Below are 72089 nucleotides of genomic sequence, written 5' to 3' on the forward strand. Positions count from 1 at the left end.
GTTTATTTGCATAAATGCATTTCAACATCTGATCTTAAAAAAAAAATCTGAAACATCCACAGAGCCTTCAAGGTATCTTATCTGGGAGATGATATGTGAGACAGAGAAGATCCATGTGAAGATTTTTAATTGCATATCCTTGATCTATTGGGGTTTCTGTTGAATCTGGAGAAGATTTCTGTTAGATGATATTTCTATATGATGTATAATGAGGGGGCTTCTAGGCAAGATGTGTTCTGATGGCACAAGGAGGTTTTGGATCTCCTGGACATTTGAGGAGAGGAGAACATTCAGCAGCACAATAGGAACTCCTTTCAATATACCTCTGAGGGACCGCTTTCAATATATCTCTATCTGGGGGTCAAAGGAGGACTGCTATGGAGTGCCACATCAGGGCCAAACTGCTGAGTTTGGATTAAAGTGACTATAAATGTATATCCAAAGTTGTAGAAGCCTTGTGGAATCCCTGAATACCATGTTCACTTACTAAAGGAGGGGAAATCAGGTAGATGTGCTGATATGCTGTTGTGGTATAATAGAGCTAATTGGATCAAATGGAGTGCAGGGGGAATGATGAAGGTATACCTGCACCAACATTGATGAACACAAAAGGAAGCAAATTCATGACTGTACCATAAAAAGAGAAAGAGTCCCGTGGCACAGAGTGGTAAGCTGCAGTACTGCAGTCCAAGCTCTGCTCATGACCTGTGCTCGATCCCAACGGAAGTTGGTTTCAGGTAGCTGGCTCAAGGTTGACTCAGCCTTCCATCCTTCAGAGGTCGGTCAAATGAGTACCCAGCTTGCTGGGGGTAAAGGGAAGATGACTGGGGAAGGCACTGGCAGACCACCCTGGAAAAAAAATCTGCCTAGGAAACGTCAGGATGTGACGTCACCCCATGGGTCAGGAATGACCTGATGCTTGCACGGGGGACCTTTACCTTTACCTACCATAAAAAGAAACCGCGTGCACAGGAAAAGTACAGGAAGTGAAGCATTTAAGTGGTGCATATCCACTGATGTGCGGATCCTATATTCTAATTTCAATTTCAGCTAATGGCACAACAACGATAATTTTGTTCTGGGAATATTCCCAGTGTAGAAGTAGCTTGAGTGGAACACGCTATCAACATCTCTATTGTTGTGGATAATGGGGATAATGAGCAGGGCGCAGCTGTTTGTCCCTTAGCAGAACAAGGTAAAGAACAAGGAGTCAGGAAGAACTATCAGTGGGGGAGTGAGTTGCCTCCCTGCTATACTTCAAATATGGCCACTGGATCACTTTGTTGTCATCTATGAAAGCTCATGCCATACATGGCATTATTTCTGAAGAGGCTGAGGTTGACCCTCTTGCCTCTGCTCTATTGCATTTGCTGTCTGGCAGAACTAAAAACAAAGTCATAACACCCTTATTAAGGACAACACTCAGACAGATCACATGGCCTGATTGCAAATTGATCTAATGTCACTCTTTGGAACAAAACACTAGAGGAAAGAGCTTAAACAGTTTTCTGAAAGAACGACTCCAATGGGAAAATAAAATATTGTCCTAAAACATCAGGGGACAATTTTGTTTCATAATTTCTCTTAGCTGAAAATGCGTATGCATTTATGCCTCTTAAATACTCAGAGCAGGAGTACTCCCTTGCCACCTCAGACTCTATTATGCCAGATATTGTGCTGTTCATGACAAACAGCACGCCACCAGTTTACTCTGGAGAGCTGAATGAGCGGCATAATAATCAACTCTGGGAGTAGCTCTCCTGCATGTGTGTTATAATGGCAAACTTTTTTTTAAAAAAAGAACCAAGTCAGACAGGGCAAAAAGAATATCAGAAGGAGTCAGATGAAAATGTTGGAGAAAGAACAGCTGTAAGGGATTACTAAAAGGCCCAACATAAACAAATTATGGTTAGGGTTGCCACCAGCGGGCTGTTTTTGGGGCGGAGACTGAGGAGGGTGGGGTTTGGGGAGGGGAGGGACTTCAATGCCATAGAGTCCAATGGCCAAAGTGGCCATTTTCTCCAGGTGAGCTGATCTCTATCAGCTGGAGATCAGTTGTAATAGCAGGAGATCTCCAGCCACCACTTGGAGGTTGGCAACCCTAACTATGGTCTATATCAAGGCAATGTATTGAAACAGAACCCATTCAAATTTAAAAAGCTTTGTAGAGAGCCAGCGTGGCACAGTTAAGTGTGTCGGACTCCAATCTGGTGAACTGGGTTTGGTTCCCCACTCCTCCACATGAAGCCTGCTGGGTGACCTTGGACCAGTCACAGTTCTCTCAGTACTGTCTCAGCCCCACCTATCTCACAAGGTGTCTGTTGTGGGGAGGAGAAGGGAAGGTGATTGTAAACCACTTAAAGGTAGAGAGAAGTGGGGAATAAAAACCAACTCTTCTTCTTCTACTACTACACATGTTTAAAAAGTAAAGTCAGAAATCCATTTTTTAAGTTATTGTTCTTATCCTGAAGTATGTTTCCATTGAGAAATCTACATTTCTATTCAAATTCTGTGCACTTATATAATCCTTTGGCCTTCATTAGGATTGCCAGCTCTGGGTTGGAAAATACCTGGAGATTTGGGAGGTGGAGCCTAGAGAGGGCAGCATTTGGGAATGGGAGGGATCTCAAGGAGGGTATAATGCCATAGAGTCTACCCTCCAAAGCAGCCATTTTCTCCAGGGGAAATTATCTTGGTCAACTAGAGCAAAATGGTAAAAAGATCTCCAGGTGCTAGGATTGTCAGGTCCCTCTTCACCACCAGTGGGAGGTTTTGAGGGCAGAGCCTGAGAAGAGCGGGGTTTGGGGAGGGGAGGTACTTCAATGCCATAGAGTCCAATTGCCAAAGCAGACATTTTCTCCAGGTGAACTGATCTCTATTGGCTGGAGATCAGTTGTAATAGCAGGAGATCTCCAGCTAGTATCTGGAGGCTGGAAACCCTACTAGGTGCCTCCTGAAGGCTGGCAACCCTAGGTTCATTTTAAGAGCCTGCAGTATTTTGCACACTATTTTCCTATATATGTGCTACATCCATAGTCACACAGCATCAAGGATATTGTAGTCCTTTGCCTACACGAACAATTAGTTATTTCTATAAATGCATGCATGTTTTATTCAGGAAAATGAAAATGAAAGTCAAAACATCCTAGATTGTTTTATTACATGTTTATAATTTTTTCTATGAAAAAGGATATTAGATATACACTTTTTTTACACTAGATAGCCATTGTGATTCTATAATGCTGGACCAGAACAGAGGAAACCAGGTTCTAAATCCCCACTTTGCCATGGAGCTCACTGGGCAGATTTGGCCAGTCACTTCTCAACCTAATATATTTCATGAAGTTAGCGTGAGGACAAAATGAAAGAGGGGAGGAGCATGCATGCTATCCAGAGCTCCTTGGGGGAAGGGCAAGATTAAAAAAAAAACAGATAGAGGACAGTTCTACAAGCTTGTAATGGTTGGGCCCAAGAAGATGAACATATTGTGAGTTTTTGGAATAATAATGCTGGCAGTCTGACTCCTAAACTGATTCAACAAAACTGGCAGATTTCAGATATATCTGAACAGATTTAAAAAAAAAAATCTGTATTGGCAAGCTAACTTTGTCCTATACCATTAATAATATGTAAGAATCCCTACTGTAGCATATGCCAAAATATTTCCATTGTCTTATCTTAGGCACCCAAGTGCAACACAGTGACCTGTACAATGAAAAGAAGAAATTCGTCATTAATATTTGGGTCAGTGGGGGCTTAGAAAGCAGAAACACCACTAGACCCCTGTTAGAGTTGCCAGGTCCACCCCTTCCGATTGGCGGGATGTTTTAGGGCGTGGGGCTGAAGCGGCCACATGCACGCGCAGGCGCATGCACATGATGATGGCACTTCCGGTTTTACTTCCAGAAGTGCCACATCACCGTGGCTGATTTAACACTCAACCCCCCAAATTTGGGGCATTTGAGTGCAAAAGCAGCTATGGCAATGCGGCACTTTTGGAAGTAAAACCAAAAGTGCTGTCATTGTGTGCGTGTGCCCGCAAGCGCACACAGCCGTGCCCCTGGAGCGGCTGGGTAGATTGGTGGGCAATTGCCCGCCAATGCCACCCACCTGGCAACCCTAACCCCTGTGCAATCTCCCAGGACAAAGACAACCAAAACCAATGCATTCTTTATATAAGAGGCCAGGGTAGCATTAGCCACTGCTGGCCTCTTTACCACATGGGATGCTAGATTTTATGAGAATCAAGACAAACAATGGATTCAGAGTTTCAGAAGAAGTGAATAAGTGATCTAATAATAAATTTTGCAGAAACTGGAAAAACAGAGGCAGAGAAAGTGGTGGATAAACAAAAAATATGTTTAAGTGTAAGGAGACCCTGAAACACAGAGAGAATATGAGAAACTCAAAATATTTTGGCATTTGATGCGGAATGAGACTCACAGCTGCAACTGTAACAACTGTATTAAGCACAGAAAATGAAAGTGAAGTGTTACTGTAAGAGTGTAAAATGCAATTGCTGCACTCTTTTGTCTTGCATTGGAGACTTAGACGCCAAGAGAAGAAAACATAAAAGGAATGTGTTGCAGGCTTCCTTGACCTTCTGATGCCCAGCCATGAAATCAGCAATTTGATTAAAACATAAATAAATGTGAATAATGGAAGCCTTGCTGTGGCGGGCTGTAACAGCTATTTTCTCTTTGCTGCTCAGCACTCTCAGTCATGGCAGGGGGACAGATTGTTGTGCTGGGATCCAGCCCACCCTCATTTATGTCTCTTCCTGGCAGAAGAAAGGAAATATTGCCCTGCTCTACCTATCTTGCCTCACAAAAGAGGTAGAATCAAGATCCACTGACACAGGAGCGGCGGATTGAAACAGTATTGCACTTACCTCTAATAGGTTTGCCAATCTCCAGGTACTAGCTGGAGATCTCCTGCTATTACAACTGATCTCCAGCTGATAGAGATCAGTTCACCTGGAGAAAATGGCCGCTTTGGCAATTGGACTCTATGGCATTGAAGTTCTTCCCCTCCCCAAAGCCTGCCCTTCCCAGGCTCTGCCCCCAAAACCTCCCATCAGTGGTGAAGAGGGAACTGGCAACCCTAGCACCTGGAGATCTTTTTTACCATTGATCTCCAGTTGACCAAGATGGCCACTTTGGCAATTGGGCTCTATGGCATTGAAGTCCCTCTCCTCTCCAAACCTTGCCCTCCTCAGGCTCCACTCCAAATATCCCCAGGTATTTCCCAACCCAGAGCTAGAGAGTACTAAGATGACTTACTAAATTGTTGAAGGCAAGTGTGAGCTCTGAATTGAACAATGACCAGAGCTGTGTTTTTCCAACTTCCACATTTTTCATGGTGTTAATGTCCATAGAGTAATGTTTTGCATCTCTGGAGTAACTATAGTGGCTCCCAGCAGAAGCTGATTGTGCTCAAGTGGAATGAGCATTGAGCTGTAAAGAGCAGTCAACTCATACAAGTTCATAGCATAAGTGAATACAGGATATTGTCCATCCAGGGATGGATTGAAGTCTATACTCTGCTCTGGATCCTTAACAGGAAAAGAGTAGGTTTGTATCTTCCTTGAAGGATTTGGCCCTGCTGAGGTACAACAGCAGAGCTCTGTTCACACTGGGAGTGTGGAGAGCTCACTCTTTGTCATCTTGTAATTGTGGAAACAGAACTGGCAAGGCGATGTCTTGGCTCAGATGAAACATGGGGACACCTTTAGGAAAGAATTCAAGAGGTGATTTTAGAATTCTGCAGGTGCACTTGGAAGTGTCACCCAAAAAGTTTGGACTGCAGGCTACCTGGGGCAAAAGTCCCTGCATTTTTTGTATCCAATTCAGTTTCCATTGGAGTGAAGCTAAAGAGATGCAATTGAGGAAGTCTGCAAATTGGTTGTCTGGCCCAGTAGATGGCTGGGTTCATGATGGATTCATTGCTCTCATGGGAGCGCAAGAGATGCCAGTCTCTAGAGACACTGCCACACAAAGGACAATAGGAGACATCAACAATAGGATCCCATCCCTGGATCATAATAGTCATAACAGAGGTCTTGATAAGGAGACCACAGTGGAAGTGTATGACAATATACTATCGGATTTGACCGACATGATGGATCCAGGTGGGGGATGGACAACTGACTATAAGTAATTGGTGGCTTAGAATCCATGAGCTCACCTTCCAGCATTAAATGTATTGGTGTAACACCCATGAGCTAGATGGTTTAGCCCAGTAGGGCAAAGTAAGTGACTGGTGTTGAGCAGTCAAGGAGAAGACTTGGTGCTCGGGAACTTGATAGCATTTTATGAGCTCTTATCACCTTGAATAAGGTAACTGGAATCATACAGCATGTGAAAAATAATGAGTAAAAGTGGTGTGTGTGTGTGCCTATGTTATGTTTAGTTTGATATTATTACTGGAATCATATTATTATTTCAGGGCTGTAATACCTGAGCAGAAAACAGAAGCTGGGTTCCAAATTTGTTCCACAATCAAGATGTCTGTAACAAGGGACTCTGGCACTTGGGGAGACCTGGAAATTGGAATTGGGTCACTCTGAAGGGCTTTCAAAAGACAACCAGTTACTCAGCTGAACTTAAGATATTGTTGCCTGTGAGTTTCTGTTCCTTGTTGCACTTATGTGTTGAAGGAAAGAAAGTTGTATTGATCTGACTGCTGCAAGGTTTTGATTTAAAATAAATTTCTTAACTTGCATTGCCTTGCAAGTTTAATTCCTACTTAGCCCCATAGAACCCATATGTAAAGAGGTCATATTGACATTAAATGTGTTGGCATAGGGTGCCTTGGACAACTTTTCAGAATGGCTATGCTTGTGCCAAGCCTTTTAATGTGGTGGCTTTTGGACTTCCTGCTGGGGCAGCTGGGCTGAGCGCCATGTTTCCTGGACTCTCCAGGAAAAATCCAAGAAATGTTCAAATTGGGGTGCTAAACAGCATCTCAACCCGGTCCTAAACAGTGGACTTGGGAAGCAGGAATTCCCTGCAGCCACTTATGCGGTTTGACCTCCAGAACTCTCCGAGGGAGGCTTTTAAGCCCCTCGGAAGTTTTGATGCCGGTCCCGCAGGCAAGAGGGAAAGTCATCGCCGGAACATTTCATGGGTAATCAAGGTTCAGTCCTCCCCCTTCAATCACCATCTAAGAAAATTATCATCACCGTAACCTTATCATCCAACATCTGAGTAAGTTGCAAGAATTCTTTTGTCTTTACCTTGAAATTGAAGCTCTGGAAGATCGTAATAATCATCAATGCAATCTGCATCTCTCTGTCCAGAATATAAGTGACTTTGTTTGTTTAAAAAGAGTATAGTTGAACGGCAGGAGCCTTATCTACTCGATCTCTACTTTGGCATAACAAACGGGATGGTTGACAGACACTCTAGCTACCAATTAGAAGCCGAGGTGTTAAAAGGGGTGGGAGCGAATGGGCTAAATTCCTCTGGAGATGACGTCTTTCCGATTCATCAAAGAAAACCATCGAGATTGAAAGGGAAAGATCATACAGGAAATCAGATCGCAGGGCTTGAAGTGCGTCTTTATTGTGCAACAGTCAACATATTCCTACTACTGGAAAACAAGACGACTGAAGGTCCGCGATTTAAATAATGCCCAGCTCACCCCCTTTTTTTACAATTGAGCAGAGTGTCAATAAAACTTGATGGCCCTTTACAACAACACTAATTGTTTTACAGCGGAGAGAAGAATTTGCAGCCATTTAATCCCGGGACCCGTATAATTGATGAATAGAACCACTACAAGGTTTTGGACCCTGCCAACATATTTAAAACAGCATTTCTTGGTATTGGTGAATTGTCAGAACTATTTTCAGAAATAAACATGGGAAAGGCCGACGAGAAAATATAGGAAATGTTAACAAAACACATGGATGCCTTTACTAAACAATATGAGCAACAATCTCAACGTCTGGCTCAGTTAACCAACATTTGACTAGTCTAACTCAAACTACCTACCAGACTAGTCAGAAATTGGATATTTTGGCAAGCGAAATTACAAATATGAAATCTCAAATATCTACAATGAAAACTGATATGGGAAAAATGGATACTTCAATTAAAAAGGCAATTGAAGAACAGAAAGATATTAAAAATAAACAGATACTTCAAGGTAATCAAATTCAAGCTATACATTTCCAACAAGAAAACGTTATGGACCAACTGGCTATTATGGAGTTAAAATTAAGACAATCGAACGTACGTCTTCGCAATTTTCCAGAAGCAATGGGATGTACCAGAATAACTATCATAAAATCATTGGCTGACCTGATTCATATAAGTGAACAAGATCTGGATTATGCAATAAACAAAGTATATAGAATTCCTTTACCCACCAGTTTGGAGAAGACAAAGGCAAGAGATATTATGATTTCCTTTTATGATATAAGGATGAAAGATTATATTATGCAAACCCTCTATGATAATCCTTTGTCAGTGAATGAAAATCCTCTTATCATTCTTAAGGATATCCCACGACATTTGATGATGAAGAGAAATATGTACAAAGAATTTACTGGGACATTGAAGAAGAATGGAATAAGATTCTGCTGGATCTTCCCACAGGGACTCACTTTTACCTACAAAGAGGTCAGATTTACTATCTCTTCACAGGAGGAGGTAAAAAACTTTTTGAAAAATTATGAAAAAGATCTAGCTGGCCTTAACCAGGAGCCACAACATCAACAAGAAGAGGAGAAAAAGGAGCTGGCCTTGACATCTGGACAAAAAAGACAGGAAATCAAAAATAACAGAAGTGTTGGAAAAACAAAAATTCACAGCAAGAACAAAACTAAAAGGAAACATGCAGTTTATGGGTGATAGAGAGAAACAGAGGGCTAAACAGGGATTTAAATGATGACTAGGGAATTTTGTATTTACTCATCTTATCCTTTTACCTTAAGAAAGGTTTTGAAATAAAATCTGTTACTATAGATGAAATCAATGATAAACACGTACTAATTGTAAATGAATTGAATAATTTAGAATTAACTTAGTAATCAAGCTTGATGTATTTTTCTGGATTAGAATTTCTTTGCAAAAGAATAGATAAATTTATAGCAAGATGGAGGAAGGTGAGGGGGAAGTCTCTTATTTGAATATCTTTTCATTAATAGATGAATATGCTTTTTGACAACGCTGTTAAAGTTTTTTATTGTATGATTTATGAAATGAATGTGTTGTTGAAAAGTACCTGACAGTAAAATATTTTAAAAATAATTAAAAAAATTATGAAAAAATAATAATAATGTGGTGGCTTTGAGGCTGTACATCTGGACAGTGCCTCATAGTCAGAGCTGTGGTTGGGACTGAAGGGCCCATATCCAGTGTCAGAACTATTGGAACCTTTCATGCTCAGCCTCAGATCCTTCTCTTTGGAGTATGAAACAGCCTTGTGTTTCGATAGTGTTCTGGAGCTGCACCAGAGAGAGTCTTCTCCCATAAAGCCGTCGTTAAGCATTAGGCTTAATCATGCTTTGTTTTTGGTGTAAATAGCCTACATAGAGGACATATGGAAATGCTGTGTTCCTTGCCCAGGCATAGTCGGGACTGGATCTGGGGTGTGTGTGCTGGTGGGAGCATTTGCCCTGGGTGGCAGGCAGAGGGGGGTGGCCACTGCAGAGCGAGAAGCTGCTGCCCGCTGCCCTTCCTCTTCGGCTGTGGTGCCAAAGTTGACTCCATCTTCAATGTGGTTAAGCGCACGTGCGCGCACACACACTCACACTCACACATGGACTAGGCAGGCTGTAGGGGGGAGGGGGGATCCCCCAGCAGTGTGGCTCATCTGGAGCACTGCCGCCAAGCTCCTGAAGTGCTCCCAAAGAAGTGCATTGCTAAGTGTGGGGCAGGAAGGGAAAGGCAGAGGCAGTCACCAGTCCCGGCCTTGCATGCCCCGCCCTCCACCAGGGGCTGGAGAGGAGGAGTATAAAGAAGAGGAGGTGAGCTTGCCCCTGGGCTGTGGGAAACTATCAGTATCTTTGCTTCCTTGTTATTTTCTACGTACTTTCAGATAATCACTGCTCTCCAAAGAGGGCTCATCTAAAGCCTTAAACTTCCAACATTTAATAATGATAAATAAGATTAACACCGGAGCTTAAAGTATGTGAGGAAATGTGTTTTTATTGGTGCCTCTAATGGGCTAATAGTTCTAAAAGACATTTAAGCCATGATTCCTAATCCCAGGGTTCCAGCTTCTTTATCTTTAGAATATGCTACTACAATTTGTCATTTACATAGTAATAGGCAAAGACTTTCCTATTGGCTCATTCCTTCTCAAAACAAACTGGATTGTTGCTTTGAAGGTTATTTGTTATGAAGCCAACACTGTGTGCATTGGCCCAAGTCCATCCTAGTGAGTCTGTATGTAAACTGGCATGTAGAACTGGGACACTCAAAAAGCAAATGTTGACCAGTCAAGCTGCCCTTTTAATTTGAGGGGCAGAGAATTCCCAGGGTCCTTATCCCCTCTTTTACCTAGCAGGCCCTCATACATGACCCCCTTCCCTTCCTCTCACCTACATGCCTCCCACCTGCCTGAGTGTCCTTCCCCAGCCTACTTTTGTACTCTCCCACTGCACATCCTCCCCACTTCCTGCAGCCCTTTTCCCAGTGGCACTGGTCAGTGAGGGTGGCTGGGAGTAGGGTGGAGTGCTAGCAAATAAGTGAGTGGGAGTGCCAATTGCAGTGGGCCCTTCCAGAAGCCATGAGCCCTGGCAGCTACCCCACCTCAGGGTATTCTGACACAATTGTACACAATCCTCATGGTTACGTATCAATTATCACACAACAGAAGGACTGCTAAAGAGGATAGAAACACGACATTTTCTCATAATCTGTGATATTGCGTACTTTACAAAGCTACTGTTGGATTTTATTTTATTGGCACTTAGAGTTTACTTGAGGGATTATTTATTCATGGGCTGAAGGTGTACCCTTTGCACGCATTCATCCCATTATCATCAGCAGCATTAATCCAATTATTACAAATCAGAATGGCTGTAATTTTCTTAATCAACCCTGAACTCAGTAGTCAAAGTCAGTAATAGAACATCATGAAGAAAAACATCCTCAATGACTGCTATTAAGCCGAGCAATGTGGTAGAAAAGGGGTCATTTTCTTTATACCAATGGCTAATTACATTGCAATGTATGGTCAGTTGCTCTTTAAATAATCATGGGATTTTTGATGAATCTTTAATGTTCATTCTGCTCCTTGGTTTTCCCTAACACAAAACTCTTCATAATAATGAGGCTATAAGCATGACTTTAACCTCCAGAGGCTTAGGAAAGGAAATAGTTTTAGTTGGTTAAACCTTCTGCTCAAGGTAAGCTATATAAGGCAAATCAAGGAATTGTATACAAAATACCATTTTATATAGAACAAACTGTGGCTGCAAAGAAAATGGTTTTGAGGGTATCCAAATACCTATGTGAGGAGGACTTTCAATGTTCCACAATAAGCTCTGCATTAAAAAAAAAGTCATGGCTTCAATTTTCTTGTATATATTTCATGTTTGCAAAGTAATAGTGGGTGAAACTGGATTTTAATTGCTATTTCTGCAGTTTACTTCCTTTTATATATATGTTTCTTGGTTGGGGTTGCTGCTTTTTTAGAGTTGTTTTTTTCATTTTAGAATGTTATTGTTATTTTATGATTTTTGTAAGTTGCTTCAACGGTAGAAAAGATGGAATAAAATGTGTTGAAGAACTATGTAAGGAGCGCTCAGACTAAAACTCAAGAAAAAGCCACAATTTCTATAATAATTGTGTCGACTACATGTAGTATTGACCTAGATATTTTTAGAGTTATGGGGAGAAAGTTTCATCCTAACACAATTCTTTGTTGAACTACAGCTTCCAATTGGGGAAGAAGCCTTCCACCATGATTACACCATGGCTGCTTCCGGAAATACATGGGGGCTAACCAAAGCAATACCTGTTGTGTTATGTCCGCCTTCTGTTTCTGATGACTTTTACTGCACCAACAATTTTTCTGGCCAATTGTGCGCTGGAAACATTGGAGCACATCAGACAAGGCTGATGTGGGACCTTTCACTCTGGGTTGCATTAGGCCTCCTTTTGCGTGCTTGAAATCCTTTGACATGCATCCACCTATATTGCTGTCTTGCTGGCACAACAGAGTGCTACTCAAAGGGAGGGCTAGCCACAATAATCCTCTGTGCATGGCCACAGTGGATTGAGGCATCCATTCCAGATGGTATATCCATTATGAATGCTACAATTCACCCCTGAATTCTAACAGGTTGGATAGATTCATCCCACTCTCCATTTGGAGCAAAGCTTAATGGCTCCATTGAGCCTTAGACTTTCCACATACTTTGGATCAGCATACATACTAAGAGCCCATTCCTGAAAATTGGGCCCAAAGCCCTTAGGAGGCTGACTACGGTCTCCGCCGGCACAGGGGCCCACACTGCCGGCATGCGGAAGGAGGCCAAGGAGCAGGCTGTGGCAGTGAGCTGGGAGGTGTTCCGGTGCCAAAGGAGGTGTTTCCCGGGGTGTAATGGCGTTGGCTGCGGGGCGGGGCCGACGTTAGTCGGCTTCCCGAGCACTTTTGGCTCAGGAATGCCCCTTTTTATTTTTGCAACCCTATGAAGGTTGCACGGGTTTTTGGCGCCGGGCAGAGGTTTCTGCTGTGCCAAAACCTCTTTAGGAGGCAACACTGCCAGTTTGCCTCCTAAGCCCAGCACGGGCATTCCTTTCAGGAATGCACTGTAAGAGTTTCACATATCTTGTTTCTCATTCTGAAGTGTTGCCTTATGAAAACAGGTTTCATTGTCCTCTCTGAGGGTCCCATCACAAATGAATTGGTTGTACATCTCCAGATTTCAGTCCCCTACCAGTCTTTTCAGGCAACTACAGCTGTAGTCTGTGATAGCTGTGCTCATTCCCTGCTGAAGGAAGGATGAAATAAAGAAGTCATGAGTACATAATGTTTTGGCTTCAGTTCTGGCTTGCTTTCAGAGCAATCTAAGCTAGTGAATTCCAATAGAATTTAACGTCTATTGACTTCTCTTCTTTATAATACATTGGATACTCCAAAAAGTTATTGCATTCACATCACAGACTGTGTTTCTAAAATATTCATGTGTTTACAAATCCATCTTTCTGAATGCAGTCTTATCCGTCTGATATTGACAACACATTTTTTCATTACCAGTCAGCATTATTTATTGTAAAATAACCAATGGGAGAATCAAGGCTGGTTATTCTTGCAGGAAAAAAAAAACTGATTGGTTTCCCAGGGTATCATATTAGGCACATTGCAAATGTGCCTAATATGATACCCTGGGAAAGTATGAATAAATTCTGTACTTTTTATAGGCTTATTTTTATTTCTTCTTATCCGAGGAAATGCTAAGGCTGACCTCCAGCCTTATTTATGCTGCTCGTATTGGGATGTGCGATTTTCCATTAGCAAATATAAAGTCAGGAAAAAAAAATACTTTCAGGTTCATTGGCTAAACATTAACACAAAATGGGGAAAGTCATTTTTTAAAAATATGGGGAAAAAAATTGATACTTTGCTAAAAGAATCATACCTGAGAGCAAATTATATTTTTGGAAGTTCAAATTTAAAATGCCAGAAGTTGTATTTTGTTTCACATTTCTCTAACTGGCATAAAGCTATATAAAAACCCCTGGTAAAGGAGCTTTAATATATAAATGAATATATATTTATATTTTATATAAATAAATATATGTGGAGCAATAGGAAATAGAAGAAGGGAACTCACAGGAACTCCCAAGGAGGGAGACATCCACCTTTGTGTCCTCCCTTCTTGTCCACTCCACCCTCTAATTGCTGCTTTCTTCCCTCGGCCCCGGGGTACTTTCCCAGCAGCCAGAAGCTTAGGAAATAGTGCAGGCAGGGCATGGAGTGGTGTGCCCTGCCCACTTTGTGTTCCAAGTCATCACGGCTAGTATGGATCAGCTGATGAAACTAGGTTGGAAGGGGAAACACCTCAAACCCAGATATCCTGTAAACTAACCCATGCATCTAACATGATGATATGCCTAACAATGATGGCTTTTCTTTCTGGAGTGGGGAAAAAAACAATCACACAGCTATGAGCTACTGTCCAAACCCTTGAGAGCCATTATTAAAGTGAATGAATGTCTATATTCTGGTTTCTCTTCAGATCGTATAAGTCTTTCGCCTTTTACTAAAGTGAATGAATCTCTCTTCATGGTTACTGGTGACAGCATTGCGCTTGGTGCTAGGAGTCCTGCCTTTCTGTTTCAGTTCAGCTATGGATCCATTGGGTAGGCTTTTCATTTTGCTGTAGATAACTCATTGTACTGCTTTCCTTTTCATTTAGTTTTTGAACTTTTATCTGATGCCAGCAAGGGAATTGTTAGATTAACATTTTTAAAACTCTGACCTCATTTAAATGCACACTGGGCTGATTCAAAAGTTTATTTTATAGCTTGAGAGCCACTGCATTGTGATTTCATATTCTCTTAAAATGTGTAAGGAGCCACAACATAGGGGTGGCCGTGGTTCCTTGGCTCTTTCCAGTGATGTCATACCTTATAGAAGGAGCAGGGGTGTAGAAAGTAACTATATCAGCCTATACACTTCCTCATCAGACCAATATGGTAATGAAGCTCAGCACAGAACTCAACCACTGCAAACCTAAAGTTTAAATTTGGCCCTGTGAGGCAATCAGCCAGTGTGGAAAGTAGGGTTGCCAACTGCCAGGAAGTGGTGCGGAGTACAGCGTTCCTCACAACATTGTCTTTATATTGCTTACTTGCGAGTAAGGACTTAGCTGCCGGCATTTCATTGTTCCCGAGGAGTACTCATTTATGTTAAAGATTCTGAGAAGGTATTAAGTGTAATGAAGTAATTGTATAGTGAAGTTAAACTGTATTGGAACTTATAATATTGTTGTTGTATAAATTGTTAAGACAAGTTAAGAAACTTTGGAAAGAAAAGAAAAAGAGAGAGAAATATATTTGAAAGGAAAGTTGTGGCAGTGTACTGAGATTTTTTTCTTAGGATTGCACAATTTTATATCAGTACACCTATTTATATAACTGCCAGGTAGTAGCAGGAGATCTCCTGCTAATTCAACTGATCTCCAGACGATAGAGATCAGATCACCTGGAGAAAAATGGCCGCTTTGGCAATTGAACTCTATGGCATTGAAGTCTCTCCCCTCCCCAAACCCCGCCCTCCTCAGGCTCCGCCCCCAAAATCTCCCACTGGTGGCAAAGAGGGAGCTGGCAACCCTAGTGGAAAGTCAGATAATAAAATAAAATGCAAATAGTATAAATAATTTAAAAAAACCTGGTGAAGGATTGTCTCTTCTTCCAGTAAAGTGGCTGGCTTTTGAAGAGATGTTAATTTTCACACTGTTTAGAAAGATGCAACTATGATGCAACTAAGATGCAACAATCACATTATGATTGTGTATATTTCTATTCAAGATAGAATAATCCTTCCTTGGGAATGCACTGGTGTTCTGAAACCATCAAAGACACCAAGCTTTGACTGATCATCTTGGAGCTGCTTCACAGTTGCAGTGGTTCTATCTAAATACCTCAGGAGTGTGAGGGGAGAGGTCATTGCTCAACCCACAGCTAGACATCATGCACACAGGGGTACCATGTGTGAGAAGCAGTGCCCCTATGTGTGGGAGCTGCAAGTGCTACCATCACAAATGAAATGGTAGAGGCCCTTTTGTTGGGTCAAAATACAAAGACACATTTGTACATGCGGAGGCACCAATTCTCAATCTGTGAGTGACTGAAGTGGGGGCTAGGGATGTGCATATTAGTATACTGAAATAAAACCCCTCCAAAAAATACCTTTTTGGCAGTTTCTGGGTTGTTGTTTTTAACCACTATGAAAAAAGGTAGCAATAAAGGAAGTGGAAAAAGCAGGTCCCAATGCTGAATTTTTTTGGCCGTATTTAGGCCACTTTACCCCTGCTGCCATTTCTCCCCCTCTCTCCCTCCTGTCTTCCCTCCCCCCATCTTCCCTCCCCCTTTACTTACCTGCTTCTGACAGAAATCTAGCCTGCGGGCAGGATTGCTGTCAGATCCGCCCCACCGGGCTTCTCTGGACCCTGGAGAAGCCCGGCGAGGGGGAGCTGACTGAAATCTAGCCTGTGTTGCTTCTCTGGGCCTCAGAAAAGGCTTGCGGGGCAGATCTGAAAGATCCAGGGGGTGGAGTTCGGCATTTTTTAGTTTTGGGTTTATCAAACCTGAATTTTTTCAGGAAAAAATCCTAAAAAACAGGAAATGGGAAAATTTCCATGTTTGATAAACCTGAACACAAAGCATACCGATTTTCTTTTGCATAGCCCTAGTGGAGGCCATTAACATTATGAACTTGAGCAAGCACCCATTTATAGACTTCTGAAAAACCCCATTATTGGAACAGATATCACTCCAATTAACCTTATCTCAACATTGAGATACCTGGAAATCCTACAGTTTTATAATTCTGTGAAATACGGTTGCTTCTGCTTTTCCATGATGTCAGAACTTTGCTGGTGGAAAAGTCATTACATTAAGATTAATTAGTAGCTGATAGGATGCTCTTGGGACAAAGAAACAAAGACTTGCGTGGCCCATCTGCCTTCCGTGGAACAGACCGATGAGACATGTCTGACAGGTTCTCTGCTGAAAGCTTTCCTAGCTTTGGAAGATGACAGTGAAGATTTAGATGCTTTTTGTGGTTTTGGATGAAAGAGATGACATTCAGTTCACAGAAGAAAGCTTGAAATGCTCCTGAGACATTTGTATGCAAGAGGTACTCACTGTTATCTACAGCAAGGGCAGTGAAGGACCTGAGATGATAAAAAAAAAAGGTTTCATGCAACAGAATGTAGAAAGGAAGAAAGTGGCCTGCATGATTCACACCAAATTCAACCATTTTGAATTGTGAGGAAAATTTGGGAATCAAATCTACATTTAGATCTGTATTTTGTTACCCACTAAACACTTTATGGCACAAAGAGAAACATGTTATTAAATGCTAATCGACAGTTTTCAAGGAATTATTTCTAGTTATGACTGGTATAATCAATATTTATGTATGCCTACAGAGTATACTGAATTCAGATACACGGTACTGCTGTTAATCTTACTGTACTTTTTTGTTAAGTGTTTAACGCAAGATTTCTCCTTTTGAACCCCCCCCCCCATTTTTTATCTTATTCTGTGGCTTATGTTTGAAATGTTAATTACTTGGAGTCTGATCTGGAGAACTGGGTTTGATTCCCCACTCCTCCACATGAGCGGTGGAGGCTAATCTGGTGAACTGGATTTGTTTCCCCGCTCTTACGCACAAAGCCAGCTGGGTGACCTTGGGCTAGTCACAGCTCTCTCAGCCTCACCCACCTCACAGGGTGTCTGTTGTGGGGAGGGGAAGGGAAGGTGCTTGTAAGCTGGTTTGAGTCTGCATTAAGTGGTAGAGAAAGTCGGCATATAAAAACCAACTCTTCTTCTTCTTCATAGTTTTTCAGTTCATCAGTATTAATATTTTGCGTCGTGACAAGCTGTAGTTGATTTGTTCACCAGTAATTGGGGGGGGGGGGTGTATTCTAAAATTCCTGAGCTGAAAATATACAAGAAAATCACTACTTCAGATCATTACCGTGATTTTCCAGAATGGCGAATCCAGGATACGCAGGTGTTACAAAAAATATCACCAACCTGCAAAACCTTTTTTTGTGTGGGGGAGGGAGCTAGAGGAGCCAACTCACAGTTCGGCTGGAAGGCAGGTTCTTCTGATGGCCTGTCCTTCACAGCTGCTCAGACTTGATGAAATAATGGGCCAACTATTTTCTATGGGTGGTAGGCCTGTTCTCTTTACCAAGTGTATTGTGGATGAGGGAGGGGGATCATAAGCCCAGTTTATTTTCCTTCCCTTCTCACCCATAGCTGTCAGCTTGGGCTGCAGAGAAAAGGACAGAAACAAGCTCTTTCTTGTATCTGATGAAAGAAGCTTTGACTTTCAAATGCTAATGACCCTGAAAATGCTGTTGGCCTCCAAGGTGCTATAGAACTCAAATCAAGCTATTTCTTCCTCTCCCTTTTGCAACTTCATTATGTGACCATTTTGCTGTGTGGGGTGTATCAGTTCCAAAATCCCAGCTGATCCCACCTGATCCCCTGTGAATCAGATTCTGACAAACAGGCAGTTGCACACTTGTTTAGCAGCTGTCTGAGCTGCTCAATGCAATCTGAACATATTCCCAATCAACTCATAACTGGATCGTGAGTGTTGAATAGGGTATGTGCAACTGCCAAACAGCTTTCCTGAGAAATCTGTGGCAATCCTGTTTGCCACTGGTTTTCATCATGGTGATCCATGGTGACCATCCTTTGAGCACTAAGAAACACATTCCTTAGTTAAGGGTCCAGTTATTATTTTTGTCCAATGCCCTGTACACTGAACATGTGACTCTGGCACCAGGCACTTGCGACAGTGCTGGGGAGTGGTGCGGCTGTGCCACGCATGGGCACCAGCAAAGCCACGCACACCCACACAACTCCGGCACACCTCCAGCGCAGGGGCTTGCACCGGTGCCAAAGGAGACATGCCCAGGGGTGAGGCTGGCGTTAGTCAGCTCCCTGAGCCCTTTCAGTACAGGAATGCCCACATTTGCTTCTGCACACTTATGCTGGCAAAAATGTAGGCGCAGCCCATTGAGTTGCATACAGTGGTTCCACAAGGGTTAGGGACCATCCCTGTCAGATTGCTGGCCACAGCACAGCAAGCCGCTTGGGAGGTGGCTCGGCTATGCCATCCCTGGCGGTGGTGCAGCTACCCCCCGCCCCAGGTTGCACTGTAAATCTCTTTCCTTTCTTCCTTCCTTGGCATGGGTTTGTAGAATCATTGCTGACTTCACTTGCTGGCTGTAGTTATGATTGAGAGTTCAGCACCGGTGACTCTCATCTGATTATGCTTCTCCTGAACTTGCTGGAATTTTTGGCCATCTGAACTTTTCTTCTGAACTCAGGTGATTACAATAATGGCCCAGCTAAAGGGGAATGAATAGGACAGTGCATTCCAAATCCTTTTACCCACAATTTGCCAGCAAGGCAATCACTTTTCTGCTGTTTTCAGTAGAAAACTCCTGGTTCGAAATCATTTGCTTCATTTTGCAACATCAAATTAAACATGCATCTCAAATGCTATGAAAATGTCCTTTCCGCCTATGCTATTTATCTTTATAAGGTAAAAAAAGAATTTTTACAGTACTAATAGTCCCTTGTCTCCACTAGAACATTGTTTGATGTTGATGATGTTCTTACTTAACGTCTCTTATAAAAAATGCATTGTGTTTATGGGTTCTGTAAACTTGCATTACTTTGTGGAGAACAATTAAATCACAAAGTAAGCAAAGTCAGTTCAGTGGTGAATGAACAACTACAGTTACAAAACAGTATTAAAAATTGAGGCTGAACAGAGTTTCTCTTTACCAGCTAATTTACTTAGGTATTGCCCTCAGGCATCAACACTGTTTATCACTATCGCTCCAGTATGGCTTCCTGCTCCATCACGAGCAGCAGAAGCAGTTTGTAGAGAATAAACTAAAAATTCCGTAAAGTTCCTTTCATAGGCATCAGAAATATATGGGAAATTTGCCTGCTTCGATTTTCGGTGGTGAAACTATTTAGAGAACACCCATATAAATAAGAGTCGAGGCAAGAAAGCTAGTATGATTAATTCGTTCAGGCAATTTACAGAGAGGTTTCGACGGTGCCTCAAGAAGTTGGAATGTGTTAAATATAAGAATTGCTCTCCAAGGGATTGCTGACAGGGAGAACCTTCGGCTAGGTAATCTTAACATAGAGCAGAAATTTAGGATTAAGATGCAGCAAAGTGGTGATTCCAGGTAATAACAAAAAAAAAAACTTTAAAACAACAACAAATGCTACACTAATGCTAGCCCTCTTCATTCTTTCTAATGTCTAAAGAGTTTCCGTCTAGACATTAGGAAGAATTTTGTAACAGTTAGAGAGCAGTTCCTTAGTTGAACAGGCTTCCTCGGGAGGTGGTAAGCTCTCCTTCCCTGGAGGTTTTTAAGAAGAGGTTAGATAGCCATCTGTCAGCAATGCTGATTCTATAACCTTAAGTAGAAGATGAGAGGGAACACATCTTGGGCATCTTCTGGACTTGTAGTGGGGTCACTGGGGGTTTGTGTGGGGGGAGGTAGTTGTAAATTTCCTGCATTGTGCAGGGGGTTGGACTTGATGGCCCTGGTCGTCCCTTCCTACTCTATGGGTGAAAACGCATGGTTGCTTTATCCTCCTTTAATCCCTGTTTCAGACAGGATTCAGACCGGATCGAACACATGCGTTTCACCTAAAGTGTGTTCAATCCTGGTTAAAACAGGGAGGATAAAGCAACCATGCGTTTTCGACCCATGATTCTATTCTATGATTTTGCATTATCTAGTCTGTGCAAACTAGAAGACACTTTTCTGGAAGGAAGACAGGTTTCTCCAGATTCAATACTCTTACCTATCCCCTGCCACCACCATTGTTTAAAACAATAATGATACAAATGATATGGTTTTATATACACATGAGTTATAAATCCTCCCTCAGCTTCTTTGGACTTGCTGCAGAGGATAATTTCATGGATTAAAATACTATGTGCCCCATGCACACATGGTGAAACTGACAAAACTTCTCCACCTCTGTTACAAGAAGTCCAGAGGAACCTTCAAACCTACAAGTTTCACAGCTGCCTTTTTGTTTTAATCAATCAGTCAAGTTTTATTTCGATACGAAATCAGCTCTAGATAAAAATCAAAGTTAGGTTGAAATAATAAAATATAATAATAAAAGTTGATGATTCTGGGAGGGATGATTTGAAGAAGAAGAGGAAAGATCTTCTATGGGGAAGATTTTTCAATTAGCCGTTTATGAATCCCACTAGACCAGAGGCAAAATTTGGCTACTTGAATGGTTATCTCCCGAGAGGAGTCTGCTAAGAGAAGGGAAATGTTCCCTTTTTGTTTAAAACATGGCATATTTGGGCGGGGGAGGCTGGAGAGGAAGGACTATACAGAATTGTGAACAACATTACATATGTGTTCCCTATCCTCAGTGAATCAGTAGTCTGGTCATTCCACACCTGAAATTATTGTGTTACAGTTTTGAGATTTTTTTTTATTTACAGAAGTGAATATCTCATTGTTATCACAAAACATTAAAAGATATTGTAACAGACAGGCTAGGTTCCCCCTCTCCCTAGGAGTGACCAATGGGAGCTGATGGTATGCTAGAGAGAAGGGACAGTTGAAAACGACAGTCAAGGGAGATGAAGACAGCAGTTAGGGAGTTGAGCTGAGTGAAGTTGTGGAAAACAGCAGCTTAAAGCTGACTGAAAACAGTCAATTTGTAACAAAGGATCCCAAATGCTGGAATAGGAAAACAATTCAAAAATTCATTTGAAAAAAAAAACCCTGTGCAATCCCTACCTGACTGTGTAATCTCTACCTGCAGTGTCTCTGTGAGGGGCAGTTATTAAAAGGGGCTGGGCTACCCTGTCTGGCAATGTCTCTGTGAGTGAGAAAGAGGACCCAGGATGTGCAATGGTCATGGCTTACTCTCTATATATTTTAAAAGAGGCAAGATGGGTAGTGATGTGTGACTGCTTGACTTACCTGTAACCCTGAACCTGTGGGGAGAGGCCGTGGAGGGTTGTAGGCACTCTGTGTGAGTGAAAAGGACATGCCACAATATAAAAGGTGTAATTCTATCTTTAACTTTATTATTCCACATTGCTTCAAACGTTGACCATTACGTGATGAATTCATCCAATTGTACGTTAACATCTCCAGGACTTTTGTATTGGCACATTAATTTAGTCTCTGTGTTGTTTTATAATTGTGATAAAATCAGCAGGAGAATTCTGTGGAAAATACAAGAATAAATGAGTTCACATATTAACACCAAAGGACTAGGGTAAAAGCACAGAGAAACATTTCTTGGAGTTTTACCCATGCTAAAGAATCTATTGGGAGCTTTGAGAAATCAATAAAGTTACTGCGAAAGGTAAATGGAATTTTTTAATGTGGACTGTAGCCTTACAAGTCAGAAAAACTTTGTATGTGTGTATTTCTCTGTTTTTCTCTCCCTAGATTTCACCTCTGTGTTAAAGAAGACAAAAGTGGAGGAAAAACACAGCTCAGAGCTCATACTGGAAAGCCAAGAGAACTTTAATGTAATGTAAAATAATGAACTTTAATACTAGAAATACCACCTCCTCATGGAGATTGTCCTCATACTTGAGTTACTCCTGATTTTCTTGGGAGTTAATCCACAAACATTGATATTGATTTTGGCACAGTTCTTCCACACGTCTGCCCTCCTGTGCATTTTCACAATTGTGGAGCCAGTTTATTGTCTTCAGCACGTGCCTTCATTAATGAGGATTTTCCAAGGAGGGTGCTATCATCATTGGTGGGGTCACAGCATCCCCCCCCCCGTTAAAAAAGGCACTAAAATATTATTTTATCACTGAAGAATTGTAATAACAGGCTTAGAAGTTATTTGAAGTCCCAGCTTTCATTTTTAAGGAAAAAAGTAAAGTCCCACTTCTTGTGGAGATATGCCTTTCCCCAGATCAATATTTTAGTTTAATTTTTTTAAAAGAAAAGAAAAAGAAATCACTCAGCTTCAGGATGAGGAGAGGAAGTGGTTTGACCATGACAGTCCAATCATTAACCAGTGGGCTGGAAGTGGGTAAGAATGAGTGGTATAAAGAAAACTAGTTTCTTTAAATGAAATGAGGTCCTCAGGCCCAGATGAATTGCATCCAAGGGCATTAAAGGAACTTGCTGATATAATTTCCAAGCATCCATGTATTGTTTTTGAGAATTCTTGGAGAACAGGTGAAGTGCCCGAAGATTGGAGGCAGGCAAATGTTTTCTCAGTCTTCAAGAAGAAGAAAAAAGGAAGTTCCAGAGAACTAATGACCCATCAGCTTTACATCTATATCTGGAAAGGTTTTAGAACAAATCATCAAACAGTCCTTGAGCATTTAGAAAGGATGGCTATGATTACTAAGAGCCAGCACAGGTTCCTGAAAAACAAGTCATGTCAGACTAACTTTATCTCTTTTTTTTGAGAGAGAGTTACTACCTTGCTGGATTAGGGGAATACTGTGGAGAGTAGTTTATCTTGACGTCAGTAAGGTGTTTTATAAGGTTACATATAATATTCTTTTTGGCAAGTTAATAAAATTTGGTTTGGATCCTGTTACTTATTAACAGATGGTATCCATAGAGGCCTTGTTAATAGTTCCCCATCCACTTGGAAAGGAGTGACTAGTGGAGTGCCTCAGGGATCTGTTGTGGGCCCTGTGTTGTTCAACATCTTTATAAATGATTTGGATAAAGTAATAGAGAGGATGCTCATTCAATTTTCAGACCATACTAAATTAAGAGGGGTGGCAAATACAATAGAAGACAGAGTCAAAAAACAGGATGATCTTGACAGGCTGGAAAACTGTGCTAAAACTATCAAAATTAATTTCAACAGAGATTAATGTAAAGTTTTGCATTTAGGCAGGAAAAATCAAATGCATAATTATAGAATGCAGGGAGATTTGTCTTGGCAATAGCACATGTGAAAAAGATCTAGGAGTCTTAGTAGACCATACATTGAACATGAGTCAGCAGTGTAATGTGGTAGCTAAAAAGGAAATGTGATTTTGGGTTGCATCAACAGAATTATAGTGTCTGGATCACGCAAGATGATGGTATCACTTTAATCTGCTCTGGTTAAACCTCACTTGGAGTATTATATACAGTTTTGGGCACCATAGTTTAAGAAGCATGTTGGCAAGCTGGAACATGCCCAGAGGAGGGCAACAAAGATGGTGTGGAGTCTGAAGTCCAAGTCCTGTGAGGAAAGGTTGAAGGAGCTCGCTATGTTTAGAAGAAGAATAGTTAGTTTTAATATGCTGACTTTCTCTACCACTTAAGGAAGAATCAAACCATCTTACAATCACCTTTCCTTCCCCTCCCCACAACAGACACCTTGTGAGTTAGGTGGGGTTGAGAGAGTTCAGAGAACTGTGACTAGCCCAAGGTCACCCAGCTGGCTTCATGTGTAGGAGTGGGGAAACCAACCCAGTTCACCAGATTAGACTCCGTCATTCATGTGGAGGAGTGGGAAATTAAACCCGGTTCTCCAGATTAGAGTCCACCACTCTTTAACATTACACCAAACTGGCTCTCAGTGATGGAGAGGAGACAACTGAGAAGCAATATGATAGCCATCATCAAATATTTGAAGGGCCATCATATAGAGGATGCAGTGGAATTGTTGGCCCCTTTCAAACTGTCCTTATAATCTGGTTGAGCAGCGGGTTGCTAAAGGGTTTTTTGTGTGAATTCAGACACAACAGGTTTGGCTCCCGTCTGCTAACATATTTTTTTTTACCAAACAAAGCCGCTTGCATCTTGTTGGCACTGCAGGGCTCTGCCGCTTTTTATGAAAATGGCTTTCTCCCGTTTTCAGTTCTTCCTAGTGCTTCTGAATCGCTCCAGTGTACTGTTAGAATGGTCTGGAGCATTTCCAAAAGGACTGCTATTGTTTCCCTACCTTTTTTGGTGTAGCACCTTTTTTGGTGTAGCACCTTCTCTTTCATTTTTTTTTTTTTTTTAATGTTCTAAGATTTGCACTATAATGCTATAGCGCAGGGGTGGGGAACCTTTTTCCTGCCAAGGGCCATTCACACATTTATAACATCTTTCGGGGGCCATACCAGGTATAGATCTCCCGGTGGGGGGGAGAGGCTAGGGTTGCCAGGTCTCCAGCCACCACCTGGAGGTTGGCAACCCCAGGGGAGGCCACCCAGAGAAGGCCTGCAGGGCGCCCCCACTCCCCCCTCCCAGGTGGGAGGGCAGCCAGCGGTGGGCCCCAGAAAACGAGGCGCCAGGGGGGCGCAGCCCACAGTCGATTGGCAAGGGAGGAAGGGAGGAAGGAAAACAGAGAAAGAGGAAAAGGGAGGGAGGGAGAGAGAGAAAGGGAGAAAGAAAGGGAGAGAGGGGGAGAAGGAAAGAAAAGGACAGAGGGAAAGAAAAAAAAGGACGGAGGGAGACAAAGAAAGAGACCAAAAAAGAGGGAGGAAGAGAGGGAGAGAAAGGAGAAAGAGTGACAGAAAAAGAGCTTTGTGCGTGGGCAGCAAGCTCTGCTCAGAGATGCACATTAAGGGTGGGGGGACCCCTTTCGGGGCCCATATCTCAGCCCCCCCTGACCCAATCTTTACAAAACTTGGGGGGTATTTCAAGAAACGTCCTTTGAAGCTCTGCTGAAAGTTTGGCACCTCTACCCCCAAAAATGCCCCCCAGAGCCACGGAAAGGCGCGGTTGTGTTTTTAATGGCTTTATTTGGCCGAATTTTTTTTCCGAACTTTGAATTCCCGCCGAATTGCACGGACCCGAAGTGAGGGAGTTTGGACTTCGGCATATGCCGAATCTAAACGGGCCGAATTCAGCCGAATCCGAACTATACCGATTTTTTTTTAATTCAACAGCCCTACAGCTCATAGATGGATTGAAATGAGCTGTATGAACGCCCATCTCTGTATCACTTTACTCGGAAACAGGCCAACAACTGATGACATCCAGTTTGGAACAGTAATCTGAAAAGGACCCTTTCCTGTTGCCCCAGAAGGTCAGACCCGAACCAATGGACTGAAATTGAATCAGAAGAGTTTTGGGCTTAACATTAGGAAGAACTTCCTGACAGAGTGGTTCCTCGGTGGAACAAGCTTCCTCAGGAGGTGGTGGGTACTCCTTCTTTGGAAGTTTTTAAGCAGAGGCTAGATGGGCATCTGACAGCAATGCTGATTCTGTGAATTTAGGCAGATCATGAGAAGTAGGACAGGAAAAGACGAGTCAGTACTCAGTTCTTGTGGCCCTTTCTTACTTATCCAGGATAATGCTGATCACCACTTTGGGGTCAGAAATCAATTTTCCTCCAGGCCAGATTGGCCCAGGAATCCTGGAGGTTTTTTGCCTTCCTCTGGGCATAGAGCAAGGGTCACTGGGGGAGTGGAGGGAAGAGGTAGTTGTGAATTTCCTGCATTGTTCAGGGAGTTGGACTACATGATCCTGAGGTCCCTTCCAACTCTATGTTTCTATGTTAAAGGTTATCAGTTTACACGAGAAAGTAGATATTTAATGGCAAGTTGATGTAAAATTGGTAGAGGATGTTTAGCAGCAATTGTGCTATTTGAAATACACAAACTCAGTTGCATAGGTATAGGGGTCATCTTAAAATACCCAGTAGAGAGAAGATGCTAAAATATTTCAACATGCTTGCAGAAATCTCCAGAAAGAAAGAAAAAAGTGTTTCAAGACACTATTTTTCATTTTTAAAAAATCCAATGCCCTATTTCTAGTCCAAGTATAAACTCTGACTTTTAGGCATGCAGACTATAAAGATTTATGAAAATGCAGCCTAAAGCCAAACAGAATTGATCTCACTGGGATTAACCAAACTTCCTAACCAGACACCTTTAACATAACACACAGCTTAAAAGTCATTTTATATCTAGTTATAAGAAGTCAAACCAATAAAATTCAGAAGTAAACAATGGAAATTGAAAGGAAATGTGTTACTTGGTAAAAATGAGCACCCTGGATATTTCTGAATTATTCAAAAGACAGGCCATTAGTAATGAGAATATTTCATTTCCCTGGAAGGTAAATTCAAGCTGAAAAGGATAAAATAGCTGTATAATCCTCTTGCAAAAAAATACTTTTAGCCTTGGGATTTCATATTAAAACAACTTTTCCAATACAAAAGCAAAACCATCATTAGACTCAGGTAGCTAACTAATCAGTACAGTTTGTGAAATAATTCCAGTCTGACCAACCAACACAAAAAAAGCTATTTTGATTCAAGCTGGGCCCCTGGGTGATGCAATCAGAAACATTTGATATTTTTCTCACTGTGGTCAATGGGATCTTTGGTGTAAGACATCAAAGGGGCTGGGAACTCTACACATGCCCTCTAAGCATCAGTTTGACTGGCAGTTTGGGAAATCAGAGCAGTCAAGGGATTAGGTCTTCTAATTTAAAGTACAAATACTGTAATAGGTTTCCCCAGTCATCCTCTGAAATAATCGAGAAAAATATGACTTCTCTCCCCCCCCCAGGTATCTTGAAATACATCCAATACATTTTATTAACCATATGTTTATTAACCAGCTCCGGGCTGGGAAATACCTGGAGATTTTTGGGACAGAGCTTGAGGTGGGCAGGGATTGGGGAGGGGAGGGACTTCAATGCCAAAGAGTCCAATTGCCAAAGCAGCCATTTTCTCCAGGTGAACTGATCTCTATTGGCTGGAGATCAGTAGTAATAGCAGGAGATCTGCAGCTAGTACCTGGAGGTTCAAAAAGTAGAATAGTGCTGTAACAATAGCAATTGGGCAAGGAGAAAACAGCACAAGCTCTAAGTTTAAGAAAAAACAATGCTATGTATAGAAACAAACTATATACAACTAAGTGCAACAAAACATATCAACAACAATGCCATGGAAATACTAAGCAATATCCAACTGATACGGATTACAATGAAAACTCTAGAAATTCCCGAAGTTGGCAAGCAGGACTTGAGACGGAACGGCTTGAATGACAAGAAAAGGTAGGTCATGCACAGTAGCAAGGTTGAAGGCAAACACTATCTTAGACATGCACAGTGGAAAGAATAGTTCACAGCAGAAGGGCTGTAAGGGCAATCAGCGGTTTGTCATGCGCAGTCAGCAAATAGAAGGTAAGTTCCGTCAGACTAGTTGTAGAAAATGCTCAATAGGAAAAAAGACATCAGACGTGAAGCCTGGCAGTGGTAGTCATGTGCAGTACTGAAAAAGCCGTCCCAAGCCGTTTGTAGCGATCTCAAAGGAAAGATGAATGCACGAAATAATAGTCTAATAAATGCCAAAGTCCATGGCATAGATAAGGAGATTCATGGTCTCTAGATTACATTCACATTTCGCTAGGGGGCTTCATCAGCCATTAAATATTTTCTCATACAGTCAATGCAGCATAACTAGGGCCCGTAGGTTCCAACAATGAAGGGTCTCAGAGCCCTGTGAAACTCACCCATAGGGTTTCATGGGGCTACGGCAGGGGTTTTGCAGACATAACTCTGCGCCTGAAAAAAAGGGTGTTCCCAGGCCAAAAGGACTTGGGGAGCTTACTAATGACAGGAATGCCCTGACACCAGTGTGAGACTTTGCACCACAAAATGGCTTCTGGCAAGACAGTGCTAGCACCCAAGCCTTGCACTGCTGCACGGCTCCATGGCTCTGGGGTAAGCAGTCCTGCGCCGGCGCCCAGGCCACTGTGTATGACACAAGTGGCACTTACGTAGTGCTGGGGTCATGCTGGCTCCTGAGAAGCTCCACCCCCCTTCATGATTGCTCAGTCAGATGTAACAATACTGAGCTAGGTGAACCAGTGGTCTGACTTGATATGAGGAAGCTTCATATGAACTGTCTAAAGAAAACCGCTAGTTTGATCTAGGTTCTTATCTTCTCCTGACAGGAGAGACTGCTAAAAGGAGAGAAAAAACCCCAGAAGAACCATTTTTTAAAATATTCTCACTGAAGAGAGTGACAATTACTAGGAGATTGCTACAGAATGAATTAGAAGCCTTTCCTCGATTGTAATATTGTTATCCTTTTTGATTGGAGCCCAGGGAACCAGGCATCTTTTCATTTAATAGTTTAGAAAAACTAGGGTTATTTCATTCCTGAAATAGCTAAACCTTTGGTCCCTTCCATTCCTATCTGACTGACACACACACACTGACACACACACACACACACACACAGTTGGTTTTAAAAGTATTTGAGATGTGATTTTACAATGCATGTTTTAATGTGTTGGTGTCTCTTAAGATGGCAGAAAGGTGACATCAGTGACTACTAACAAAAACAGAAAAGCTTAAGTTCTTGAATGATAACCATACATTTTTGGAACATTTTTGGAATATTTTTATTATTAAAACTCACATTTTTGCAATGGTATTAAAATCCAGCACATATGTAATGGATCTTTTCTCTGAACAGTATACAGATTTAACTACTGTTAATGAAAATTTGCTTATTCCTGGTCTATTGTTAAAATTAATTTATGAAAACTGAAATGAAGCTTTATATAAACAGTCCATAATTTGATATTTGTGCATTTGCCTAGAGACAGAATACTGTCAAAAAGAAAGAAAAAGAAAGAAAGCTTCACCAAAATACACCTTGGTCAAATATACTATTAAATTAACCTTGCTGTTGTCTTTCAAACATACAATGTCTCTTGCCACTTCCTAGAAAATGAGAGCATCAACAAATATTCCAAGTCAACTTTTGATGCTTTGATGCCTTTCTTTTGTTCATGTAACCTTGAGAGGGTCAAGAAAATAATGGAAGACCTTAGTCTTGCTTGTTTGATGTGTTTAGATAGCTGAAATATATGTAAGGATTTTCTGTGTGCCAGTGAGGAAGGAGCATTAGATCTTTCTGAAACCTAGTTGGGCATACAAGCAATACAAAAATTACTCACTAAGCATTTCTCCATGTTTTTGTGGCACTGGCAGTATCATCTCAATGCCACTAGCTATTCCTTCCTTTTCAGCTCCATGAGTTTAAACTGTAATGCTTTGTGATAAAAGGACACAACATATAGAAGTGTTGAGAGTGTTAACATCTTGCCTCCCTCACAACCCATTCATGCCCAGAGGAAAATCATTAAGACACCTCATCCGTTTCAACCTAACAGCAGAAGAAGATATACTGCAATACAATATCCATCACCAAGAGCAAGCACTATTCAGAAGGGGATTCACAGAAATTGTCCTCAAAAGTCTAAAATAAATAGGTCTGAATAAAAGAAAAAAGTTAGCCTCAAGAAGAAAGTATTCTCATCCATCTCTTTAAAAAGAACTGACTACCATGGTGTTGCATTAGGAACAAACTTTCGACCATCTGGCTAAAGAAGACAGGCTGTGAATACAATTCTAAGCACATTTATCAATATATCTAATTCTCAAAATGGGCCTATGTGGATGCTTAAATCCAGATATTGGGGCTATGAAAAGACCAGAAAGAGCCTTCTACAAACCTGAGGAAAGCCCCAGTTTGCTAAAAACAAAACAACCCCCCCTGAAATCTTTAAAAAAAATGGGGGGGTAACACTCCTCAAAATAATAAAAGCAGCACCTTTAAGAAGCAAATGCCCTCTCCCTCTGCAGTGCCATGGCGGGGGTTGCTAGGCAACCACAACAGTATTGCTGGCCTTCAAGCATAGTATTCTGTCAGTAAAAAAGTACGGGGAAGGGACAGGGATGGCCTTTTCCAGGGCTATTTTGGCTTTTGAGGAAGCACCCAGCAGAGCTACACCTGGCAACAACCATAAGTCCAGCTGCTCACTATTATTCAACCACCACCACCACATGAAAGCAAGTATGGTATAATGGTTAGAGTTTTAGATTAGGACATGGGAGACCTAGATTCCAATCCCCACTCTTCCATGGAAGATCATTCACCATGAGATTACACACCTTCAGACTAACCTACCTCACAAGGTTATTGTAACCCTAATCTACTGGCTGAAAAACGTATTCTTAAAAAAAAAAGCTTTCTCTATTTTAAACAAGTGTACAATTGTTTCTTTTCCATTTCAGCATTGCCCTGAAACAATTTGAGTAAGTATGCAAATAGCATTTTATTGCTATTAAAATACACTTAATTGAAGCCACATCTCGAAAGGTTCTTGGAAAGCAGCCATGCATAGCATTCTTGTCCTCTGACATTTATTTGGGATTGTTTTTTAACCTCAGGCTTCAATTTTTAAATATTGCTTTTTTCTGATTTATAATTACCCATTCCAAGAGTATGAGATGAAATGATGTTCAAAAGATACATAAGAAGTCTCAAAACTGACATTTCCAGTAATAACAATAACAAATATGGCAACACAGAATCTGCATAGGAATGCATGGTAAGGATTCTATACCTTATTCAGGCAACGTCCCAACCAAAGAAATAAATTTTCTTTTTAAAAATATATATTAAAAAATAAAAACTGCATGTATTTTTGTATGCAATTTGTCTGATTTTATATTTATTTAAAGAAAAATGTCATCTCATAGGCAGATGGCAAACTAATATTACTACTGCACCCAAGATGTACATGATGCTTATCAGCAGAAAAGTCAGCAGAAAAAAATTAAAAATAAGGTCTCTGTGTCAGGAGAGAAGCCGTCTTCAGAGGAAAGTTCCACTGAACATCTTTTTTTCCCCCTCTGGTTCGTTAGCAACAGATGTCATTTACACAAAAACACCCAGACAGACAGTTAGCTAAGAACATAAGAAAGGCCATGCTGGATCAGACCAAGGCCCATCAAGTCCAGCAGTCTGTTCACACAGTGGAAATCCATCACCACTATGTATGCAGTAAGGAACTGAGCAAATGTAAAGCCAGTCCAAAATCAGCATGCAAGACAGGAAGGTGACTGTGCAAGTGCCACAATCAGGGAAGTAGACAAAGAAGGAAGCGCAAAAAAAAAATTGCTAAGTTTGTCAGGAGTTCAAGATATCTGCTGAACCAATGAAGAAATCGTATGATCAAATCACCATAGTTAACTCCACTGAGTATGGTAAATTCATCTGGTGAACCAACATGCAGCAGAGGCATCCCTAATCTCCAGGCCCCACCTGAAAGTTGGAAACCTGAATTAAATCTGGAGGGAAACTAATTTTATTTATTTATTTATTACGTTTCTAGCCTGCCCTCCCTGGCCATGACCAGGATCAGGGCAGGTAACAACATTAAAACCACAATTAACCTTATAATGGTACACAAACCCCCATTCTTGATTACTGCAGAACAAAAAACCCTCTCCCTCGCCATATTTCTAGATAAAGTGTTCTTGCTTATAAAAAGGGTCCAAGATTCATGGCCAACGATATATGGAGTAGATGACCCGGCAGCCATGCAAAATGCTCTAAGTAAAGTAAATAGCTGTGGCGGGACATGGAAGAATTCCAGAATATATTGGAAATAAGTGAGACCAATTTTGGGTGTGCAAAATGAAAGCTGTTTGAATTTCATGGTTGAAATTTCAGCTGTAATTTTGCCTGTAGTAAAACGCTTTCTGAAGTTGTCACCTTTGTCAGATTTCATGCCTGTGATGGATTATGTTTGCTTGTTAATGAATCTGATTCTTGTTTCTGATACAATGCTTTTCCTTATAAAACTGCCATCTTTTTTATTTCACTCTTTGGTCTGTTGTCCCAGGGTTGTTATATTGTTTTCATGTTATTTCTTGTAAAAAAAATATTAATCATACCATAAACTGAGTAATTTACAGCGCCATCCTAAGCATTGTTACACCCTTTAAGTCCATTGAAGTCAATGGGCTTAGAACAGTGTAAATTTGTTCAGAATAGCACTGTTAATAATGTATTATAGCTTAAACTCAATAACAACAATAATAATAGTAATGTAATTTGAACTATATAATAAATACTCTAAAATCTATTACTGGGAACTAATGTCTGCATTTGCCCACATTCTTTATACACGCATAGTATATACTCACACACATACACACCAGATGTCTTAAAGGACTATGTGTTACTGGATTACTAAAAGGGCAGGTTTGGTAGTTAGTTCGATTCTGTATTCCTTAATGTCCTACCCAAGAGTCACTGGAACACAAACAAACATTTTATATTAGTGAAGGGTCATATACTCATCATCTGTCCTCTGATAGCTTTCTCTGTATCACATGAAGATAGCAGGACAAATTCTTATATACTGCCTCTGTGTGCATTAACCTTTGTAAGAGTTGATAATGCCATTTAAAACAAAAATGTACATGGCTGCACAAATGCTAGCTGAGCCCTTTCCATACTGATTTTCTTCTGATAAGGAAACACTGGTAAGCCATGAAACACCTGTGGAACAGTCTAGGTTGCATACTAACCTCTTATGAAGCAACAGCCTTGTCACTCTCCCATACAACTAAGAGCCTGCCCACATAATCTTGGATCTTCTTGTGTCCCATGTGGCTTGACCTACACTTCCAGGGAACTTTATGGTGAATTTTTCACATCAGTGTTGCAGTGTAAGGGGAGAAGGGTTTCAGTCCTTCTATACTGCACATTTCCACCAATCAAAGTTACCACCACTAAGAAAGCTAATTATCCTTGAAAATAGCAAAAGCTGAGTGGGAAACTGCAACTTCAGTTAAAAAAAAAGCACTGGCAAGAGCCTTTCATGGATCTTCCTTTGTTCAGTTTTATTCGGCCTTAAAATTCAAGAAAATAGTGATGGACAAGCTGTCTTCTTCCCATTCTGCGGTAAACATAATGTAGTCATTGCTTCATAGTCTGACAATAAAAAGCTACAGGTATCCACCTTTTGTACAATTGGGGATATCAGCCAGCTCTCAGTAGGCCTATATGAGAGAAGTAAGCATAGTCCTTTTCTGACAAAGTGTGGGGTAGAATATCCATGATGCTGAAAGTCCTCCTCCACTGTTTACACGCACACACACACACGCGCACACACACACACACACACACACACACACACACACATATACAGAGAAAGAAAGAGAGTCTAATGGAAAATTAGTATAGGATCCAGTCTGATTCATTCCATTTAAATGTATTCCTTGTAATAAAAGGTTTAGAACTTGAAATCAAGATAACAAATATAATCCATTAAAAAATCCATACCTCATAAGCAAGGTTGTTGCACTGTGATGAAATGCATGTCGTTTGGCCTGATATGAGTAATGTATTTGTTTATTATGTGGCTGTGCAAGATTTATAGTATTCTTAACCATTCATTTCCCTACTTTTTAAGTGCTTTTGGTTTCTGAAATGATGTAATAGCCAAGCACATTCTTGACACTTAGCAGCCATAACAATATTCTTAATAACTTTTTAGAGTTTGAATATTAATGCCTGAAGTGGATTGATATCAAAGGCTGAGCAGTCTTGACTGTTTTTTTAGTTTGGTTTTGGAGGATCAAGAGATCCACATTCCATCCTAAATGGGGTTGCCAGGTCCCCCTTCACCACCGGCAGGAGGTTTTTGGGGCAGAGCCTGAGGAGGGTGGGGTTGGGGGGAGGGGAGGGAATTCAATGCCAAAGAGTCCAATTGCCAAAATGGCCACTTTCTCCAGGTGAACTGATCTCTTTAGGCTGAAGATCAGTTGTAATAGCAGGAGATCTCCAGCTACTACCTGGAGGTTTGGAAATCAGCACAGGAGCAAATAAGTATAGCAAAGTGCAAATGTTTGTATTGCTACAACATATAACATGGAGTCACAACTATACACTAAGAACAAACAATCTAAATAATCTATCCTACTATGTACAATATATATTATAACAATCAAGTGGGAACAGCCAGACTTAAAAATTCAAAGTATAGGTATAGTCCTTAGGTTATATTCACAAGAAAGTCCTGGGTTCCTTTTCAAGTTAGAATGATGTTTCTGATGTTTCCAAGAGATGATGCCAAAAACTGAAGAAGGGATACGGCTGTTTCGAATTCTTTGACTTTACATTTCTTCATCAGTCCCTCAAAAATCAGTCATCATGTAATATCTCCAGCTTACATATTGCATCTTTGCTAAGAATTCAAGCAGGATAAATTTTGACCATTTCCCATGTAGGGTAACACAACTGTGTAGCTGGCCATTTTTCTCCAGGTTATCTGATCTCTAACGGATGGAAATCAGTTGAATTAGCAGGAGATCTCCTGCTACTTCCTGTCAGTTGGCAACCCTAGTTATCCAATCATTTTCTTTTGGGAGGATTCAATGTGACTTATATTTTTCCTGAAAACATCCTTTCTCATCCATCACTTTCAGCCAAGGAATCTTGTCAGTGGTCCATCCCATCTCTCTATCCCTAGATGGGTTGTGTTCAACGTTGTCGCTCATATGAACAACCTTTGGTTTTTTCAATTTATGAACAGCCAAGACATGTCAACTTTGTCTTTTCATTCAGCAGGATGCTTCATCCTTGTCTTACCTTCACCATGTCTCCAGCTCCTGAGATCACACGCTTATTTTTGTCCATCATAACTAGAGACCAATAACAAGCCAAATTCAAAGTTCTTCAGAATACTCAGTATACACTTGTTCAGGGATCAAGAATCAAGTTTAAGGAATAGATTAACACTCCAGATGGCTGTTTAGGTAAGAGCATAATAAAGTAGAAGGGTAAAAGTACCTGAACCAGCCAATAGTACAAAAATGAATATTTGTTAACCTTCAATTCATTAGCTCCTCCATGATTTAAACTACCATATGTGTCCATCATTAAGGGTTCTTATTACTTATATTTGTTGATTACTATTCATTATTCTGCAACCCTCCTTTAGCTTTTAAGATAAGCTATAAATCCAAATAGTTAAATAAATGTCACATGTAATGGTAGTTCAATAAATTTTATTATTGAGCAGTTTTGCTATCCATGTTGAGTGTGACCAAAATTTCACGTAACTGCCTATAAGGGCATTTTTCTTTAAAATATCACAAAATGGGAAAAGCTTAGAGATGGTTTTCTGAAGAATCAAACTTCATTTGTTATGCAATATTATGACCTCTCCTATTACAATTCAGATTAACACAATCATCTATGAATTGTAAATTACATTCTTTTACACAGTTAGCTTCATTCAATGCATTTTGATGGAAACATTTAGCAATGATCTCCAAAACATTTTATTCAAGAAGACTCCAATTCAAGTAGAATGTCTCCTTAATAAACAGCCTGAAAACTTCCATCACTGATAGAAGTAAAGCAGCGCTGGCTTAATCAATGAGGCAAAATATTCAGGCGCAAGCAAAGAAAAAAACTCTATTAAGCAGTGCAGCTTGGCTCCCTTTTAGAGCCCATTATCTTTCATACAAATAATATAATGAATCAACCTCTGTCTGGCATGCTAATCAATACTTGAGCAATCCTTTTAGCACTTATGAATACCAAGAAAGCAATGAAATTCTTTCTAATGCAGGAGAAACAAATGCACTATTTTGCTGGGTGTCCAGTTTGTAGAAATGATTATGGTATGAAAAATATGACCAAAAGTTTGGTTATACTTCTCTGACTTGAGCAAAAGAGCAATTTAGCCCTTTTGCAAATGCACCCTAGCAGGACAGCAAAATTCAAGCGAGATTTCTGTTTCTCACTGTATATATTTCATTTGAAATAGGAAGCATTGGCATATCCCTGACACAATTACTTGGGAGAGAGTGCCACAGATTACAGTGAAACTTATTTCTAAATAAGTGAGTTAGGGCCATATTCTGGTAGCCTGATCACATTTATATGCTTTAGTTGTTTCAGCATGTGGAAAAGTGATTCCAGATCAGCATCAGCAGCTCTGCAATGCAACTTGTCTAGCCAGAAGTTAACACAGCAGGGATGGAAGTGACACTGTTGATGGGAACTAACTGTCACAGACAGCTTTGAGAGTCTGGATGGGAAGAAAGTGATGTGGGCAGGCTGCCAATCCATAAATCTAAACCTAGAGATTCTCTAGGATATGACGATAAGCCATGATGGCTGGACACTCAACAGAAAACCTGCTTCCTCGGTTGATGCTACCATTGGTGGCAGCAGTTCTATCCCAGTTAGGGCTGTGCAAAAAAAAAATCTGGTAAATTTTGGATTTGGGTTTATTGGACCCGGTTTTTTTGGGAAACCTGGAAAAAGCCGAATTCCCATAAACAATGGGTCATTTACAGCAATTGCCGCTTAAAGCTTTAAATGGCCCATTGTTTAAAGCAGAGGGTTTCCCGACTCCTCCACTGAAAAATATGAGCAACGTTCACAACAGAAAATCTGACTACAGCCAGTCAGCCACTTCACTGTTGCTTAACTTTTCTATGGAGGAGAATCAGATGGGGTGACCCCTTCCAGACCCCATAAAATCAGACTCCCAGATCCAGTCATCACTAAACTTGTGGGTTCTTGCAAGGAGAGTCCCTTGCAGCCACGCTACAAAAATACCCCCCAGGGTACCTGCAGAATACCTGCAAAAAAAAAAAAAAAAAACCCAGGAGCCTCGGAAAGCCAAAAAAGACCTTTCTCCCCAGGCTTTGCCATTCAGTAAACCTGAACCAGAAATTTACCAAAATGGCTTTTCCCTGGTATTTTTTCAGTTTGGGTTTATTGATATGCACACCCCCTAATCCCAGTGACAACTGGTATAAAAGCACCCCTTAGAGGAAGGACCGGGTAACAATCTGATCTGGTTCACAAAGTTTCCCTTTCTTCTTTTTCTTCTGGAGTAAATAACACAGTAGCCAAAAATTTGGTGAGTTCTATCAAACCTTTTTCTAGGTAATAGTCTTGTCAATGAAGATAGAGAAGAACTTAATCTTCTATAATAATAAAGGTTCTGTCTGCTTGTTTGTCTGTCTGTGGTAGGCATAACTCACCAGAAAATAAAGCTAGGAGTCTCAAAATTGGCCACCTGCTTCAGGATGATTGTGGGAGCTAAAGTGCCAAAAATGAAGGGAATTGGAAGAGGTTACCTACACACACATACCCCAGATCTAATTGCAATGTATGGTAAGGCTTCACTTCCCATGAAGGAGAGAAGCAGCAAATAATTTTTAAAATGTAAAAATGAAATGTACCTTTTGTGGGAATGGCCAATAAACTAACCAGGGTGAATCTTTGTTTTCCATTTACTGCACAGCCTGACTTCCACTGAAAAAAGCAAACTTTGTCTGAATTCCCTCAGTGCTCAGACAAAGTTTCCCCTTGTGTTCTGCAATAACATTTTATTCTGTAACATGTCATGGATAGTTTAATAATATAGAAAAAGGAAACAATTTTATTTTCTCAACAAGGTGGGTAAAAGTGATAAAAGTATGTAATTTTAGAAATGAAAATATGTACTTCGATTCTTTAGTGGTAGTAATCACTGACATTTATTTATATTCACCTCAATCCTGCACTGCATTTCCATTCTTCCAACACAAGAACACCTCTTTTGAAACATAATGTTTCCTGTTTTGTTTTGTTTTTGTTGAGCTATGATTCTACAATTAAAAAAAAAATTAATGGAAGAGCGGTGTCCTCATTCACAAATGACTAGGGATGTGCAGTCAGCTACTGCCAACCCTAAAAGTCATCTGATTTACACAGCATCAGAGCAGGTAGGCAATATCTGATACAGTCAAAGGCTGCCTGGAACAACTCCTGAATTTCTTAACAAGAAGAAGAAGAAGAAGAAGAAGAAGAAGAAGAAGAAGAAGAAGAAGAAGAAGAAGAAGAAGAGTTGGTTTTTATATGCCGACTTTCTCCACCACTTAAGGGAGAATCAAACTAGCTTACAATCTTTCCCTCCCCTCCCTACTACAGACACCCTGTGAGGTAGGTGGGACTGAGAGAGCTGTGACTAGCCCAAGGTCACCAAGATGGCTTCATGTGTAGGAGTGGGGAAACCAACCTGGTTCACCAGATTAGCATCCACAGCTCTTGTGGAGAAGTGGGGAATCAAACCTGGTTCTCCAGATTAGAGTCCACCGCTCCAAACCACCTCTCTTAACCACTACACCACACTGGCTCTCCAGTAATTAAGGGTAATTAATTGATATCTGCATTTAATTGTAGGTAGATATGACAGATACACCTTGAAAACTGTCTTTTTTTCTTTTGCAAATGGAGAACTAGGTCATACAAAAAATGAACATCTAAAGGAACTGGAGTGTATCCTGCTGTAATGTGTATGCATCTTTATGATGACGGAATGTAGCTGAATAGGCTGGCAGCTAGGGGGTGTCAGCTGAGAACATCGACGTAAAACAGAAAGTAATGACCAATTTCGGAAAGAGTATTGAAGTTGATAAAGTTGCATTTTGCAAGTAGCTGATTCAGCTTTCACTATACCCACAGCAACAATTCACTATTCACACACAAACACACCCTCACGTGGCTGTAGACAGACATAATATTTAGGACTGCTATTCTTACATGGGATCAAATTAGGGTTTCCAGGCTGTGTCCGGCCATCCCTGGGAGCTTTGGGGGAGGGGGGAGGGGAGGATGTTATGTTGCATGACACATCCCCCAAGAAATTCCAGAGCATTGCTTGACACACTGATATCACATCAGGGTGAAAACCCAGACATAACACTGATACTTTGACCAATGTCATTTCTGCTCCCCACAGTTCTCCTACCAGTTAATATGCAAGAACAGGAGGGAGGGCCAGATTGCCAGAAGATCACCTGCCCAAAGTGAGCAAATGCTGAGCCTACATCCACTGGAGTCTTGTTTTATTTATTTATTTGAATATTTATATCCTGCCTTTCTCCCCAATGGGAAACTAGAGCAGCTTGCAACATCATTCTGCTCTTCTCCATTTTGTCCTCCTAGCAACAGCTCTGTCAGCCAATGGTCACTCAGTCAGCTGCAGAGGAAGAGTGGGGCTCCAAGCAAGAATAGTGCCATCACTCTGTAGCATAGATATCACTGGCTTTTTGGGGTAGCCAATGCTGAGGAACAGTCTTCAGGACATCAGGATTTAAATCCCTTCTGCAGTTTCAGAGGGTATGGAAGACTGAACTGTTTAGAAGTGCTTTTGGTTCATAGCAAGTGTGATTTTTAAAAAAACAAACAAACAAACATTGCTTTGAAGGGCAATTGTTTGGACTTTTTAACAATGTGTTATAACTGGCTGGTTTAATGGTAGTTTGGTTTTTTTCCCCATTTTGGGGTAGGTTTTCCAGGTCCCTCTTCGCCACCGGTGAGAGGTTTTTTTTTTGGGTGGAGCCTGAAAAGGGCAGGGTTTGGGGAGGGGAGGGAGTTCGATGCCATAGAGTTCAATTGCAAAAGCGGCCATTTTCTCCAGGTGAACTGATCTCTATCGGCTGGAGATCAGTTGTAATAGCAGGAGATCTCCAGCTAGTACCTGGAGGTTGGCAACCCTATTCAATTTATTTATTTAAATGTAAATAAATAAACAGGAAATAAATAAATAAATCAGTGTCCCATTGCATACTCTGTTCAATCAGTTCTCTGGAGTTTGGTGCAAGTCCTGTTTTAATGGGGAAAATAAAGCCTGAAATTTTGGGTACAGGGTTGCTGCGTGAATCCATCAGCTAGTGTACCATATAACTGTATTGGGCCTTTTTGATTAAAAAATAATGTGAAGAATGAATTCATATGTGCTACTTCAAATATATTTTTTTTAGTGGATGGCAATTCACTCATCCCTTCAGCATAGCCCTGACATTTACCAGTGATCTCCTTGTTGTTTTAATACCATTTTACTTTGAGCGAAATACGTTCCCCTGACTCCATACTACACCAAAAAATTTTTTCTCTCTTAAAGTCACAAAGGAGCATTTTTCCTAAAGCAAAGCTTAGATTCTCTTTCTTTGTGGCTATCCAGCTGTCAAAACTGGATTCAAGTTAATGTCATTGAAGGGCTGATAAGGGGGAAATCATTCATAAAATGTCATGTCCATCTGCAGCATACCGCTTATAGCGACTGAAAACCTATAACAGGAATAATTTACATGAAATCCTAGCGAAGGATGCCTGTCCTTACTTAGGAAACCTCTACTGTTGCACTTGTAAGAGGCTACCTCATGTTTTGTGGCCAAATCATGAACTACTGGACTCTTCTCTGGAATCCCACACAAGTGCTTCAACAAGGATAAGGTCATAAGTCTTTCTGTGAATTCTGTGTAATGGACACTCCTGCTCTCAACAAGTGTCTGGTATAAAGTAAGCACTGTGAAAACTGCATGTGGATCTTTCACATCATAGGCATTGTTATGTTACAGCAGAGAATTTTGTAAGCGATGAACTCTGTGCTGGCCTATACAATAAGAAAGCCTTTCCAGATCTGCTGGGTGCCAGAACTGTACTCACAAGTTTCTTGTGTCTCTCTGCTTGAAGACCAAGAGCCCTACTGCCTAATCTCTATGGGGTTATTTGCTCACCTTTTACAATTCCTTCCCCATTCATTTGCTTCTCACCTTACATGGATAGTGCCCAACTGACAAACTGCCAATCATTTTTGAAATTCTCTCATTTGTCCTTATCTAATGTGTCACCCAGACAAAATATGCTAACCCATGTTTTCACTTCCATGGTTTTATTATTCAAATACTTCTAGGGAGTATTATTTAATGGTCCTCTTTGAAAGAACAATGAGAAGAATACCAGTGCATTCCTAAGAAGAGTCACTCCAGTCTAAGCCCATTGGAATGAATGGGCTTAGACTGGAGTAACTCTCTTTAGGAATGCACTGTAAGACTACAAGGAATGGCAGTAAGAAATTAAGTACCAGCAAAGATACAGGAACATCAACTGATTCCTCAGCATTGATGACTATTCACTGAATGTGTGAATTTACTCCCTTTAAAATATTCTGTTTGGGGAAATGTAGAGTGAAATAACAATTTTAATTATATCCTTCTCTTGGTGATCTAATTAATGAAGGGTGACTGGAGCTGTGGTTGCAAGAAATGCTGATGATTAGCCTACTATGGGCCAGTCTTGAACTCTATAAGAGGTTAGGCCTTGGCTCATAATAGTTCTCAGGAATTCTGAAAAGTTATTTAATGTCACATAGCCCAATACTGGGGTTTTCATCACTATTCATTGCATGGCCTTTGATTCTCAGAATTTCTTCCTGTTCTTTATACTGCAAAGCTTGCTGTTATTCAACCATAAGTGTTGGCTAATATACTCAGCCAAAATCTGCTTTACTGAGAACATTCCCTGAGTTGCCCTAATAAATAACTGTTCCTCTTTTTTGAGGTTAACCTGTATTTGAAAACTGACATCACATTCCACCTTAAGGGTTCCTGACATTACACTTGAGGGAGAGAGCCTACTCTTGAATTATTAAGAAACGGCTGTGTATACTTGCTCATTGGATACCGAAAGGTTGGGTGGAAAATAACTCAACAAAACTGTGAAATATATTTATTATAAAACACTCATGCATATATTAAAAACAAGCTCATATGGCAACAAATACAAGGTTGATAATCTAAAACCACATGCCAAACGCATTTCAGCCTGGAGTCCTTCAACAGTGGTCTAGTAAAACATATTATGTGCACATACACATAAATCAACAGATAAAACTATTTTATAACAGCCCAGGTGTGTTTTTAAATGCATCTAAAAAAATCAAGGTTGTCCTGTATATACTTGCTCAACAAAATATTTTTCTCCAAATGTATCTTCATTTGTGGTGTGTTAATAGTGAAACACAATTCATAGCAAGAGGAGAGAATGAAAGAAGCGGGGCACTGGATTGGCATTTTTGATAGCATTTGATAGCATTCATTAATTATTATTAATGAGAAGGGAAATGCAGCCACCTTCAAAAGCGTTATGAAATATCATGAAGGAAAGATCAAATTATTTTCCCCTGAGCATGTATTTGTTATATAGAACAAACTGCAAATAACAACACATTTCATACACAGCACGCAAGCCTATTTTTTTTGGGGGGGGGGGATCACAAAGGCTGATATGAAAAATAAATATCACATCATATGTTTGTTGGACTGCTATATATGCTACTACCCATACACAAGTGCCTAAATGACTAGCCCTCAAAGCTTTTTGTTTTCCTTCTTTTACCCAGATTATATTATATTTCTAGAAGGAGATCTATATTCTCAAGGACTAGAAAGTAACCTGGAAATATAAATATTATTTTCATAATAGCAGGCCCGAAAGGAGGAAGATTGGGATGGGAAGAAAAAGTTGCTATGTGGAGTTTTACTAAGACTAAAATTATTATTATTACTTACTACATTATTATTAAAATGTGTGTTTCTCTTCTGAAGTCTTCCCTGTACCAATGCTTTAAGGAATAAAAATAAAGAACAGAAAAATGCTTCCCTTTTCGAGAAGGGAAGCGTTTGATAATTTAATCACAATTCTTCTGTGGCTTCCTACCCTGTTTAAAGAAAAATCAATGTGCGAGTGTACAGGGAATTTAGCAAACAACAAACATTGAAGCTCAATGCATGCAATGCTAAAACAGACTAGAGAGTTCAAGTCATTATACCATTCTCTAGTTCTTTGCCTTTCTTTGCCTTTTCAGTCTGAGATGAAGACTGGTTAGACTAAAATGCTGCTGTTGAGAAAACCTCCTGACTAACAAAGACTACAGTCCACAATAGCCATGCGGATTAGCTTTGGATTCCACATGTCAACAGATCACTTCAGGATACAATGGTTCCACATTAACATACCACACCCTAATTAGCACATTATATTGATACTTACAGGACAATGATTAGCACATTACCTTTAATACTTCGCAGGACAATGACTCAGCTCAAACCCAACCCCCTTTTGACTATATATTACTCTTCCTACACACTTGACACTGTCCTTCAGTGTTACTCCTCTGAAGATGCCTGCCACAGCTGCTGGCGAAACGTCAGGAAAGAAAATACCAAGACCACGGTCACACAGCCCGGATAGCCTACAAGAACCGATGAACTCTGACCATGAAAGCCTTCGACAATACTGTGAATTATTGTTTTCCAAAATGTCCTATCGTTAGAGGCAGCTCCAAATGCCAGTCTCTGCCTACTTGCTGTATTGCAGTAATGTCAGCTTTGCATTCTTTATTATGTTAAATGCAAGCCAATGACTGTTTTGGAACTCTGCCTCCCTTCCTTGGAGTGCCAAACACCTCTCTCTGCCCCCTCTATACCTCTGTCAGGCTGCCTGTGCCTGTAACATGCACATTACTGCCAGATGTGCAACTTTATCCATCTTACTTGGGATGTAGGGTTGCCAGATTGCTGGAACCAGTGGGCAATTGCCTGCCAACCCAGCAGCCTGCTTGGAGTGGCAGTCGTGTGCGCGCCCTGCTGCACATGATGTACTTACATCACCTTTGAGTTTAGTCCTGGAAGCACCGCATTGTGAAGGGGCCCTTCACCACTCAAATCCCAGAGATCACGTGCAACCACAAGCGGCTGTGCAACTGCCCATCCCTGCCCAAAAATACCTCCCGCTGGTGAAGAGGGAGGGCCTGGTAACCCTTTTGGGATGCCAAATGCCACTCTAAAACAGCTATACAATGGTGCTTGGTTCTCAAAATGCCAAATGTTTCTCTCTCTTTGTTCTGCCACATAATAATCCCCTTGGAAGGGAATTTTCTTCGCCTTCTCTCCTCAGGATCCACAGCAGCTTCTGGCAAGCCACCCTTTTTAGTGCATAAACTGCCTGCCTTAATTCACCCTTTTTGAGAACCAACATGGTGTAGTGGTTAAAGGCGGTGGAGTCTAATATGGAGAACCAGGTTGGTTTCCCCACTCCTACACATGAAGCCAGCTGGGTGACCTTGGGCTAGTCACAGGTCTCTCTGAACTCTCTCAGCCCCACACGGTGCCTGTTGTGGGAAGAGGAAGGGAAGGAGATTGTAAGCCGGTTTGATTCTCCTTAAAAGGTAGAGAAAGTTAGCACATAAAAAACAACTCTTCTTCATAGCTAAATACTTGCTACAGTATTTTTCTTTCATTGATCCCAATTGATGTGGACCTTTAGCTGGAGGGCCTCCATCTGCCCCTGCTCTCCAGACTTCATAGGCCACAAGTCCTGCCACAAGAACTCTTTCCCTCAACTAGGGTTGCCAACTGCCAGGTAGTAGCAGGAGATCTCCTGCTAATTCAACTGATCTCCAGCCGATAGAGATCAGATGACCTGGAGAAAAATGACCGCTTGGGCAATTGAACTCTATGGCATTGAAGTCCCTCCCCTTCCCAAACCCTGCCCTCCTCAGGCTCGGCCCCAAAAATCTCCCACCGGTGGCGAAGAGGGACCTGGCAACCCTACCCTCATCCCTTTGAAATGTACCAGGTATGATCCATTGAACAAAATTAGATCAGTTGAACAAAATTTCATACAACCTCATTCAAACTGGATGTGAAATAAGTATGTTATAACCAGAACTGCTTTTCTACTTCAGGGGAAGCTCCTCCTAAACAGTGTGAAGGTGGCATGAAATGCAGTAGGGGAAAGAAACTGGAAGTAGAACCTATTCTAGCTGCTGTGGGCATGTCCTTCTGCCCCTAACTCTGCCTCAAGTACAAAATGACCAAAAGGTGCCATGAAGAGAAAAGTGGCTGAGGAGATAGATAGCAGTAAAGCAAGAGACAATTTGTGTGTCCCTAACAAACCCTTAGTTAGTCCCATGCAGCTTTATTTTCTGTGTATCAGATGCTGCGAGTCTTTACTGAGGGGTGGTTTCTCATTATTTGCCTGAATTTTGCAGGCATCTCGTACCCAAATGTTTCCTGACGTGAGGCATTTGCGCTTAGAATTCGGTCGGTGCGAAAGAGTGCATGATGAACTGTCTAGAGACGCTGTGCAAAGAGATAAAACTTTATTACCGCACATCTAAAGTTGGTTAGGGAAGTCTGTCATGGCAAACTGAGTGGGAGTCTGAAGTTAATGAGCTGCTTTCAGCATGATGGGCTTCACTAAGAGAAGCGGCGCTTCTGCATAACAGTACCCTTGGAACAAAACAATCAGAGACGCAGTGGGAGGCATCATAATTAATAAGGGGCAACAAACACATTGCTGTTTAATCTAACATGACAATGCTGAACTGTAGACAGTAGCAGCATGGGACTTCATTTACAAAGACAGTCTATCATTCGATCGCCCCAGAAAATTAGAAAGCATCAGTCTCATCAGCGACTGAAATGGTACACAGCTGCCAAAACCCCAGCTACTTCAAAGTTACACAGAAAACATTTTAAAAGGAGAGTGGAGTGAAAGGTAGGGGTGTGTGTGTGTGTGTGTGTGTGTGTGTGTGTGTTGGGAGGAAAGAAGTGAGAAGCAATTTGTTTTGGTTATTCCCTGCCAGTATATCCTGCTATTGCATCTGCTTAGAATTCATTCAACTCTTGCACCTGTTTTGTGCATCAATTGGATCCAGGTTTGATGAAATTGGCCAAAAGGGTGCATACATATCAAAGTGAAGGTTAAAATGCAAAGCAAATGTTAAATTGGCTGAAAACAACTGCCGGTGTGCTGGGAAGAAGCAGGAGGGCAAATCAAGAATGGTCTCCAAACCAAGCAGAGCAAACATCTAAAATGGTGTTTTGGTCCACCCTTTTCTATTTCTGCCCGGTCATTTCCAAGAATGGAACAGCTATGTAGACATGAAAACATGAGAGAAAACAACACTTAAAAAAAAAATACTGAGATGTCATGTGGTGGTGGTGGAATGTGCTGTCAAGTCACAGCGGACTTATGACGACCTCAGGGTTTTCAAGGTAAGAGACATTCAGAGGTGGTTTGCCATTGGCTGCCTCCCTATGGGCTGATAGAGTTCTGAGATAACTGTGACAAGTCCAAGGTCACCCCAGCAAGCTTCATGAGGAGAAGTGGGGAATCGATCCCATTTCTCCAGATTAGAGTCCACTGCTCTTAACCACTACACCAACAAACAGAGCAACAATCTTGTTAGGTGAAGTGAAAGCTCACAAAAATGCAAGGTGTTACTATTTAAAGATGCAAAACATCATAGTTTCATAGTCAGTACATTTAAGAATTAAGGATACAGTCCACCAGGGACATTCTTCTATGCCAGCTTCATTGAAATGAAAGGAAGAGTGGATATGGTTCTAGGGTATGGTCATATGGCACACCAACCTTGCCAAAGCTAAGAAGATTTGGGTCTGGACAGGGCTTGGATGCAAGACCTCTTGGTAACCCTTTGTTATGTTGTCTTGAGTTACATGGTGGAAGAAAGATGAGCTACCAATGTGATAAATAAACAATGCAAATGAATTATACACATTACCTCTTCTGCTTAGCTTTATATTCTCTGAAACACACATTCATAACATCCATTATTAATTAGGAATGCATTCATTTTCCAAATCTAATTTCTCCTAGATTTTGAAATTTAAATTACCTGTTCTTATCTCCAACGTGGAACTGGTTCATCAGAAATGCTCTACAGAGTGTTGCCTACTCATTGTTTTTGCTATGCCCAGGCAAATGTTATGTGACAATGAACCACTGATCTGCAGTTCTGGAAACAGCAGACTCAGGGTTGGATGTTTCATGACAACTGGGAAGAACTGTCAAGGTGCGAGGAACAGGTAAGACACAGTTGGTGGAATCTATGCTTGTCCCAGTTTGAACAGCAACAAGAGCTGCCAAATATCTCCTAAAGTCTCAAGGTAGGAGACACTGAGGTGGTGGTGAAACAACTGGTGCAGGATGAAGGTGCTGGACATACCAGATACAACATTAGAACTCTGGGGAGGTCATCTTGGGCACATTGAGACCTAAATGGAACATATCTTTTGGTCTTTTTGTATTGGAACATGACTTTTAGTCTTCAGGCTATGGAGGTAAGGGAATATTGTATGATATGTAAATATTGCCAGCTCTGGGTTGGGGGATACCTGGAGATTTGGGGGGCAGAGCCTGAGGAGGACAGGGTTTGGGGAGGGGAAGGACTTCAATGCCATAGAGTCCAATAGCCAAAGCAGCAATTTTCTCCAGGTGAACTGATTTCTATCTCCTGGAGATCAGTTGTAATGATGGAAGATCTCCAGCTACTACCTGGAGGTTGGCAACCCTAATGATATAGTATAATGTAAAATAATCCCACTGCCAGCACCAATATAACATTTTCAATTTTAAAGGATACCAATGGACTTGGCCAGCCCTTCAGAGAGAATAGACTGGGAAAACAAGTGTATAGTGGTTATATTGGATTATATGAGCCATTTTTCTAGAGACATGAAAGCCCCTGGAATAGTGCAGGCCTTGGTGAGCCTGAGTAACCTCATTCTGCACCAGTGGAAGTTTCCAAATTGACTTGAATCTAACAGAACTCCCAAATTCCTCACTAAGCCAGACAGAGTCAATCGGACCTCATCTAAAATACAGAGCAAAGTACCGTCCTGGACCTCAGCCTTACCAACCTGTCCTGCATTCATACATTCTTGGATATTGCACTATTGTTGCACATTTACCACTGGATTTCCCTTTGTGGATAAGCCAACCCAATTGCAAATCATTGCTATAGTGCTACAAAAGTTCAGTGGCCAGCAATGTGTGGATCCAGCTCAGCATCATCTCTATTTTGGCAGGATTCAGTTTCAACTTGTTCAGCCTTAACCCCTTCACCAAGGCTGACAGGCACTGGCAAAGATGCCCACAGCTGCCTGCAGTGGTTTAGACAAAGAGAAAACAAAGCTGGGTATCATCAACATGTGGATGACACCTCATCAGCCTAGTAACAGATTATCTTACTTAAGGGCTTCATGAACAGATTAAATAGCATAGGAGACAAACGCGGAGCCTTGTGGCACTCAGCAAGATCGAGCCCACAGTGCTGATTCCTGATTTCCAACAATGACTCTCTGAACATAGTCAATAAGTGATTTGGACCACCCTAACGTTACTCCTCCAATTCTGATCTCGGCTTCCAAACATTTCAAATCAAAAATCACGTGGTCAGTTATGTCAGATGCTACAGATATATCCAATAACAGCAGCAAGGACACTTTGCAGCACTTTAAATAAAATCGTCCTTTAAAAATTAATAAAGCAACAAATGAGTAGATAAGCACATAAACATTAATACACCATTTAAAAATAAATCAAAGATGGTAACTGTTAAGATCATAAGAAGACCAACAATCCAACCAGTCTGGCACTGAGTTTGATGGCTAGCCACATGCCCCAGAAGGTCCACAAGCAGGCCAGGTATCTCCCTGGTTTTCTTCATTACTGAGCTAGGCCATCCTGGTGCAAGTACATTGTTATAAAGCAGTGAATAAGCTGTTGAGTTCCCCAGAACTTTCCATCAACCTGGATGTTGATGAACTGAGTGTTATGATAGCCTTCTTGTCCAACAAAGGGAGCGGCAATAAAGACATTATCTGACATGTGCAGAGAACTAGAAGTGTAGCTCCAGATCATAGGTCAGAGAACCAAGAGAGCAGTCAGAGTACCAGCCCAAGTTTATGTAGTTTTATAAACAAGGTCTGAGCCATTAGAGCTAAGTTCCTCTGTTCTAGATGCTATTAGAACACTAAGGATGTTCTGGAAAATGTGACTGCTTTTTGACTTTGGTTCATCCTCAAAAAAGACATTACACTGCTATTGCTTTTTCATATGTTACTATTTTTTCACATTTTTATAATAGACCAACATACAATCTTTACATTTTTATTTTATTTCTCACAGTTGATTGAAAGTCCAAGCAATTTCAGTCACCAGAGTGATGAAATAAACATGGCAAAATTGCTTCGAGTGTCTTAAAACTATTGAAAAATTCAAATTATATAAGGAGAAAAGTCATTGCTATATAGTAACCAAGACTTCACGATAACATATCTGGCAGTAAATCTGGAATAGTCTATTTATGTCTAGAGATTATTATTATTTTTGCTTCTACAAAATTAGTTATTTTCCTTTTGACATTCAAATTGCCTTATTTTTGTGACCTACTTGATTGTGAAATTGTAATATGCAAATGTCGCCCACAAGGATCCAGACAGCAAAAGAAATGAAACAAGACTGATTATTTGCCTGCAGTTACAAGTGCAATAAAAAAATATCAAATTCACAGTTGTTTGGCAAAAAAATAAAATAAAAGTTTGTTCAAAGGATTTATCCATGGCCAAAGATCCATTTGAATATATCAAAGTGTTCAATCCTACTAGGAGTGTACAAAAATGGATTCAAAGTCCATTTTAATAATTTTAATCATTTTAAATACACGAGCCTGCTTCTGTAATCTCAAAATCATAGTTAGTAGTAAGTTAATCATAATAAAATGAATAATCATTTCCATTAGCAGTCAACAGAAAACATGTTGGTGGATATAACTTCTCCTCTTGTCAATTAGGATGAAAATCTCAGATGTTGTATTACAGGTTGAGTATCCCTTAACTGGACATCCAAAAACTGGAATGACCCGAAAGCAGGAAGTTTTGAGCTGACAAGCAGGCATTACCTGCAGGCCCTTAGCAGCAAGTCAAGTCTCTCTCACCTTTGCTTTCTGATGGTTCAATGTAAACAAAATTATTTAAAATATCCTTTAAAGTTACATTCAGGCTATGTGTATAAAGGGTATATAAAACATATATAAAACATAAATGAATTTCGTGTTTTGACTTGGGTCCCATCCCCAAGATATCTCATTATGTATATGCAAGTATTCCAAAATATTCCAAAATATGGAAAGATCCAAAATATGGAACACTTCTGGCCGTAAGCATTCCAGATAAAGGATACTCAACCTGTACTTATTTTTCCCTACCAAAACTGCAGCAGAGGAGGGAAAAAGCACTGGTCCTTTTCTTGCAGAGCAGGCACAGGGAACAGAAATTTTACCTCCTTTCCTAGGATGCTCAACCAGCATATAATGTAGCATGTCAAAGATGGGAAATTTTTTGATACCCTGGCATTTTAATTTTGTTCATTTAAAATGTTTATATTCTTCTTTTTTGTTTCAGAAAAGAAAATGTTTATATTCTTTTTTGTTTCAGAAAATGGCCTACTATCTCTAAAATCACAATCCAAAATTCAAATATGTGAAGAAGTCAAGAACTAATAATTACAATAAACATCAACATGAACATGTTGTCCTTTCTGACATCACCTAAATCTTGGAGGCTCATTTGAAGAATTACAAAAATGCTCTGAGGTTAGCAGTCAATCTTGGGGGAAAATACACCCCACAAAAATACCTACCAAGCCAAGGCCTAGTACCCCATCAGCCAAAGACCAACAGAACAGTTGGAGTGTGGGGGGGTCCTCATGCACAAAATTGCAGCTTTCGAGGATAATAACAACACAAAGCTCTGGGGAAGCAGTTGACAGAAACCTTACTCCAAGCAGCACGTCCTGATCATCACCTCTCGGATCTAACTGAATACATCAACGGGCAAGAAGCCCTTGGACTGGTGGCAAGTCCTAATGGAAGCACTACACCTCCCCTCAAAGTGGAGCAGCTGCTGTTCTGCCAATGAAATTAGAGTAGATGGATATTAGCAAACCTTCCCCATCCCATTCATAGGCATGTGATTTTTTATAATATTTCTAATCAGGATGTGGAGGAGGAGGAAGAAGAGGAAGAAGAGTTGGTTTTTATATGCTCACTTTCTCTACCACTTAAGGAAGAATCAAACCGGCTTACAATCACCTTCCTTTCCCCTCCCCACAACAGTCACCCTGTGAGGTAGGTAGGACTGAGAGTGCTCTAAGAGAGCTGTGACTAGCCCAAGGTCACCCAGCTGGCTTTATGTGGAGGAATGGGGAAACCAACCCAGTTCACCAGATTAGAGTCTGCCCCGCATGTGGAGGAGTGGAGAATCAAACCCGGTTCTACAGATTAGAGTCCACCACCCCTAACCACCACTCTTAACCACTACAACATGCTGGCTCTCCTATGCAGCACTGGAACTTTACAGGCCAGGTGGTAAACAGACTCTTTCTTGATCTTTCTTGCTTTCAGCATCCTGGCTGACTTCCAGTATTTGAGTAGCAAAATGTTGAGGAGGCAGGGATTCGCTCCCACAATATATACATATTCCTCCCTCCCCTTGCCATCTTTTCCCTTGTTCTCCAGGAAACCGAAAGACAGCAACATACTAGATTAACTATCGTAGTAGAAGTTTTCCAGCCTTTCTTAAATTTTCACAATGGGAATATTTGCATGAAAGGATGGGCATGATTCAGGTCAGTGCTTGCCTGGCTGGGTTCTGATTGCACAGCTGTAATTCCAACCACAAGGAGACGATCACTTGACAAGTCATGAATAGTGGAACAATGTCAGAATAACTGACTTTCAAATCTACAGCCTATGAAGGGTTTGGTACATACTAATACCAGTTCCCAGGCATATAAAGCTTTTGAGTACTTTATGTTTAGCTGTTTACCAGCCTTTGACATATGCTGTTGCTGTAGCTCAGAATTCTCTGATTTGAAGTGGGGAGGGGATCACATCAGGGGAAAATAAGCATAGACATTCAGTAAAGAATTCTCCCAGTCCTCACAGCCACTAAAAGCAGAGTGACATACATAAGTCTAACAAGAAACTAAAAGGGTTGGGGATATATCTGATTTGAATAGAGATTAAATTTGGGCAGCTCTTTGTGCCACTCACAGCCTACAGTGCTCAGTTTCAAGACCCAGGCCTATTTTTTCCAGCACCCTATTTGTCCTTTCATTGCAAGGGCAAAATGTTTTCTTAGTCTTGCCATTTAAATACATGTCATTGGCACATCCTCTGTGCCTAGAGTGGGTACAGTGGTGATGGTTGCTTTTCTTGTCTTGAGAAATCCAGCCAATCACTTTTTCTTGGCTTGAAGAGAGGAAGCATGAGGAAGACCTCTAGGGGAAGAAAACGTTAGTAGCCTTTTTTGACAAAAAGGGTTGATGCAGATTGTGTAAGGGAATGCTCTCTGTTTTGCTAAAGCAACAACACTGGGTACGGGTGGGAATGAATCGACCCTATTTCCACTGATTTTACAAGATGACGAAAAGTTTATATGCCATCTTTCTCTACCTTTGAAGAAGAATCAAACCAGTCTTCCCTTCCTCTCCCCACAACAGACAGCTTGTGAGGTAGGTGGGGCTGAGAGAGTTCAGAAAGAGCTGTGACTAGCCCAAGGTCACCCAGCATGCTTCATATGTAGGAGTGGGGAAACCAACCCAGTTCACTAGATTAGAGTCTGCCACTCATGTGGAGGAGTGGGGAATCAAACCCGGTTCTCCAGATTAGAGTCCACTGCTCTTAATCACCACACCATGCTGGCTCTCTTAAGAACTGGTGGTGTGTGAGGGGAGGGGAAGGATTATAGATTAATAGTTGGATGCACCAAACACCGGAAAGGATTAATGAATGGAAAATAGCATGCTACACAGTTCCTGTCATCAAAGATCCTTGAACCTTGGACTGTTTACATACACAGTTAAGACCTTTCCTTGTAGCATTTGCTCATTAAGAATGCTCTGAATTTGATGTTGTACTTCTTTGTCACCCTGTTGGATAGGATAAATGAATTCATTTGGCATGTGTGTGTGTGTTTTTTTTTTTTTTCAATTTACACTGTGGTTTTGAACATGATTATTGTTGTTCTTCACTTTGACAATGTGTTTGCATTTTTTTAAAAAAAAATTACAAATCTTCAAATGGCATGTATAAAAGATGTTGAGTCAATAATTCAGAAAATGTTGGACACAATTTTAGATAGATAAATCAAAACTGGCTGAGGAGACAAGAAAATGGTGACATGGAAGAATGTGGAAGATTTTAGCCTTGTGGGGCTGTTGTACTGGCTGCTGTTAATTTTGGTAAAGATTATTTATGCATCTAATAGTACCATTTGGGAACATTCCAGATCAGAATAAATTAAAGCACAGCAGCACGGTTTTCAGAGACTACTGCATCTGATTAATCTTAAAATGTCATTTTTCACAACTGTCTTTGTTAAAGTAAAAAAAAAAGAACAGGGGGGGGGGGGACATTTAAGTAGCAATGGGTAGTGCCATCATATGGACCATGGTGCAATACTAGCACTGCTGGTCCGCTCCCTATGGGGAGAATTCCACAGCAGCCAGAAGCAGAATGGAGGCATTTAAAGTTAATTTTCATGGCTGTGATCGTGCCATCATGCAGCAGTGGTGCAGCAGTGGTCAGCTGCAGCATGGGGGTGGCGGTGGCGTTGGAAGCAGGGCCCTGATGGACAGGGCAGCCACAGCCAATGATGGAGCTGGAGGCATGGGTGCCAAGCCCTGTGGCTGACCCAGCCCAGGAGAGGAGACAGGTGGGTCAGGGAGATGAGCAGCCAGTTAGTGAATCCCCCCAATCCTTCTTAAAGGGACCATGGAAGGTTTGGGAGCCTCCTGGTGGAAACTGGAGATCCCCCGGGGTAACAGCCCATATCCATACTTCAGAGATCAATTCCTCCAGAGACTGTGGCTGCTTCAGAGGCTGGACTCTATGGCAACACACCCCACAGAGGTTCTTCACCTCCCCAGGCTCCATCCCCAAAGCTCCATGGGCCTCCCAACCTGAGCTGGCAATCCTCCCCCCAACCACACCTGTAAGTGGAACAGCCCCTCACCCCCTCAAAGAGACCAAGGCCAGTCCAAAGCCCCAGGGGGAAAGATAGGTGTGGCATGGGCTCCAGTCTTGATTCCTCTCTACCCCAGCCAGGTCTGTGCCCACACAGAGCAAAGGCTGTGCAAACATCAGAAGGGGAAGGGGGGATGTCAAGCTCAGACATCTAGTATTCTGTACCTCCACTGGTGTTTAGAGGCCCTGGCTAGTTGTTGCGCCTCTCGTAGCCCTTCTACAAGCAAGTGACAGGGAAATCTATTGCAACTTTGTACTTCTCCAATCATTGCACATCTGCAAGGTATGCACAGGAGACCATGTGTACGTTTTTTTTCTCTATCAGGAAATGTGGAAAGGCAGCTTTTTTATTGCCTGAAGAGAGCCCTGCATGCACATGGTGTATGTGTGTAGGCTCCGTGAAGACGTTCAACTAAATATACATAGGTCCCACATCCCACATGCATTCACTCATCCTTAATGCTGTCTGAGCAGGGTACAATGAAGTGATCAACATTTATGAAGCAGCCCTCAAAGAAGAAGAACTCTCAAGGCACCTCTGACCTACAATGCATACTCTTAAGGCTGTCCTACCTAAAGCATGCATTTGATTTAAGATCTCTTTCACTGGTAGAGCTTGTTGAATGAACTCCTTTCTCTTTCGCAGAACAGCCTTTTAAATTCAGTAGCAACGGGAGAAGTCTAATCTCTGCTGCAGCTATTTTGTAGCTGGGCTTTCAAGCAGTAGATAGGTAATCTAGAATGATTCATACTCCACTATAGATGAGCATAACTTCTGTGATGAATGGGCAAGGAACATCTTGATGCTCTGCCCTGATAATAAAGTTTTAGGACTGACTTTACGAATCTTTCACGGGAACTAAAGAAAAATAGTAACATTAAATTGCCAAGTAGATCACAATCAAATTAGATTTGCCGCTACAACCCGTCCTTGTTTTCTTATAAGGTGTATACTGAAGTAAACATTCTGAAAGACAAAAAGGAGGCTTGTGAGGTTATTATCTGGTATTGTCTAGTTTGATATGGCTTTCCCCATGTACAAGTCTAAAAATAATATATGTGCCAACCTGATAAAAACAAAGACTTAAGAGGAAAGTTGAAGAGTGTCATGCTGGGAAAAGTTTCCCCAGCTTGAATCAGAATTGGCCCAGAAAGTCACTAACTATCTCCATGTCCCATGAAGCTGACTGGGTAACTTTGGGGCAGTCATGCTCTCAACTTAACCTGCCTTACATGTTGTTCTAAGGATAAAATAGAGGTGAGGAGAACCATATTTACAGTGCTTGGGAAAGACCTGGACATACTCAAATATATTAAAAAAAAATGTGACCTTTCTTGGTCAAACAATTGCTCACAATTTTGTTAATGATTATACAATCTACACTGAGACATAACTCTATTAATTTGACTAACAGCGGATTCACACTGCTTCTTTACCCTGATACTTTTCCATTGCTGACTCATCTTTCTCCGAAGCAAAGCAAGAATGGAGGTTTCAGCATTTAAATCTGTTTTCGAATAGGCTATAATTCAGTGTTTCTGTTTTAAATGAAAGAATGCGACAGCTGCAAGGAGTTGCCCAGGGACAGCCATGCAAGCTTCTTCACCAATTTACTATGCATAGAAAATTAAAAGTTTGGTGAGTATACCAACTGTATAACCATGCATTCTGTTTAAACCACCATCTTCCCTGAGTTGGGGATCCTATCTATTCAGAATTTATGGATTGTCTACCAAATATAGCAGGCTTATAATTGAAAGATGAAAAGTTCCACAAAAATGCATTCAAAAAATAATAATGACCCATATCTAGGAAATCAAGTTGATGCGCTGCTAATTTTAGCAACTGTTAGGTGCAATCATCCAAATCAAATATGTGGGTGTCATAAAATAATATGACGCCGATAAAAATGATGCAGATGCTTGGAAATGTACACATACAAATGTCATGCCCTTGCAGAAATACAATCATAGTAATCTTGTGTTGACAGGCAACAGTTTGCTCTGTTTTCCCAAAGATTTTATATTATTTTAGTTTATCGCTCATTTTTATGGTACTTTTACTATGTACAATGCTTCACCATCCTCAACAATTTTAACAGTCTAGAGGGAACAACAATCATTGCCAGTGTCGTTGAAACCAGGCAAAGTGCTTGATTCTGAAAAGTATGTGTATATACTTAAAATACACTCTCAAAAATGAATAAGGAAGCATAGAGCCAGCGTGGTGTAGTGGTTAAGAGTGGTGGACTCTGATCTGGAGAACTGGGTTTGATTCCTCACTTCTACACATGAGTGGTGGAAGCCAATCTGGTGAACTGGGTTGGTTTCCCCACTCCTCCACATGAAGCCTGCTGGGTGACCTTGGGCTAGTCACAACTCTCTTAGAGAGCTGGTTTGATTCTTCCTTAAGTGGTAGAGAAAGGCGGCATATAAAAACCAACTCTTCTTCTTCTAGAAACTGAGGCTCAGTTTCATCAAGCTTTCTTGTAGCGTACAATACCTGGTTTGATATCCTCATCCAAACGCACTTTCATGTGTTTCAACTGGCTTTCTTCTGTGTAGACATTTTAGGACTACAGTTTAAATTCTGAAAGGTGGGGTAGTCTCCTGCTAGGTGGGAGGCCATATTTCCAGCAGGGCTTTAAAAACCTAGATGGAAAGTGAATGATTTCCTCATAACCAACAGAAACTTTTAGAGCACTGACACTAAACCCTGGGTATATTTTAGAATCTGTGCAATCTTCGCATCAGAAAGGCAGAAGCTGAATAAGAATCTTTGTTTTAATTTCCAGATTTCTTACCCATAAATGCCTTTCTATTGTAAGTAATAAATCCCCTCAGTTCTCCCTTTCCTCCTAAACACCTTGTTATGCTCAGTTATAGAAGCTAAAGGGATCAAGAATCACCTCAGCATGATGAGTGATGTGAAAATTCAATCAATGGGAATTTTGGGTGTGCAAAACAAGAAGGGTCGTGTGGGTGGAGCCTGGAGCAGTACAAAATTCAGAAATACAAAGCAAAACAAAGGAAAATTCCTTATACATTGTTTCTTTTTCAAACACAAGACCAGGTAGCTCAGAACTCCAAATATTTGGAGAAATAACACTGAGAAATTTGGAAACATCTCTTAAAATTCCTTTAAAAGAAGCTGCAACCTGGAGGTACTGCCTTTGCCTGGGGAGATTTTGATAGTTAATTATTTGATGCATTATAATAGGATGTTTTATATTTGTTAGCCATCTTGGGTGTTTTTTTCTAAACAGAAAGGCAGGATATAAAATAAATAAATAAAATAATTTAAAAAGCCAAATGATGTGGGTAGTGAGTCTTTGGTGGTCACCTCCCAGGCTGTCCCCAACAAATCCTCCAACATCAAGGTACATGACAAGGGAGAAGGATGGTACCTTCTCAACGGTTGCTTTATCTAAACCCATCCATCCATGGCTTTGCTTTAGAGAAATCAAGGCTTGGAAGGCTTATCAATATTGTTGTGGTTGCCTAGCAATCATCAAAATGGCCATTGAGAGCTCAGTGAGAATTATTTTATTTAAGCTACAGGCATTGTAGCTTAAATCTTGAGGAATTTTCATCCTCCGGTGTATTTTTTTAGTTCAGATTTTTCTGCAAACTTGAGACGCCCTTAAGGTTTGTAGAGAAATCCCCCATGTATCTCTAGTTCCATTTTGCTGATCTATTAATCCATAATGTATGGCTCAGTTTGGAACAAAATATATGATTCTGAGACAACCCATCTTGACTGATCATAAGGCATACTGAGCAGATTCACTATTAGGCCTCTTAATCTCTTACAAGCAATAGTAAAGAAAAGTGTCTTGAATAAAAGACTGAGTGTTCGTTCTACTCATCTGCAGGTCCTGATATTTGAGGTCAAGAAGCATTTTTAAGGCAGAATGTATATTCTTCTGGCACCTCTCTTTTCCAGTATTAAACACTATCTCTAGGCTTTGTTAGTAAGGAAATACTACTGAACTTTGTATCCCACTGTTTTGACTCAAAAACTGCTATTTCATTTTCATTTATCCTTCATACAAACTGAACCTGTGAGAACTGTGCACACAGTATCCATCTCCACGTGCAGTTCCCAGAAAAAAAAATAAGTTTCATTCCCTGTGTGTACTCTGACTTAAGTGGATTGAGGCATCAATTGAAAAGGGACACCTGTCAAGAACATGCCAGTTAATTTCCAAATGGTATTAAGAGTGTATATAAAGGTCTTTTAAAAGCTTTTTTACCTCTTCAGATACATGACAGAAATCTTTAAGCTTTATATACCCAAGTATGATGTATCGGAAATATTTCTGAAGTATCTGAAAATTAAGTGGCTGGGTACTTCACAGCTGCTGTACCTCATTTTGAACCCTGGCCTTGGCGAAGAGGGGCTGGTGCCTTGACAGAAAAAATGGCATTTGTTCCCTTCAAATGGTGCCTGTCACGCTGACTTTTGTTCTAAAGCACTGTGAGGTTAATTGAGTGGATATGAAGAATAAGCTAGGCTAAAATTGCCTGTGCTCTGACTTGCAAGTGCTAATCCTCAGGACTTAATTTAAGGCTCTCCTATTCTGTGCATTAGAGTGAATCATGTTGCTTGCAGTTTAAAGCAGAAAACACTAATAAAAGAAGTTAATTTTAAAATGTTGTATGGGAACGAATATTTCAATAAGGCATATATAGCACATTTACTTCATGACTGTAAAGCCAAACTGTTTATATTACTATGCAGAAAGAAAAAGAATAGAAGATCTTATCTCTAATTGTTAACATTTGAAATGATGTCTGGTGCTGAATGCACAATTTAATTGTTTAAAATGTTCAGTGTGCTCTTTTACTTGGATAATGATATATTCTAGACTGATGTTGGGTTTTTCATACACATTCATTAAGTATAGATACATTTTTGTTATATGCAGTAAGTAATTACAGGGTACATTGGAATGATTGCTGCTGAATGTTATGCCTAATCTTGTCAAGGAACAGACTGTGATACAGTAAATAGAAGTTAAAATACAGCCAGAAATTCTTTTAATTTTTGTTTATTAAAGTGTTTAACTTTAATCACTAGGTGTGTGCTTCATCTGGGAAATCTATTAAAATTCTGTGTATGCCAGATACAATATGCAATCAATTATATATAAAAAGGAGGTACCCTACTGGATCTGTCTAGTGGTCCATCTATTCCAGCATCCTGTTTGACATAGTGGCCAACCAGTTGCTCTGGAGGGCCAACAAACAGAGCCTAGAGGCCAAAGCCTTCCCCTGACGTTGTCTCCTAGCACTGGCATTCAGAAATTTACTGCCTCTGGATGATGAGGTTCCATCAAGTCATTACAGCTAGTAGCCATTAATAGCATATCCTCCATAAATCTGTCTGACCCCCACCTTCCCCATTAAAATTATAGCTGGGGTGGAAAAAGTGGATACAGAACTTTTTCTCCTTCTCCCATAATGCTAGAATTCAGTTACCCAGTGAAGTGGATGGGCAATGGATTTATTGTGGCCAAAAGGATATACTTAGGTAGTCAACAAGTAAATAAGTTGTGAAATTCACTGCCAGTGGACATAGTAATGACCATAAGCATAGGTGGTTTTGTAAGGAAATTAGACAGATTCATGGCTCCATCATTAACCAAAAGGGAGACTGCAGCCAAGAAATCAGAAGGAGATTGAGACTGGGAAGGGCAGCCATGAAGGAGCTAGAAAAGATTCTGAAGTGTAAGGATGTGTCACTGGCCACCAAGATTAAGTTAATTCATGCCATCATGTTCCCTATTACTATGTACGGGTGTGAAAGTTGGACACTGAAGACAGCGGATAGGAAGAAAGTAGATTCCTTTGAAAAGTGGTGATGGAGGAGAATGTTATGGATACTGTGGACTGCCAAAAAACAAACAGTGGGTTATAGATCAAATCAAGCCTGAACTGACCCTAAAAGCTAAAATGACTAAACTGAAGCTATCATATTTTAATCACATTATGAGAAGACAAGTTGAGGGCAGCAGGAAAAGAGGAAGACTTTACAAGAGATGGATGGACTCCACAGCCCTCAATTTGCAAGATCTGAGCAAGGCTGTCAAAGACAGGACATTTTGGAGGACATTGATTCATAGGGTCACCATGAGTCGGACGTGACTTGACAGCACTTAACACACACACATGGAAGACAAGTCCATCAATGGCTACCAGTTAAGGTGATTTCCCCATCCAGAGGCAGTAAACCTCAGAATATCAGACTTCAAGGGAAGGTCCTCTATTCCTGGCTTTGTTGGCCTTCCTGGTCAACTGTTTGGGAGCTATATAAAACAGGATACTGGGCTAGATTTACCACTGGTTTGATCCAACGAGGGCTTTTCTTATGGCAACCCACCTCACTTCATTCAAAGGAGGGATAGGGAGGAGTGCCTGTGGTAATGACCATCTCAGTGTTCAGTCAAGACAATGTGGGAGGAGGTGGTCCTTTAAGTACCCTAGGCACAGACCATGCTGGGGTTTACAGGCCACACTTTCAATACGACCCAGAAAACAAACCAGTAACCACTGAAAAAAATCTAATAGACACTTTTTAAAATATGGGTAATATGTGGACAGTAACACATTCCAGCCTATAAATGAGCAGCCACATTCAGTTTAAGCTTCTGACAACATAATCCTTGAAGTCAATGGGCACGGAATGCTTAGGATTGCACTGTGAACCATTTTCAAAAGCAGCCTATGTTTTACCCTTGTTTCTTCTCAGGGCAGGGACACAGCAGCAAATGGCAGAACACTGAAGTGGCAGAGGAGATAGTATAGAAATAAATACTGCTAAAATAATGTCAGGAGTAACCTACTGTACTTGAAATGGTAGGTGAGAATATATTCAGAACTGAGAAGGACTGAATCAGAAAGATGCGCTCTGCATCCCATGGTGTGTATCCATAACAACAATCAAAAGGTATTGTTCTAAAAGTGCCTTCATCATGTTAGAGTTTTCATCCATTTTGCTCAGATCATAAAAAATATAAAATCTCTAATAAACTGGTTAGGAGTTAAACATAAAGAACTGGGTCTTGGATTAATGATGTTCCTGATATTCCTTGATGCTCCTTATTCTTTAAATTAATGAGATGGAACAAAGTGCTGCAGTCAGCAATTGGGGTAAATATTGTACATCAATCTGAAAGAAAGCTGAACAAGGTTTTGGAAAAAGAGGAAATCCAAAGGTGTAATTATTCACTGCAATTTGGTGTCAAAGTGATGCACACTGGCTTCTATTCTCTTGGATGTATCAGTTCTATGCAAATAACCCTGTTCTATAAATATACCAATGATTTTGTTCAGATTCTTTGTTAGGGTGAATCATTCTTTGCTGAACTTATACATATTCAGTCTACTTTATACTTATTAAAGTTGTATAACTATTAACAACACAATCTATTTACCACAGTAAATGACCTTAAATAACTGGTTACAATTATAATATACTATGCAATAATAGAACAAAAAAAAATGGATTAACAGGGGGCCAGTTTAGAAATAAGTCTCCAAATTCTCCAGACCATGTACTGGAAAAGTGAGAAGCTGCCATTGGTTTACCTGCTTTCTTTCCCACATGCCCCCTTCATTTCTTTCTTTGGAAACTATGTAATGACATTTGTATTGCATCTTAACTGGGCAAGCTATAATTGGCATAGGCCAATCATAGTTTGTTTGCAAAATTTGGCAACAATGGTTAGATCATAGTTTCTAGTTTTGATTATGGCCAACTCATAGTTCATCTTCACTATTCCACATTGGGACTGCGCATGTGCAAGCCAGCTGCGGAGAAAGAACTTTCTAGGTTAGTATGACTGAAAAGGCACTCCTCCCCTCAGGCATGCAACATCAAAATTGATGTGCACCATGGGAAGAGGGCACTATTTTCCTTCAGTGCCTTCTCCGCCTCTGACAGAAGATGTCTTTTCTTCCATTCATGTTTCTTCTCACTTCTGTGAGTCCTTTTCATCATTAACTTACCCTTCTAAGATAGCCCAGCATTCTTTATTCAAAAAGGGTGCCCAACGCGGCACCAAAATGATACATATCGATGAACACTCTTTGTGTTCCCTGTGTCTCAGTGAGTCACCTGATGTCTGGGCATGCTGCCACTGCCAGAGCTTCACCTCAAAAGCCCCGATTGATAGGGTGTCTCGCTTCAAGGCAGCCCTTTGGGGGAAAGCCCAGACCAGCTCCAATATCCCAGCAGCATGGAGCTGCGTGGGAGCAGTCGTCCCAACCAGAGTCCGTGTCCTTAGTGCAATCAGTTTTGTCCTTGGACCTGCCTTGTCATCAGTGCCAGTCACCACTTCTGTCTTCTTCCCAATACAGGGCTTCTCAACCACTCCCCCCAAAAAGACAAATCTAAGGCTGTTTCAGCACTAATTGTTTGCACCATTTAATGAAACATTTTATCTTTTCATGTCTGCACTGTTTTTCCTCTGTTTGGTAGTGAATATATTTTCCAATTGTTTAATCTCTGTGTTTTCTACAACCACTTATACAATGTTTCTAAGCATATGTCTAAGCATGCAGAGAAGGCACCTACTTCATGTTGTTCAAAAGGATTGGAACGGAGACTTTCAGCTCCAGCTGTTACCGAGTTTCCAATAGTCTTGGAGGAGGAGGAACCAGCTCAGTTACCACCATCACTCATGCCTTCTCCTCACCTTCAGGAAATGGAGGATTCTTTTTTGGAGGGAAAAATACTCCCAGCTCCACCTATACTGTTGCCTGATGGTTCAGGCTGTTCTCCACTCATCCCTACCCTACATGCACAACCCGCCCTTATCAGTGCCAAACTTGTTATGGCCTACTCATAGGGTTGCCATCCTTCAGGTAGTAGCTGGAGATCTCCTGCTATTACAACTGATCTCCAGCCGATAGAGATCAGTTCACCTGGAGAAAATGGCTGCTTTGGCAATTGAACTCTAAGGCATTGAAGTCCCTCCCCAGACCCCACCCTTTTCAGGCTCCGCCCCAAAAACCTCCTTCCTATGACTAGGTTTAATTTATCTAAATTTACCCCATCTCTCCTGAAAATAATGAAGCAGATAAAAAAAATGTTCTCCCCCACTCCCAATCAGAGGAAACCCTCAAAATTATTTGGAGAGGGATTGAGGCAAATTAATCCCTGGTTTAACAGTAGTGAATGCTTCTTCTTTTCTTTTCTTGATACTAACTTTGTTGCATGATGAAAACTGGCCTAGCTGAGAAAGAGGGCAATTAGGTATTTGCTTCACCACATGATCAACTGGACCAAGCTTTGAATCTTCCAAACAATCTATTAAGAGAATCGACCAACATCTTGGTGGTACACCATAGTTCTGGATTAAAAGTGCCAATAGTAAGCTGAAGCTTGTACAAGCCTTCTTCAACTCAGTGACAAATTCCAGGGGAAAAGTATTTTAGGGAATTCTTGCTTTCATGCTTTTATTTAATGTGTATTTACAGACACAGGTCCTACCTACCCTGCATTTTATTGATGCTTAAATGTACACTGTTTGTGTCATAGTGTTTGTGTTGTACCTTTTTTCCTGCCAAATTAGAAGTAAGCCCCATGTTGACACATCTGTGGATTATCCCATGCCAAATATTGTCCCACAAGCTTTGTAGACATGGCTTCATTACAATGTTTTCCCCAGAGAGTGAATAAGCTCACATTCACCGAAATTCTGTAGAATATAGAATGGTGCAGAATTCTTTGTTTCCCCTTTAATGGTTCATAGCTACATCCAGAATGCAGAAACCAAAGACAGCTCCAAAAACTGTGTATACCAGGGTAATCATGAAATGGATCCATTAACATGAGTGGGAATAATTGAAGTTACAAGTATTATTTATGGTAATATAGTCTTAAAACATTCTTTATTTTTCACTTAACAAGAAAGAGTCAGTTGTGCCTGACTCTTTTCTCTAATAGGTTTTGTATCCTGTACACATAATGTAGACTATTGTGTAACTATTATTATATATAATTGAAAAAAGGGGGGAGGATCACAGTTATCTACAAGTGTCTAAAGCATTACTTCTGCCTTTCAGTTAGTCCAAGGAAATAATTACCTGTCTGTTTCAAGGTAACAAATGCAAAAGCACTTTCTGCAGATTAAGACTGCATATCATTATCAAAGCATAGTTACTTAGCTTTTTTTTCTAGTTTTGTAATCATGAGCATAGTGGTTACATTATTGCTGATACCAGACAACAGGCCCTGCAGAAAATGTATAAATTGATGGCAAATAGAATCTAATTGTTGGAATTTCATAAGTGTTTGTTCCTAACTATGGCCACTATTGACTTAATGTTTTGATATATCTGATGGGGGGGGGAATCTGTATTCATATAAACCCCTCTGTGCATACGTACACGGACGCACACGCAGACAACACATCTGCACCTTAATCTAGTAAGGGTGATCTGTGTGCTGGTACAATATAAGAATTGCCCTTCTGGGCATAGGGTAAACATGCGAAGGGGATATTTTCATCAGAAACCCTCTATACTCACTCATGTGTGTGTGCACCATCAACTTATGTGTGTGCCACTACTTTAGGAACATGACATTGTGGAATGCATATCTAAAAACATAATCAATGTACTGACTATACATTTGGTGTAATCAGAATTGGGGCTAAAATATTTTCTAAGTGATGCTTGTAGTTCCCCCGGCATGGGGTGTGTGTGTGCAGTGTACTGCATCATCAGAACATGGCTTTGCAGTTGCCTTCTGTATAAAACACTCATGACGGGCTGGACAACATTTACACATGTGCTGTATTCAATTCACAAAGTTGGTTTGGACCCTTAGGCCTAAAGCGTCTGGGACCAGGATACCTTGTTCATAGGGTTGGCAGGTCCCTCTTTGCCACCGGCAGGAGGTTTTGGGGTAGAGCCTGAGGAGATCAGGGTTTGGGGAGAGGAGGGACTTCAATGCCATAGAGTCCAATTGCCAAAGTGGCCATTTTCTCCAGGGAAACGGATGTCTATCAGCTAAAGATCAATTGTAATAGCAGGAGATCTCCAGCTAATACCTGGAGGTTGGCAACCCTACTTGTTCTATATGACCTTCCCCATCAATTTTCATCAACAACAGTTTATGGTAGCTAGTAACAGGGTTTTTTTGGTAGCATTGTAAAATACTCTCCTGAGGAATGCACACATGGCTCTTTCAATGATGGTATACAGAAAGAAAAAGATCTAATCTGTTCTGTTTCAGAGAGCTTTCGGGCTAAGCTAAGTGTTTTGATGTGATTTTATTACACTAATTTGTTGTCAATGGCTTTGGAGACATATTGGTTGGAAAGTGTGTGGGGGGATATTGTAACCAGTAAAATAGATTAAAACACATCATTGCATGGTTTTTGAAGTTCACACGGATAACTTTAAAGGTTCTGTGTGAAATCAGCCTTTAGCATCCACTCCACAACTCTCTCAGTGTGTTCAGATAAAAACTTTTTTTTGGAGGGGGGAGGGTTTTTTTAAAACTTAAAGCTGGCATTGGGCCTCTGAGGGTTGGGATTGGGATTTTAGAATAGACATGGCCCACTTGCTGTATGCTGCGTATGCCAAATTGCATAACAACTCCGACTTGATTATGTAGTTTCAGGTGAGCATCCATGTTGGTCTGCAGTAGAAGAGCAAGATTTGAGTCCAGCAACACCTTAAAGACCAACAAGATTTCCAGGACATAAGTCTGAGAGTCGAAGCTCCTTTTGTCAAGTTTCTCTGCAGTCGTCCTTTTTTACAACCATACTGACTACTCCCCTACAAATATTGCAGTTAAAATTGGCACCTTTTTCATCAATGGCCAATAAATGGCATAAAATATTGTAAATATGGCATAAGAGAAAAAAAAGGAATATGTCAGAGAAAAAGTAAAATAAATTTAAAAATACATATTTTTTAATTTGTGATAACTATTTCCCTCCCCTTTTATTCCTCCTTAAGGACTTGACTGAAGGCATCATTTTATCTTATTTTTCAGGTACTTTTCAGGGATGCTCTGTTGGCTGCTTTTCCCTCTCCTCTCTTTCATTTTTTTTAAAGGCAGTACATGGAATTCAATGAGATTTTATTTTATTGCTTTTTGTAAAGTACCTCAAGAACTGATTGGCAGGAGATAGACTGGATACTTATTGGCCATTCCACATGTGGAACATTCCATAAAAAATGATTGAACTATATGCTTAATTTCAAATGGCTTAAAACCTTGGCTAGACAAAGGGCAGAGATGAGCTATAAAATGTTGCCGCAAGGTTATATTTCACTTTAAAACTGTAATGAGATACTTTCCATGTCGAATTACAAGACCAGTATAAAGTAAATGGGAAACAGTGTAACAGCATGTGCAGCACTGACTCCTATGAAGAAGCTGCCTGGTTGCTTTTATTCGGGCCATTTGTCTGTCTTTAAATAAATTGAGAACACATCTGGGAAATGTAGCAAGAATTGACTGCACTATTGTACTGGCCTTCATATATAGTAAATAATGCCAAGAGATGTAACAACATTGGTACCACAGCTGATTCTATGTAATTAATTCCCTGCCCTTTTTCCCATTCAAATTAATTTATGTTGTTTTCAGAGTTATTTGTTTCTGCTGACTTTGACATGAAAGTAAAAACCCCAGTGTCTATTAATGAAAAAGGTTGGCCTGTTAAATGATAGCATACCTGACTTTGATCTGCATACATCATGAGAAGATACCATAATGAATTCTCTGTTTCATTTGTGTTCAATAGACAAGGACTCCTGTGAGATTTCTGTCTCACCACAGTGTCATAAATTAAACATGATAATCTCCGTTTGGTGGCTTCACTTGACCTACCTGAGAATCAACTCTGGTTCAGGAGCCTCAGCTGGCTATGGAATAGGTTCTTTTTCCCTTTAACAGACTCAAGCTGTTATAGATGTATGCACACCGCATCAAAACACTTCCATAATGTTATGAAATGCTGGATAGATAATGAAATAAATTTCACGATACAAATTGGCACAGAACAAAAGTTTGACAAAATGTAGTCTCTGAAAAAAATGTAGATTTTAATTTGTATGGTTATTTTGTTAATAGGTTTTTTAAAAATCTGCCTGACAACTTTTTTTTTAAAATAGATTCTCCCCTCATACTCTTCAATTGATGGGACATCTTCCCACGATCTTAATTCTTGAGCAGGAACATATGGATCAAGATGGTTTTTCAGATACCATGGTACCAAGTCATGTAGGTCTTTAAAGGACAAAAACAATGCCTTCAGTTGGGCATTGAAGCTGAATCCCACTCTTCTCATACTTCTGAGGCCCATTCTAGGCCAATGCCAGAAAGGAAGGTGGAGGATGAGCCAGTCCTGGGTTTTGACCCACAAACAGGGGAGCCTTACAGCATGGTTCCAACTTTGAGAGCCTGCATAAGTTTGGAAGGGAAATCTGATGACTTTTGCTCCCCTCGGCTGCTCAAACCTCCTCACAGAACATCTGATCAATGCATATACAGATTTTATGACAGGGCTATTTGTGAAGCCTTTATTGCTCTGTCTACACACAGTTGGTCCAGAGCTTAGTTCAATTAATGAAGTACACCAAAATGCACCCCAGATACACATGATAAAATCAGAGCACTGCCCTGAATTAACCAGTAGGAGCCGTATACAGGGAAAAAAGTTAAAATCTAATAGGGGAAAGTCGTGTCAGAAGGTAGGTTGACAGAGAAGGTTTAATCTAAGAGGAGTGTGAGTTAAAGATCTGAGGTGATATCTGATCTTTGGTTAAGTTTCCTTGTTCAGGAACTGAATATAGAAGGGTATTACAGTGGACCCGCAGGGTTTTGCTAGATCTGTTGTTTAACTTAGTTGCAGCAGAAGGCTGTATTGACATATTATAACCCTGCCTAGAGAGTGGTTTCCTGTGGTATATAGTGTGTAAAATCTCACAAGCCATAACAGCTGGTTAAGTGTTACTATTTACCTCCATTGTGTGTGCGTTTCTGAACAAATTTTGTTCTCGCTGACTTCAAAAAGCAAGGCATGTTGTACTCGTCAGTTTTACCTCTGTTATCAACCCAGGCTTGAGTGGGTTTACACTCAAGCCTAGATCCTTTTCTTTCAAACTAGTTTTATTTGTTTATTCACTTCATTTACACCACTCCTTTGTTCCCAACAGGGGCCCAAAGAAGCTTTCATTGTTCTCTTTTCCTCCTCACAACACCCCATTGGGGCAGGTTAGTCTGAGAGCGTGTGACTGGCCCAAGTTCACCCAGCAAACTTTCATGGCACTGTGGATGTTTGGATTTTGATCTCCAAGATCCTAGTCCAACAGTCCACTACACCACTCCAGCTGGGAACTTTGGTGCTTGTGGTAGGTGAGAAACTGTATTGTGGTGGAGGACGAAATCCTTAGAGATGGCATCTAGCCTGCAGGAAATCTTTTACAATCAGTCACAAATTTTAACACAGTCCTACCTTTTGGCATTTGTTTAAGTAGCCTCTAACAATGGTAATGGCTGCTAATTGGTTTGAATGGATAGTGTCTTTGTGCATCCACTGTTCTGCAAAAACCTGATACAGACCAGTTCTGCAGGCATTTGTGGCTGTTTGACATGAGCTGAACTGACCAGGTGATAGGCTAACATTTGATCAAGATTGGTCATGTATGCATGGGAGTTTTACCTGGGGTTTGATGCTTGCTCAACCCACACATTTGTGTCGCGAATCCCAAAATTGGCTATGCCCCATTAAAGTCACCAAGCTTAAATCTGGAAGCAACTGAGTACCCGCCCCTTGAAAACGCTGCTTTGTAATTGGCTGTAGTGCTTAATATGAGAAAAACGTCCAGTTCCCCTCTCCCCCCCAGTGGAAACCCAAGTGCCATTTTAAAAACCATTAAAACAAACCTAGTTCTTTAAAAGGAATGGTGTGTATGTGTGTGTGTGTGCGGGGGGGGGGGGGAGAATGGACCCAAGCATCTTTTCAAAACCCTTTCTTATGCATGAACATCAGATACGACAGCAACAAGGACTCAACCAGCAGCTAAGTAGGGGGGAGGGAGAGAGCGAAGGGGGGAAATGTCTGTGAGGACAAAGCAGCCCTGAATGATGCTAAAGAAATTCAGCATTATTCGTGATCTGCTTTTTGGCCTCCTTTAGCTCCCTGCTTTTTTTTTTTTTCCGGGTAAAAACTCCTCCGAAAAATACTGAAAAGCTATTACTCAGGTTTTTTTTCTGGTTCAGGTTTACCAAATGCACACCCCTACTATTAACCCAGAGCACCTCTGCCATGTCAGGGTTAAGTTTCAGCATGTTCACACTCATCCATCCCATTACTGACTTCAAGCACTGGTTTGGAATATCAGTAGCATCCTTGGAATTCAGTGGAAAAGAAAGGTAGAGCCAGGTATCATCCAAATATTGGTGACACCACATCATATACCTCGACTTAGGAAGATAACATTCTCTCATGGAAAAGCCCTTTGAAAGAGTACAGCTCTTGCCAATCACCTTTGGAAGACTGCTACAAAAACCTGGCAGCAATTAAATAAATTTAGGAATAGACGTAGACAGAATTTGCCACACAAGGGGTTGGGGAACAAAATGTGAGAAGCACTACAAAGGCCTTGCATTGGTTGATACATGGAGAGGCAATCCTTCAGATATCCTGCTTGCCAAGGGCTTTAAAATTCAAAACCAGCACTATAAAGGATTTTCTGGTCAATAGGTTACATCAAGTTTTTATTGTTAAACCTGTTCTTTGCTCTACAGATATACCCAAACAGATTCTTTTTAACCTTTCCTACTATCTCTTACCTAATATCTCAACTGGATGTAGAAGTTTGTATTGAATTTAGATATGGTGATGATCCTACCTACAGAAAGTGGAAGAAAACAGATTTCAGTTGATTCCTACAAATTATATTTCTTTTACAACTCTTCCAGCTCAAAAATAAGAGGTAAGCAATTAGCCAGAGCAATTATAATTTTCAATACAGTTCTAATCATTCAAAATTTGATCCACAAGCCAGTTTTAAAATAAAAAGTGTTGGACTGAATCAGATTGGGGGGGGGATCCCACGCTTGGTCTTTATTTGTTCATTAATTCTTAATCTATTCCTGCAATGCAAAGAAACCTTTTTTTATTGTAGTGATTAACTATACATAATGAAGTACAAGTTTCAGTTTGCAATGTAGAGATTGATCAAGTCACCAAACTGAATCCCTATTTAATTTTAAAAGACATTCAAATTAACTCTACCAGGACATTTTCTTTCAGGATTGATAATAATTGTTTAGAATCTTTGAGGGAAAAGGTTTCTGCAAGGGTTACAAGCTATTTTCAGCCATGCTTATTATTTTATTGAATAATTTGAATATTTAAGTGCCAGACTCACTTATCTTAATTGGAGGAACTTGTATTAAGACATTCTGCATTTTGCTAATGTAACTACATCTGAACCGGCCTCATTTACTAATTTGAATACTTAAAAAACCAATTTGGGTTGGTGGAGCTTACACTATTTTTAGAAAATCCTAAACTAGATTGCAAGAAGGAAATCTGAAATACTGGCTAAGCCACTATTTAACATGAGATTAAAAAATACACTATTGAGTTGGACTTCCAGTTTGCCTCTCCTGTTCCTGTTGCCTAGATTACGTTATGCTGCCAGACCATGTCTGATCTGTGAAGATCTTTACCTTTTTTATTTTCCTAATAGGGCTGTGAGGAAGTAACAGCAATCTGACACAAAATCAGAGTTCCACATCTCAGGCTTTTGTCCTGACATTTAGATTTTGGGGCTCATTTTCAGGACCTCTAGGCTATTATTTCAAACCTCAGGACCCTCAGCTAGCCCACAGACTTGTTTGTTTCTGTTAAACTTCTCTGCATGACTGTCCATAGTAAACACTGGATGTGTAAATTGAAGATAGGAAACAATAATTTGGGCAGGCTGGGCCAACCATTGTAGTAAAAGAAAGCCAATTTCCACTTGGGGCCAGGGGATCTCCCAGAATAACAGCTCATCTCCAGATTGCAGAGATCAGTTATCCTGGAGAAAATGGATGCTTGGGAGGGTGTACTCTATGGCAATACACTCCACTGATGTACCTGTCCTCCTAGACTCCACCCCAAAAATCTCCAGAAATTTCCCAACCAGGAGCTGGCAACCCTACCCTAGGGTTGTCAACCTCCAGGTAATAGCAGAAGATCTCCTGCTATTACAACTGATCTCCAGCCGATAGAGATCAGTTCACCTGGAGAAAATGGCTGCTTTGGCAATTGGTCTCTACGGCATTTAAGTCCCTCCCCTACCAAACCTCACCCTCCTCAGGCTCTGCCTACCCCCATCTCCCACTAGGGCTGTCGATAAAAAATTCAGTAAAATTCAGTTTCGGCAAAATTCGGCCCGTTTTTATTCGGAAATGCTGAAGTCCGAACTCCCCCGTTTCGGGTCCATGCAATTCGGCATAAGATCCGGAGTTCAGGGAAAAATTCGGCCGAATAAAGCCATTAAAAACACAATTGCACCTTTCTGTGGCTCTGGGGGGGCATTTTTGGGGGTAGAGGTCCCAAACTTTCAGTGTAGCTTGAGGGGACCCTTCTTGCAAGAACCCCCAATTTTTGTGAAGATTGGGTAGGGTCCCTCCAAGCTACCCTTAAGGTTTGGGACCTCAACCTCCCAAAAATGCACCCCCAGAGCCGTGGAAATCCGCGAATGTGTTTCTAATGGCTTTTTTTTTGCGAACTCCGAATCTCGTGCCGAATTTCCACAGATCTGAATTGGGGGAGTTCAGACTTCGGCATTTCCTAAATAAAAATGGGCCGAATTTTGCCGAATCTGAATTTTACCAAAAAAAAAAATTTCCA

The sequence above is a fragment of the Euleptes europaea genome, chromosome 4 (assembly GCF_029931775.1).
Source record: "Euleptes europaea isolate rEulEur1 chromosome 4, rEulEur1.hap1, whole genome shotgun sequence".
Lineage (NCBI taxonomy): Eukaryota > Metazoa > Chordata > Lepidosauria > Squamata > Sphaerodactylidae > Euleptes > Euleptes europaea.